This window comes from Erpetoichthys calabaricus, chromosome 7, assembly GCF_900747795.2.
Source record: "Erpetoichthys calabaricus chromosome 7, fErpCal1.3, whole genome shotgun sequence".
Taxonomy (NCBI): domain Eukaryota; kingdom Metazoa; phylum Chordata; class Cladistia; order Polypteriformes; family Polypteridae; genus Erpetoichthys; species Erpetoichthys calabaricus.
In genome coordinates, this window is record NC_041400.2 from 163,836,782 (window position 1) to 163,908,870 (window position 72,089).

Genomic DNA, 72,089 nt, shown 5'->3' on the forward strand with positions numbered 1-72,089 from the left:
ACATAATTCTTACAGCACCACTGCCTCTGTCCAAGTAAGAGAGGGATCGGTGTAGCATATAGATGATGGCATCCTCTGCTCCCACCTTCTCCTGATATGCAAACTGCAGAGGGTCAAGGGCGTGTTGAACCTGTGGCCTAAGGTGGTGAAGCAGCAGCCTCTCCATGGTCTTCATCACATGTGATGTCAGAGCAACAGGCCGAAAGTCATTCAGCTCACTAGGACGTGATACCTTTGGGACTGGGGTGATACAAGATGTTTTCCAAAGCCTCGGGACTCTCCCCTGTTCCAGGCTCAGGTTGAAGATGCGCTGTAGAGGACCCCCCAGCTCCGATGCACAGACCTTCAGCAGTCGTGGCGATACTCCATCTGGACCCGCTGCTTTGCTGGCACGAAGTCTCCTCAGCTCTCTGCTCACTTGCGCTGTTGTAATTATGGGTGGGGATGTCTTTCCTATGCTGGTATCAGAAGAAGGATGTGTGGAGGGTGCAATACTCCGAGGTGAGTGTGAGAGTGGGTTAGGGTGGTCAAACCTGTTAAAGAAGTTGTTCATTTGGTTTGCTCTCTTCACGTCTCTCTCGATGGTGGTACCCCGCTTCGAGCTGCAGCCAGTGATGATCTTCATCCCATCCCACACTTCCTTCATGCTGTTATTCTGCAACTTCTGCTCCAGCTTTCTCCTGTACTGCTCCTTCGCCGCCCTGAGCTGGACTCGGAGTTCCTTCTGCACGCGCTTGAGCTCATGCTGATCACCGTCTTTAAAAGCCCTTTTCTTCTGGTTCAAAAGGCCCTTGATGTCACTTGTAATCCATGGCTTGTTGTTAGCATAGCAGCGTACAGTTCTTACTGGAACTACAATGTCCATACAGAAGTTGATGTAGACAGTAGTGCAGTCAACAACTTCCTCAATGTTCTCACTATGAGATCCCTGCAGGATATCCCAGTCTGTAGTTCCAAAACATTCTCTCAGAGTATTCTCAGCCTCCGGAGTCCACTTCCTGAATGATCGTGTGGTTACAGGTAGGACTCTCACTTTTGGTTTATAGTGAGGCTGAAGCAGAACCAGGTTATGATCTGCTTTCCCAAGCGCAGGCAGCGGGGTTGCGCTGTATGCGTCTTTAACGTTTGCATACAGTAAATCAATAGTCTTATTTCCCCGGGTGTTACAGTCCACATACTGGGAGAATGCAGGTAATGTTTTGTCCAGCGTCACATGGTTAAAGTCTCCAGCGATTAGCACAAGCGCCTCAGGGTGCTGCGTTTGTAACTTAGCAACAGCAGAATGGATGATGTCACTCGCTGACTCCTCGTTCGCCCGAGGAGGTATGTACACGATGACTACAATGACATGTCCAAACTCTCTGGGCAAGTAGTAGGGACGTAAACTTACGGCCAACAGTTCGATATCCCTGCAGCAAGTGGAGATTTTGACATTAACATGTCCAGAGTTACACCACCGTGTATTAACATAGAGAGCGAGTCCTCCTCCTTTGTGCTTCCCACAGGTACTTGCATCTCTGTTCGCTCTAACTGTGCTAAGCCCGGGTAGCTTTAGTTTTTCAGAAAACTGGCTACCAAATAATCACAACTCTGAAGGTGAACTGGAGTAGTGCAAGTAATGGCGAGAGTGCTTTGAGCAGTGAGAAAAGCGCTATATAAATGTAAAGAATTATTATTGTTATTATTATTAGAATACCTACTTAGCAGAGTATCATAAAAATGGAATATAATTGTGAAAACACTAATAAGCATATAGTTACATAATATCTGTGCAGTCTCAAAATGTGAAGCAATATGGCAGGACATTCTCCCCTCCGAAGTGGACGTAATCTGTAATTTTAAGTTTAATTACATGTTCAGGCTAGTACCCACTTGATTACAATTGCAAGCTCCTCAGGCCTTTTTAAATATCATTTGTATTATATATAACCACACAACCATAAGCTAGTATTGAAAATGGATGAATGTTATTTACTCTCAAAGCTACAAAGTGCCTTTTCAAGCTTACATGCAGCTTTCAGTTTATTTATAAATTCATTTTTCTCTTCATTTCCCATTAACACTTTGTTAATTATTCAGTAGTTTGAAGAAAAAAACATTTTATGTATATACAGTAATCGCTCACTATATCGCGCTTCGACTTTCGCGGTTTCACTCTATCGCGGATTTTATATGTAAGCATATTTAAATATATATCGCAGATTTTTTGCTGGTTTGCGGATTTCTGTGGACAATGGGTCTTTTAATTTCTGGTACATGCTTCCTCAGTTGGTTTGCCCAGTTGATTTCATACAAGGGACGCTATTGGCAGATGGCTGAGAAGTTACCCAATCAGAGCATGTATTACGTATTAAATAAAACAAATATATAAATCAAATATATTATGAGCACGGGGGCTGTTCGCACCCCTAGAAGATACGGCTGCTCCTCAAAAAACACTGAAAGATTACCTTCACATTGCTCTCTTCCTTGCTGGGCTTTAAATGTGGAAGTTTTGTCAAGCGATATGCTTCCTGCATGGTGGTTCGCATACTTAAAAGCTCGAACGGCACGTATTGATTTTTAATTGTTTGTTTTTCTCTGTCTCTCTCTCACTCTCTCTGACATTCTGTGCTCCTGACGTAGGGGATGTGAGCAGGGGGGGGCTGTTCGCACCACTAGACGATACGGACGCTCCTCTAAAAAAATGCTGAAAGGCTACCTTTACATTGCACCCTTCCTAGCAGCTGCGTTGTCCGGCGGTGCTTCGCATACTTAAAAGCTCGAAGGGCACGTATTGATTTCTGATTGTATGCTTTTTTCTCACTATCTCTCTGACATTATCTGCTCCTGATGCGCACTCCTTTGAAGAGGAAGATATGTTTGCATTCTTTTAATTGTGAGACGGAACTGTCATCTCTGTCTTGTCATGGAGCACAGTTTAAACTTTTGAAAAAGAGACAAATGTTTGTTTGCAGTGTTTGAATAACGTTCCTGTCTCTCTACAACCTCCTGTGTTTCTGTGCAAATCTGTGACCTAAGCATGACAATATAAAAATAACCATATAAACATATGGTTTTTACTTCGCGGATTTCCACCTTTTGGTTTGGGTCTGGAACGCAACCCCCGCGATAGAGGAGGGATTACTGTATACTTGTGGGCAGGTGAACCACGCTCACACTGCAGGGCATTATGGGAACTGTAGTGCCATTAGGCAGGCCTGCTGGATTCCATGGGTGCTGCCAAGGAGAACTGCAAGAAATGTCTGTCCCTACTTTGAGGGGCTTTCCTGATCCGGTGATGCTTAATTTATGCAATGTAATGGGACCAGAAGATCTCTTGGGTCTGACATAAAAGGGGCCTCTTCATCTCACTTGGGGAGTTGGAGGACAACACTTGCTGAAGAAGAAGAGGAGGAAGGATTTGACATGTCTGACACATTGTGTATTAAAGGTATAGACTTCAAATAAAAGGTTATTTGAACCCATGAGTGATGTTTAGCATCGTTGTGTTGAAGGTTTTGGGGTCAAAAGATTCTCCTTGCTGGCCACAATATATATTGATATTTTTTTCTCTCTCTCACACACATTTTTCTTATTCACGGAGCTATATGGGTTGGACATGATTATATGATTATTAATTTGTATTTCCCATTAAATATGTTTGTACATTGATCCCACATAGAAGTGGGAAAAGATGAAGAAGAAGAAAAAGTTTAGATATTTTTGTCATACCATTGCCTTTTTCTGAAATGATAATAAAATCTGATAAAAAAAAAATAGATCAACAAAAACAGATGATGGATGGCTGGGTGAATGAATGAATGAATGATAAAGTAACAAATACAGTATACAGAAACACACAGAGAGAAATGAAAGAGTAAGAGTCTTTCTTCCAGCTATCTTTTTGTACTGCATTATATCTGAGGTTTAATATAAAATTATGCAATTGATTAATTCAGCACGAACATTATAGCATAAATTCTAATGAAAAGTATTTTTTCTCTCTGTGACCATGAATTGGAATGAGAGAGTTTGAGAATGCATGAGTCGATGGATAGAATGGATTATGCTAGTGCCATGAATGGTAATTTAATATAAAATGCAATAACGTCTATCAGGTTAAATACACCATGCAGATTTCTTGGCTATGGCCTGAAGCAGAATTTTCTTCTGCCAAGCACATATTTTCAGTTCACATTTACCGAGCTTACCAGTAAAGTAAGACAGAATTAAATGGGCAAGGCACAGTTCAAGTCTGAGTGGGACAACAATTTCTTGCATCACCTTTACCGTAGTAGTTTAGTAATAAGAGGACAATCAGATTTATCCATAATTTAACATAGAAAATATAGTATTTTACAATAATTAGTCAACATCAAATATTGTGATTTTAATGTTGTCTCTAATAAAAGGGTTGCAAAATACCATATATCAGTAGTTACAGATAATTAATTTATAGATTTTGAAACACAATGTGTTAAAGAGACTAAATAAGCCAAAAATCAAGTCAGTAAAATCCACTGACTGGCTATTTTATCCAGATGTCAAAAGTGTGACTAAGGAATGCTGGATAAATTGTTGTAGGTGCGCTGCTTCTAATAGCTTGTTCTCCTCCCACAGTTTCTCAATTGGGATTAAACATCTGGCTACAGCACTAAGATGACATTGTAATCATTTACCTAGAAACATTCCAGCACTATACAGCTGTGTGTTGTGAAATATTATCTGGCTGAAAACAAAAAAAAAAAACCCTTGCAAGCTGTGACTCCACCACATTGAAATGTTGCTATATTGATATCAAGGGCCGAGTGTGTGTCACATTACAACCGCACATGACAGAGTGGACGTAAGGACTCAAAGGTCATCACATCAAAGTGTAGTGGTATAGAACCTGGACTAATCAGATTAGGCGGTGGTTTGCCAATCCTTAAGTGGTTGTGTTTTGTAGCTCAATGCAACTGCAAATTCTTGTTTTATCAAGCAGAGGGAGACATTTGGTTGGGTAATTCCACCATGGTGTCCTAAGAAGTGCCTCTGGGGATCTTTTCTGCCCACTGCTATCAAGCAATTTAATGCTTCCACCCAATGTACTCATTAAGTTTATTTGTATTTATTTATCGATTTATTGGCTGTAAATTTATCATATGCATTTATATCCATGTTTTTATGTTTCTGCTGCTCAATACATCTGAATTTCCCCATGGGATTAATAAAGTGTATCGAATCTGATCTAATCTAATTAACAACAATACCTCATTCAAGACAAGATATTATGAATTGTGTTTTCTTATGCCATCTCTGTTCTACAAATATATAAGAGACTGTTACTGAAAGGGTGCTTTACTCAACTCATCTCTGTTCATTATCATCTCATTTATGACTATTGTTGGATAGATGTTTTATACTCTGTATGTACAGTATATCTCTGTACATTCATGTAAGGAAACACTGGCACCATTTCAGTTACTAGATAATGCTAATACCACCTTGCCTAAAATCCACTAGCAGGCCATGTTCAATGTGAATTAAATCATACTGTTGCCTGATTTCCCTCATTGTACACACAAATGACCCCCTGGTACCTGCTTATGTACCTGTATATGTTGTACATTTGCCGACTGAGATGTTAACCACATGGGAAGAGTATGTGTGTGTAATAAAGTGTGCACATAGTGTAGTTATCTTGATATTAATTAGAATTTACTGATCATATATACAGTAATTTAACTTATCATTTTTGGCAGTTTCTGAAAAACAGAGCTGGAAGCTAGGCAATCATATTCCTTTATTTAAAAATGAAGATTATATTACTGAAGAAATTCCACAGCCGTTATCTCAGCATTCCCTATAAACAAGTTAAATTGTATGAATTTAAATTAGCAGATGGAAGAAAATCTATTCAATAGCTGAACATTAGGACAATCATTGCTGGCTTTGACAACACAAAGGCTATGTAGTGATATGCTAAACAGAGCATTTGAGCAATCCGCAGCATGTACTGTATATTAAACTGCCAGTATTAGTTTTTACAAAAATCTCAATAAAGAACCTCACAAGTAAATAAATGTTAAACTACAAGAAGTGATATTCAGCAAATGTTTTAACTCTCACTATCTTCTTATTCCAAAAAAAAGAAGAAATCATATAAAGTCAAGAATGGTGGGATGGATATGAACAAATTTTCAAATGATGCCTTCTATAATGCTTTACGCATGGCTACAGACTTAGATGAATTGATTTTTTTATTCTTTAATTTAAAAAAGGGGGGTGGGGAGTTTAATCTTATTTTTGTTTCTTTGTATTTCTATGTTTCTTTTAACCCAGCCAGAGGGGATGCACAAACCAGTGTATTTCTTCATGCCAGTCACAAGCCCAGATAAATGGGAAGGATTACGTCACGGAGGTAACGGAGGTTGAAAAATTTTGCCAGATGAATATACGGACAACAGTACAGATTTCCATACCGGATCGGTTGAGGCCCAGGTTAACAATGGCTGCCACCAGTACTGTTAGCCAACAGGGTACTGGCAGAAATTGGCCTGCTGTTGGCAGAAGAAGAAGAGGGAGAAGGCGTGTCCATAGACTGGGGGAGAAGAGGAAGGTAAACAGGGTGGAAGTGAGGGTAGGAACTTTAAATGTTGGCAGTATGACTGGTGTGGGGAGAGAGTTAGCCGATATGATGGAGAGAAGGAAGGATGATATATTTTGTATGCAAGAGACCAGATGGAAGGCAGTAAGGCCAGGTGTACTGGAGGTGGCTTAAAACTGTTCTACCATGTTGTGGATGGGAGGAGAAATGGGTTATTCTGAAGGAATAGAATGTCAAAGGTGTTTTGGAGGCGAAAAGAGTGTTAGACAGAGTGATGATTATGAAGCTGGAAATTGAAGGTGTGATGATGAATGTTGTTATTGCATATGCCCCGCAAGTTGAGTGTGCGATGGATGAGAAAGAAGATTTCTGGAGTGAGTTGGATGAAGTGATGAACAGTGTACCCAAGGGAGAGACAGTGGTAATTGGAGTGGATTTCAATGGACATGTTGGTGAAGGGAACAGAGGAGACGAGGAGGTGATGGGTAGGTATGGTGTCAAAGAGAGGAATGCAGAAGGTCAGATTGTAGTGGATGTTGCAAAAAGGATGGACATGGCTGTGATGAATACATATTTTAAGAAGAAGGAGGAACACCGGGTGACATACAAGAGTGGAGGAAGATGCACACAAGTAGATTATATCTTATGCAGGAGAGTTAGTCTAAAGGAGATTGGAGACTGTGAAGTGGTTGCAGGGGAAAGTGTAGTTAGGCAGCATAGGATGGTAGTCTGTAGGATGACATTGGATATCAAGTTGAAAAAAGAAGACTGTAAGGTTGAGGTCAGGGAAGGAGTTAAGACAGGCACTGGGTGGCAGTGAAGAGTTACCAGATAGCTGGGCAGCTACAGCAGAAGTGGTAAGTGAGACAGCTAGAAGGGTGCTTGGTGTGACATCTAGACAGAGGAAGGAAGACAAGGAAACCTGGTGGTGAAATAGGGAATTACAGCAGAGTATTCAGAGGAAGAGCTGGGGAACAACAGGTTAGGGAGATAAAGGATAAAGATGGAAACTTACACACAAGTAAGGAGAGTGTGTTGAGAAGATGGAAAGAGTACTTTGAGAGGCTGATGAATGATGAGAATGAGAGAGAAGGAAGGTCGGATGCTGCAGTGGGCTGGCTCCCTGCCTGGGGTTTGTTCCCTGCCTTGCGCCCTGTGTTGGCTGGGATTGGCTCCAGCAGACCCCCGTGACCCTGTAGTTAGGATATAGTGGGTTGGATAATGGATGGATGGAAGAAGGTCGGATGATGTGGAGATGTGAGTTGGGAAATGCAATGGATTAGCAAGGAGGAAGTAAGGACAGCTATGAAGAGAATGAAGAATGGAAAGGCTGTTGGTCCAGATGATATACCTGTGGTAGCACGGCAAATGTTTAGGAGAGATGGCAGTGGAGTTTTTAACCAGATTGTTTAATGCAATCTTGGAAAGTGAGAGAATGCCTGAGGAGTGGAGAAAAAGTGTACTGGTACAGATTTTTAAGAATAAGGGGGATGTGCAGAGCTGCTGTAACTACAATGGAATAAAATTGATGAGCCACAGCATGAGGTTTTGGGAAAGAGTAGGTGAAGCTAGGTTAAGAAGGGAGGTGATGATTAGTGAACAGCGAAATGACAGAAGACTACATATGCAAAGTTTGCTCTGAGGGTGTTGATGGAGAAATGTAGAGAAGGACAAGAATGAGTTGTATTGTGTATTTGTGGACTTAGAGAAAGCATATTACAGGGTGCCTAGAGAGGAGTTGTGGTATTGTATGAGGAAGTCAGGAGTGGCAGAGAAGTATGTAAGAGTGGAACAGGATATGTTTGAGGGAAGTGGGACAGTGGTGAGGACTGCGGTAAGAGTGACAGATGCATTTAAGGTAGAGGTGGGAGTACATCAAGGATCAGCTCTGAATCCTTTTTTATTTGCAATGTTGATGGACAGGTGATGGACAAGAGATTAGACAAGAATCTCCATGGACTATGAAGTTTGCGCATGACATTGTGTGTAGCAATGTAGGAAGCAGGTTGAGGAGACCCTGGAGAGGTGGAGATATGCTCTAGAGAGGAGAGGAATGAAGGTCAGTAGGAACAAGACAGAATACATGTGTGTAAATGAGAGGGAGGTCAGTGGAATGGAGAGGATGCAGGGAGTAGAGTTGGCAAAGATGGAGGAGTTTAAATACTTGGGACCAACAGTACAGAGTAATGGGAAGTGTGGAAGAGAGGGGAAGTAGAGAGTTCAGACAGTGTGGAGTGGGTGGAAAAGAGTGTCAGGAGTGATATGTGACAGACGGGTACCAGCAAAAGTGAAACAGAAAGTCTACAAAACAGTAGTGAGACCTGCTATGTCATATGGGCTGGAGACAGTGGCATTGACCAAAAAACAGGAGACAGAGCTGGAGATGGCAGAGTTAAAGATGTTAAGATCTGCATTGGGTGTGACGAAGATGAACAAGATTAGAAATGAGGACATTCAGGGGTCAACACTGGTTGGACAGTTGGGAAACAAATCCAAAGATTACGTTGGTTTGGACATGTGCAGAGAAGAGATGCTGGGTACATTGGGAGAAGGATACTAAGGATAAAGCTGCCAGGCAAGAGGAAAAGAGGAACGCCTAAGAGAAGATTTATGGATGTGGTGAGAGAGGACATGAAGGTGGTGGGTGTAACAGAAAAAGATGCAGAGGACAGAAAGATATGGAAAAAGATGATTCTCTGTGGCAACCCCTATTGGGAGTAGCGGAAAGAAGAAGAAAATATTAAGTGAGTTATAAAGAGCAGTACATTACCTAAACATCAGCCAAAAATTAAAAAGTAATTTTCAGCAGAATTGGGAAAACAATTTCAACTTTGTTGAGATTTTAGAAGAAGTATATACAGGTATTTAATAAGCGGTTATGTAAAATTAAAAATATATATAGATGTGTGAGGCTAAAGTAAAATATTATATAGTAAAAAGATTGCTTAATTATTAAGCACACTTATTTTTTATACTTATTCTAGTCTGGAGTACATGGTACAGTGATTACCACTTCTGCCTCCAGAATCCATCGTCCTAGATTTGAATCACACATCCTGGATGTTCTCTGCATTTGTATTTTCTCTCTCTGACTGCAGGATATTTTCCAAGTGTTCTCTAGTTTCCCTCCAACATCCTATCCATATTACTAACCGAGAATGCTAAACCGGATGATGGACGCAGGCACATCCGGCAATGGGCCGTAGCTGCAAAAAGACGTACTGCGCAGGCGCAAAAAGAGTCCGCGAGAGTCGGCTGAGGAGCCGAGAACGGCGGACAAAAGAGGGCGAGAGAGGCGGATGAGGGTCCGCGAGAGGCGCAGGCACAAAAAGAGTCCGCGAGAGTCGGAGAAAGGCGGACAAAAGAGGGCGACAAAGGCGGATGAGGGGCCGTGAGAGGCGAACAAGACCACAGAAAATAGGAGTGAGCACATACAAAAAGTAGTCACAGAAATGAGGCGCAACAAGCACCAAAAAAAGGAAAAGGCACATAAAAGAGTAGTCAAACGCGGGCAAAGCACGAAACACATTGCACACGAAACTAAACACACCAAAAAAAAAGAACAGACGAGCGCACAACAGCAGGGCACGACCACACCCCCCCCCCCCCCCACCCTACAGGCACTGGACGGGACGGGACGGGACACACACCAAGAGGGGGATTCATCAAGCCCATGGAAGACAAAAAAAAGAACACAAAACCACCCCACAGACCCTACAAGCAAGGGACGGGACACACACAAAGAGGGGGATTCAAACAAGACACAGGAACACAAAAAGAAAGAAGACGCTAGCGCAACAACAATCCCCCCCACACATCCATAAGAAGTGACACCCAAAGCCACATATTCTAAAGTGAACGTCAACACCTTCACAATAGGCAGCATAGGTGTCGGCATAGGTGTCAGCATAGGTGGATGTCCTTTCAATAAAGCACTATTTAACCGTTCAACTGCAGAAAAGGATACATATTAACAGTGAGTGCGATCCTCCTTATTACTTATCCATATTTCGCATTCTGAGAAAGAAACAAGTCATGAATACACGGTCACGGGTACAAAACGATTCGCGTGTCAAAGTGCTGCATCGCAAGAAGCACGATTTCAAACCGAAAGAGCTCGCGTATCAGACATACAAAAAAGGGAGCGAAGAGACAGAATAAATGAACGGAGATGTGTGCAAAGCGCAAATGAACTGACAGAAAAAAAAAAAGCAAGACGCGAAAAGCACAAACCTCAAATGACCGACATACAAAAACGGACAAGGCTCGATACAAACAATGCACGGCGTAGACTGAAACGGACTTTGCGCAAAGCGGAGGCAAAGAAAAAAAAAGAAAAAAATAGCGCGTCACAAATAATGGACATGCAACAAAAAGGCAATCAAACGCAAAAAGCAAAAAATGCCCGTCGCGGACATCAACGCCACACACCTGTTAAACGCTTACGCCAAATGGCTGAAAACGCCTTCAATAAGGAATCCACTATTGAGGAAAATTCATTGGGATTAATGAATGTCATTTGCAATCATTGTCATTCACTTAACTTCACAGAAGAAACAACTGGCAATACAAATAATGAATTTACACGTTGTTATCAAAAAGGTCAGATTAGACTGCCTCCTTTACATTCATATCCTGAATATCTAAAGAGGCTTCTAACTAACGATGTGCCTGAAAGTAAAAACTTTATGAACTGCATTACATCCTACAATAGTTCATTTGCTTTTGCATCTACCGGAGTACATATCAGGCCACCAAAAGGCAATGGCCCATACTGCTTTCGCATATGTGGACAAATATTGCATCGCATTGGAACAGTGCACCCTGAAACAAATCAACAACGCAAATATGCACAAATCTACATCCTAGATATCAACGCATGAACCTTCCTGAAAACAAACAATGCACGGAGCCTATAATGAGAAACGTCACTCATGTCATAAACAATCACCCATTACCTAAGTCTATAAAAATGCTACATGAAGTTGAAAAGGAGGCAAATACAAAAGCAAATGCAGAAGTTATAGCGGCAACTACAATTGCTTTGGTCTTGATAAAGGACAAAGAACAAGATCCAAGACGATACGATCTGCCCGTCGTTAATGAAGTGGCAATTGTCTTTCAAAGTAAAGATGGTGAGCCTCCATTTTACAGAGATATTGTTCTACATTTACGTCCTGATAAAAACAACACACCTACATTCCAACGCATAGACATTTGCTTTCCGCTTCTTAATACTTTAACATACCCCATATTATTTCCAACTGTACAGGAATGATGGAGTGCTACAATTTCAAGAATTAAAAAACAGCAGGCACAGAGACGATCACGTGTATCCATGAAAGAATATTTCTCCTACACATTCTCAGTAAGGGACGACTTTAATCCATTACCCAATGCAGGAAAGCTGACTCAACAATACATCGTTGACGTTTATGTTCGAGCGGAATCAAATGATCTGCAGTGGATAAAAAACAACCAGTCTTCACTTAGAGCCGATAAATACAAATCGCTGCTGGACTACATTAATCGGGATGCTGACATCATGGAGCACATTCCAATAAAACATTAATATATGCCAAACACTCTATTTGTTATTTCTATGCGCATCATCCAAAGCTGCACACTATTCTATATCTAATTCATACATCTCACTCTTTGTCATGTCCCAACGCCAGGGGTTGGCGAGCGAAGCGAGCAGGGGGCGGAGCCCCCTAGTACATTATATTATATACACTAGATTAATTGGCAGTTGTAAATTGGATCTCTGTATGTGTATATTTTTCTCTTATGGACTGTTTATCATCCACAGGTTCATCTTGCCTGACACTGAGGGGATTAAGTGTGTTTTAGAATGTTATGCTATTAATTATATTTAATATTTAGCACCTTGCAATTTGTCTATCTATTCATCCATTTTCAGACCAACATGATCCAAGTGTTGGGTCACAAAGAGTCAGAAATCATCCCAGCAGCACTGAGTGTAAGGCTCGTGCCAACTTAGTCCACAACAGAACACTCTTTTATTGGGTTATCACGTCACCTATTATATGTATCTAACACAAATGGCAACAAACTAATCTATTCAAATTTTTCTTAATGTGAGATAAGAAGAGCCGCCAAAATGAGCTATACATCTGTGACCTGTCTCAATGTCTGTATGTTACTGACTGGGTCTGTCTTTTACTTTCACTCCTTTACTTTAAAACAGTTAATCACTAATATAGGACTTCATGAAGTATCCTTTGTACGACAGCTAGACAAGGAATGAAAATCCAGCACTTGGCAACACTATCTATCTATCTATCTATCTATCTATCTATCTATCTATCTATCTATCTATCTATCTATCTATCTATCTATCTGTCTGTCTGTCTGTCTGTCTGTCTGTCTGTCTGTCTGTCTGTCTGTCTGTCTGTCTGTCTGTCTGTCTATCTATCTATCTATCTATCTATCTATCTATCTATCTATCTATCTATCTATCTATCTATCTATTTATCTTTACAAGTTATACAACTTGGGTGAGTTCATGCAGCCTTCATTCACTCACAGATGACATTTCCCAGATGGTCCAGTTCCTTAGGTACAGATTATATATCCTTAATCAAAAAATGAAAAGGAAGATTTCTTGCCAGAGAGAAAGATCCTTTTCAAGTGTCCATGAAAATGTCCATGACTCCTCTTTGTCAGTTTTTTGCACTTGAGCTGAGCTCTTTAAAATGTGTCAGAAAAGCACCAACTAACCTAAACTAAAACTGAGAAATATCTTTTGAAAAAAGTCTACCCTACACTTGTGCCCAAATAAATACACACACACACCTGACTTTAATTCTGCTAGCAGAGCTTTATTACACAAGCCAAGGTCATTTCCAATGGACATCAAAAAGCTGCACTGGGTTCCGATCAGCTGAGCATGTGATTTCAGCCTCAAAACCAACTTGACAGCCATATTGAGGCAGACTAGTGTTGGACTCTTGCCTGGAAAGTCATTCTCTCAACCGTTTTGTTATTTCACATCACTTATATGGAGATCACCTGCCGGAGCCCTGACCCTTTATAATCTTCTTTAAGTTTCATTTACAAAGGCTTTGGCCGTTTGCCCTGAAATCTGTCAATTGAAAATGTTAAAGCACCTGTAATACAGACTCAGTGACACACACTGCCTTCCTCAGTCACCAGACACTTTATGCTGTGCATTTAATTAATTTGCATGCAGTTATGACATGGAAGAAAACTCGGACCACCCAGAGAAAAATCTGCATGGAAATCAGACACGGAAAACATGACCAAGATGGGATTCAATCCCAGTCTCTACTATTTAGACAGAACTAAAATAAAACATGTCTTTCTAAATAATCCTTTAGATAGACAAGGGTTAGATAGAAAAGGTCTGTATTGAGCAGTGTAGTTTAAGGAAGACCTTGCTGATCCTAGAAATACTCCATTTTATGTTGTTTACGGAGCGTCAGTGAATTCTTCAGACATTTATTTCTTGGAAGCAACATGTTTAGTGTAAATTCTTCCTTTCCCAGAGGACTGAGCAGGCTTTAGGTAGCTCAGCAGGAAAGCTGACATTTACGACTTCCAACCCCACAGATTATCTGTAATTCAGTACCTGTCAGATGGTGTATACTACCAGAGCTGGAAAACTTCCAAGAAATTCTTTTTGTATATTCTTCTCGAGGAGCCTCTTTTGGAAGTCTCTTCTCTAGTGTGTGATTTAACTACGATTTTTGCTTCCTTTGCCAAATGCCACTCAAATCACCAATAATCCAATGCCGTTCCTCCCCCCATGGCTTTAATCCTCTTCATTCTATTACCAGGAGACAATGTTTTCCAAAGTCCTTTCTCTTCCTGCTGTCTTCCACTTTTCCCGATGATGCTTAGCTCCAGGTGTTTTCCCTTCTGAGGCAGTCTAAGTGCTCCCAGGAGTGCTCACTTCGAGGCTGCGTTGTGACAAATCGGCTGCTTCACTGTCTGATCCCAAAGCCTTCTGTTGAGTGGCTTTGTTTCCTAGTTTACTGTGATTTCCCTTCCTATTCTTAACAGCCTGACAAAGTGTATTCCCTCTTCTTAACATGAATTAAACAAACAAAACTGTTAAAATCTTTCTTCATAATGTTAAATGAATAAATACTCCTGGAATTCAACAATGTGCTTGTAACACATGAAGAGTTCAAACCTGTCTTTAATCATATTGAAAGCTGAAAGCTGTAATGTGTGATAACTGCAACTGTCTACAGATACATCCTTTATAAAAACTGAAGTTGCATTTATTTAGCTAAAGTGTCTGTTTTACTTAGGTAGAAAACAACATGCAGAAACAAACTCTGGGTGGAGTGATGATAGATGATATTCTTAGTAGTGGCGTCACTTCTTTTAGATTACCACAGACGTTCTAGCTGAAATTACTGTACTGTGTATGTGTGATTAAAACCTGAAAGGAAAACACAAAAATAGGAAAACTGCAATAAAAAGGCATATGATAGAAAAAAGTAGAGGTGGTTTTTGTGATCAGCGGGTTAAAATTAATAAGGTACACCCAAAAGTTTTCAGGAAGCAAAATCTTCATAGTCCTGAGTAATATGTCACAATCAAGCCTTTGGAACACTTTATTTTCTTCTTTGAAAGCGTGGGGAATGTTGGCATACAGCTCAGTCAAACACAAGTGTACAAAAGTACAAAATGTGCCAATATTTATGTACAAATTTGAAAAAATGTGTACAATAGGAATCACTGAATACTGAGCCACTTATGTATTGTAAGATGCATCCATACTTATCAGCAGTGCCCTTCCTCCCTCCCTCCCTCCCTGCTCATGGTACTTACCGAGCTCTATTTATTTTGAAGACATACGTGCTGTCAGTCAGCTGTGACTCTGAGGCTTGTCACTGTGACATATATGCCAACACGTGGGCAGACAGAGGAGACTGAGTGCTGGTAAATATGGCATGTCTGGTGAGTAGTAACTGGTACTTCAAGTCATCTTTTGTGCCAAGCTGAGGGGGGTCTTCTGTTGCAAAGACAATGGGAGAAGATGAAGGGAGTGAAAAGTACAAAGACTACATCTAAAAAGAACAAAAGTATGCATAATGCCAATGAACGGAGAACAAGGTGTTCCTATGTGTCTTCATAATTAATGCAAAAATCCTGTAATAGAGCTAAACATCACTGTTCATGAATAAAAAATAAATAAATTCTTCACATTACTGAATTCATTTTCACTATAAATGTGATTCTAGCTCTGTCTGCCATTGATTGTCGGCTGTAACTTGATGTTTGTTTGAGAACCTGGACACGTGAACTGATATAGCCATGTGCCCCAGACAGGGACTGTGTATGCAAGTGGGTCTGTTTCTTATTAGTATATTTATTTTTAGTTGCCCACATAGTAAACACTATTCATAAACCCTTACAGATATATTTAAAATTACAATCCGATGTAGATAGAATTATCATTTCAAATCCACTTAAGGGCGGCACGGTGGCGCAGTTGGTAGTGCTGCTGCCTCGCAGTTGTGAGATCTGGGGACCTGGGTTCGCTTCCCGGGTCCTCCCTGCGTGGAGTTTGCATGTTCTCCCTGTGTCTGCGTGGGTTTCCTCCGGACGCTCCGGTTTCCTCCCACAGTCCAAAGACATGCAGGTTAGGTGGATTGGCGATTCTAAATTGGCCCTAGTCTGTCCTGCGGTGGGTTGGCACCCTGCCCGGGATTGGTTCCTGCCTTGTGCCCTGTGTTGGCTGGGATTGGCTCCAGCAGACCCCCGTGACCCTGTACTCGGATTCAGCGGGTTGGAAAATGGATGGATGGAAATCCACTTAAACCCTGTGAACACTAGGGGGCACCCTAGAACCCCAAACACTAGATACAACTCAGCCATACAGCGCAGCGCATCCCTTGCACAGTCCAGTACCATATACACAACCACTAAATGAACAAATACACACCTCCATCTTCTTTTCTCCTCTCTATCTCTCTCTCAAGTGTTGTCCACTACCTCCTGAATCTGACCCCCTAATAAATGGAGACATTTCCTTTTTTATCTTGAACCCTGAAGTGCTTCTGGTGTTACCATATTGCTTACCAGAAGCACTTCTGGGTCATATGGGAGCGTCCCACAATATGTCGGTGCATTCTTCATAGCCTGTGGCACCTAAGGTCCATGACAGGGGCTGCCCTTCCATACTACAAGTCCTTGGCAACCCTGCAGGTGTACAAGCTGGGCTCCCGGTTGTGTTGGGGGACAAATTGTTCCTGAAATCTGTTCAAGTCCCATCAATCCCCATTGAGACAATCCCAATTAGGACAGAACTCAAGGATCACCTCAGGTAGGTTGTGTCCACATCCCTGTTCTCCATCCATTACGGCCTACAAGCCAGGTAGGATATCATCCTTGACCTTAGCCGGGATGCCAGTCCTTCTACTCCGACACTTGCAATCCATCTCAAGATTATGGGGCCCTGAAGCCTTCTCTGGGAACACTGGACTGGGTGCTAATCCAACATAGGGCACCAAACTAGGCATATAGGATTAACTGAATGAAGCCATAAAATGACATAAAGGGTGACCCATAGTAAAATAAATTCAACAAGATGGCACATAACATTATAACACAATAAAAATGGTAATTTCATACAGGAAGGTTTCCATGAGTGTTGTGAAGTAAGGAAGACAAAAGTATGATTTAGTAATCAATCAACACATGCAGAGTTCTAACAGAAACATATAAAATCAGTTTAATTTGAATATTTTATGTCAGGGACCAGCCAGATTCATACCTTAAGGGTGATCACATTGTGTTTTTTACAGGGAGACACCAGGGCTTTGTTTGGAGCTTATTTCTATTTAATGTTATTCAGAACAAAGAAGACAAGGTAACCATGGTGGCTCTTTGTTATGTTTTTTTAGTGCCAAAGTGATTATTTTACATTTTAGTCACTGGGCCTTCCTCAGGGAAGCAGTCTGCTGATCAATGTCTCCAGGACTACCTTTTGTTATACCCTGAAGGAGAAGAAATGAAAAATGACAAATTAAATGAGACTCAGAGCTGCTGAGACGTTTTTCCATTTCATCTCAGCTTAATAAACTAGGTAAAATGCCATCAAAGATGATGTACCAAATAATATAAAAATCATGAATATCTTGGTTAGTTCTGCTGCTGTCACAGTTACCAGTCTGAGTGTGTATGAACTGGAGTGTGTGAACTGGGTTAAATGGCTTGAATAATGTTATGATGATATGTTGCTCTGAAAACAAAAGAGTGCAGGATATTAGAAACTACCACACACGCATACAAGAGGAGACTACAATAAATCTTGAAGGCCTGTCTGTATCTTCCTAAACAAGGTTAGAATGGCTGGTCTATTTCTCCACTGAAAAATTTCATAATTAGTCTCCCCGTATTTGCTCCTTTTGTATTCTTTCAATCCTGTAGCCCCTGTTTTTTTCTGGCAACTGAAGTCTTGCCAACATTTCCCAGGAAGGCCTGGAGAGGTCTGGAAATTCACAGGGAAATTATGGTGCCACATTGCTAGAAATCCCTCTTGTGGCCAGTTTATCCCTGAAAATCTAGACAGCAGTCTCCCTTTCAAGTGCTCAGCCAATCCCTTGGTCTCCTGGCCACTACACACATTAGTATGAGACCATATATAGCTCAAAATATTTTATTGTCCCTTACTGTTCTTGATTTATGTCCATGCCTCAAGAGTAGTTAATTATGGAGGTGTATCTGTTGTCTTGGAACATTATGTCTCTTGTTGCTGGTGTTCGTATTGTATGTTACTGTCAGTAATACCATTGCCAGTGCATATTGTATATCATAAGGGCAATGTATAGCCTAACACCTATCCAGTACCATCACGCATTGTTTGCAATCCAGTATCATATCAAGGTTTGTTCTTGAGTACTCTAATTTGTTTCCCATTTCTGAAAGACATGCACATACCGTTATATAGGAAACCTAAATTGACTAAATATGAAAGAGTATGTTTGTGTGAACAACTAGTTCCCCATTCATAGTTGGCTTCATCTTCAGCTCAATGACTCTGGATCAGACAAACAATTGGATAACTGATAGAAGGAAATACTACTACTACTGCTACTACTACAGCTACTACTTAACTTTGTCAACTAACTGTGTGTTTGTCGATTTAAGTGACAGACTTTTCTCCAATGGGCTCTTAATATAACATTAGTGCATACTGTCATCATGAAGCTGTTATCTTATCTCGTCTCAATATGATGAAGAAAAGTCTAAAAGCAATTGTCTATTTTTGGTTCATCTCATCTGTTTAGGAGGTACCACCAGACCACAAAGGCTTTCCTGGAGACATGGAGCAGATTAGACATATTATTTTTCCAGAAGAAGGGCAGACTACTGACCCCATGGTGACATTTACACAAGGTAAGGATAAAGGAGTTGCAAAGTACAATATTTCTTAAAAGTAATTCAAAGTAGATGAATAATTACCATCAACATCTTTATGCAAATGATTAAAAGTACTGAAAATCTAAATTTACAGTTCCATTAACTGCATTAAGTATAGGGTTAAAGAAAATTGAATGTCAGCAGTCTCAGTGCTGGTTCTAATTAGTGATGAGTGAAACAGGCCAATTACAACAGTTTTGTGAAACTGACACTAAACTTCGGTTTGCATGCGATTTAGCAATTATAAAATGCAAAACTCACTAAAAAAGTGAGTTTTTAATGGTTTTGAGGGAAGGAAAACAAGGAAAATTGCTCTTTAAAGCCTTGTTCTCCCACTTCTGTGTTTACCCATGTTTTTTCTATAGCTGTCATGCATATGTCAAATCTGGTCTATTTATTGCTGTTGTCCACATTGCCATGCAGGCAAAATGTGTTTTGTAGAAATATGACATGCTGGATATTTTCCACACAAAGATGCACCAAAATGCCCCATGATGCATTGCTGTATTTTCCCAAATGACAAATCTCACTAGATGGGAAGCCACTCCCCCAGGCTGTTACCTAGCAAACGGCCTTTCCTGTTTCTTGATTCCTGCAGAAAAAGTTAAGGATATGCTCTCTTTGGTCACTGTGGAGTTTCAAGTTTCATTTCTGCCTCTAGTGCATATTTAGGATTGCAGTCACCAAGATTGTCATCATAATTAGCAAAATGGGGATCACACTACCAGAACACAACTGGCGGCTCAAAAAATCTACACATGAAAGGGAATGAGTCTGGTGATTTTTATTCATTGGAGATTGTTATTAACTGGACTAAATTAAACAGGCAGATGCATAGAGAAATTAGAGAATACAGTATAAGCAGTTCCTGCTGGGATTGATCACCTTTCTTCTTGTGTCAATAGCACAAATTCTGCTTGAAGGAATATGCAATCTGTTTCACACATTTTTTTTGCAAAGCAAAACCTTGAGATTTGTTGCAAATTAAATTTTACAGAAATTGTTTTCCTCATCGGTAGTTCTATTTTTGGCCATATTAGAGATGGAATATCATCTCCATACTAAATGTAAATAGGGTACTTCTTGGGCATAAGAAACTAGTTGGATGCTGAAAATGGGTTGAACACATCAAAACAAGTAGAATACGAATTTCACCCCCTTGACCTTGAATGTGCAGCATCCCACATGAAAAATCTAAGCTAATGTCCATCACTACGCCACATGAAAAATCTAACTCAATGTCCATCACATCATAACATTTTCATTTATTTATCACTGTAAACATGTAACAGTATCAGCTTAATGCACTCTCATTTTTTCACATTGTTTTAATCTCAGTAAAATCACTTACTGTATAAAATCGCGTATAAGTTGAGTCTTGAAATCTGAAAAATCGATCATAAAATCAGACCTCGACTTATGTGCCCGTTCAAAAATGCGACACTTAATTTTTTTTTACATCTTTTTGCCTCCTCCAATCTCACATCAGTTTCTCAGACACATCGAATTTTATTGCAGCAGCGCAGTTACCAATTTCTTTCACCACTTCAATGACTTCTAATTTAAAACCAGCTTCATATTTTCTTCTGATCGAACACTCCATCGTAGATAAGGGATGTTCTTACGATGAAGGTGTATGAGGGTGTGAGATACAAAAAACACAAAACAGTGCAAACGTCGCTTCGGAATAGTTTGGGTATTATTGTGTGGTCACTTAGGTACAATACATAGAAAAAAAGGCTGTGTGCTCCATGGTTACTCTCTCAGGTGGGCATTAGCACATCATAATTTCTTGGACCAATAGTGTGAGTTTTCCGCATTTGACTTATACGACCGACATTATAAAATACCAGAAATTATATTTTTATAAAGTATAGACTTTTCCACGGGAGGACTTATTCACGAGAATATATACGGTAAGCCTAATAATCACCATAAAACTCGAGAAAAGTAACTTGAATGTGAAATGGAAAATAACAGTTTTATGAAATTAACACAAAACAAAAAAGACTCATTGCATATGGTTGCCAAATTAAATTTAACACCTGTAATTGTTTAAAAAATTCTACACTTCTACCAAGATTCAGCAGGTTCCCTGCTTTCATCTTTATCTACTGTAGAGTTTCTGGATATGTATTTTACAAGTGTAAATATTTATTGCCAAATTACTTGCAATGAGTAAAACACAATCTGGAAATGTTAGTAGACTGGATGGATGTAAAATATTATAAATCTCATTATTGGGGGTTCCTAGGTCTGATGAGTTACAGTGTCTGATCAAAGAAAAAGTTAACACTGCATCAACAGCTGTAATCCATTGAGCGATTAATCTCATTGTCTCCTGTTGATTTTTCTTTTTTTATTAAGTTGGTTGACCTCCATTAAGCTGGTGACCTCCATTTGTTTCCTGGGGTTCAAGATGGGCAGTGGACACAGCCACCTGATTCGGAGTGTGATGTCATAGTGGTCATTTTCCCTGTTGGAGGAGGAGTGGGAATATGTTTAACAATCAGCAATGACTACTAGCGAGGACCCATTGGATTTTTCACTCATTGAGCTTGATCACCCACAAGAATTTGTCAAGAAATCTTGCAATACAGTGTATTGATAAATCAGCAAAAGTTATTTTAGGCCTGTTCAGGATCTATATAAATCTAAATAGGATCTATATACATGTCCCACACTTAAGGACAGGTAACAATCTCTTTTAATTCTTGTCATCAGGAGCATTTTCACAGATCATTACAGGAAGACCACTCAGTGTGTTAATATTCTCTTTCCTTTTGAAGTCACTAAAATATAACATTTGATTCACCTATGTCTCCTCCAGATCTCCATCCACCTCCATCCAACCTAAATGTGTTTACTTTTAGATGTTACTTTTGTATATTTTTAATTGCTATACTAAGGCAGAATGCTCATGAGACTGAGACAAGTCCAAAGAGACTACAAGGTGAATTGAGTGGCTGAGATTTAAAGCATATTTTACGGAGTGTAAAATATACACAAAGATCATAAAGAGCTGGGGGATATCACCCCATATACTTGTCAATCAGGTAAACTGTTGACAAGTCTTTACAGACACAAGTTCAAAACAGAACTGAGGTGAAACAAAACATGGCTGTTATATATTTAGCAGGCAGGAAGAGAAGGGTTCATGGGTCCTGAACCGGATGTGATGTTTTTAGGAGGCTGGTTCTTCTGATGGTCTACAGAGGAAAAGGGGAGAAAATGTTAAGGTTAAGTCAAAGAGAAGTTGGAAGCAATTAACACTGGTCCCGACCTTAGGGCTGGCTTTAGATCATGAAATGCAAAGCTAGCCTGTTTGTTAAATCAGTCAAGGGTGACGGTCTCTTGGAAAAGTGGAACACAAACTGGCATTAGTATCCCACCAATCCAAGAAAGGCTTGAATCAGCCTCTTGGTCTTCGGGCCAATTCAGGATGGCATAACTTTGGGACACTGTGGTCTTGCCATGCCTCTGTCCCCCAGGTTAGCTTTGTTCAATCCAAAGATCTACTTCTTGTGATTAATTCAAAGTCCGGCTTCACCAAGTTTAAGAAGCACAGCCTGGATGGTAACTTGCGCTTGGGCTTGTGCTTCTGCCTTGTAGATTGTGTCCAGGTCTCTCTCATTTGTACTTGGAGCCTCTGTAGCTCAGAGGCCATATTGCTAAGGACAGTGTTCAGGTTCTGCTCTTCAGACATCTTTAAGCACACAATTCTGCCGACTATGCCACTGTGAAATTGAGACACAAAGATCATAAAGAGTTGGGGGATACCACCCTGTATACTTGGCAATCGGGTAAATTGTTGACAAGTCTTTACAGACAGAAGTTCAAAACAGAACTGAGGTGAAACAGAAGACATGGCTGTTATACTGTATTTAGCAGGCAGGAAGAGGAGGGTGGGGAACAAAACCAGAAGTGATGATTTAGGATGCTTGGCCACTAGGACCAGAATCGAAAGTGATGTTTGTAGGAGTCTGGTTCTTCTGATGGCCTGTGGAGGAAAAGAGGAGAAATTGTCAGAGTGCAATGCCAGCCCCTAGTCTGGTTGAGAAACATTTATTTGAGTCTGTAAAATTTCTCCCATGTGCATGTGTGTGACAGATGTAATAGAAAAAGGAGAAAGAAATACTGTATACATAATTAACTGTAGTTAAGAACAAAATAAGGTCAAAAACAAGCTAATTTCTGCAATTCTTTGGTTTTATAAGTGCTCAAGATCAAGTCTTTTGTGAGTCATACAATGCAAGTGTGTGCCATACTACTTGGCAGTGCATTTCATGATGCTGTGTGATAGCAGAAGATAGAAGAACAGCTGAGAAGGTAGCAAAGGAGAAAAGGATAATGCTGGTCTCACCTTGAGAAAGGAAGCAAAATGAAAAAATATTAACAAAGTTGTTTCATTTTTTGTTCAGATTAGGGTTACCAAATATCTGCTATTTCAGGAATTTCTTGCCCAATTCTGGTGTCCTGATTTATTTTTTCCTTAGTAGGAAAATTTGTGAATTGTCCTTTTGGAGTGGGAGGTGAGATACTGCCTCAAGTAGAGGAATTTAACTATCTTGGGGTCTTGTTCACAAGTGAGAGGAAAAGGAATGTTGAGATCAACAGATGGATAGCGGCGGCTAGCGCAGTTCTTTGGTCACTATTCTGATGCATAGTGGTGAAGAAGAAACTGAGCCAAAAGACGAAGCTCTCAATTTACCAGTCAATCTACTTCATGAGCTTCAGGTACAAACGGCAGAAATGAGCTTTCTCAGTAGTGTGCCTTGGCCCTCCCTTAGAGACAGTGTGAGAAACACAAACATCTGGGAAAGGCTTGGACCCTTTGCATCAAGAGGAGCCAATTGAGGTGGATTGGGCATTTAATATGGATGCCTCCCTGATGCCTTCCTGTAGAGGTTTTACAGGCACGGCCAGCAGGGAGAACTCAGGGGTGACCATGGGCTTGTTGAGAGGATTACATCTCCTAGCAATGCTTTGGGATCCCATAGTATGAGTTGGCAAGTGTGGCGGGGGAAAGGGACATATGGGTCTCACTGATAAGAGTGCTGCTCCTGCGACCCAGTCTCAGATAAGCAGTGGGAAATGAATGAATGATTTATGATTTTTTTAAATCCTCATTTGTCCTGTAACATGACTCATTTCTCCATTCATCCACAGAGCAGTGTGCAAGTCATTGTACAAAGAGCACTTTGGACTGCTCATTCTTCAATGCAATAAAAATCAGCAATCATATCATTTCTGTCCATAACTGGCAATATCAGATACTCTGTATTTATGAAGCAAAGCTTATAAACTGGGAAGTGCGCCTGTGTAATATCAAGGCATTTATTTCTGAGATGGTTTCCTTTAGCTATATGCTTAATCTGTTAATATGACCATGCATTTTTGTTCGTGTAACAAAGAACTTCAGAGAAAATTTTTAAAATTTTTATTTCTAAAGAAGGATATATTTGGTTTAGAGTACACAAACTGATATGACAAACATGTGAAGGTAGGCATTCTGTTTCTCAAGGAGGATGTAAAAATATTACACAGCATATCAATACCAAAAAACGTAAAGATGCTGAAATGAGTATGCCAGGTGGGCAGATGCAGCTTCTGCAAGCATAGAGCAATTTGCACATTGTTCAGTATCATAAATAAAATACAATCTGAGTGGCCATGTAGAGCGTTCTAATTCAATTGAGTTATCATATGTGCATGCTGTGTCAGAGACGCTCACCAGATCAACAAACTGATTAAGAAGGCAGGCTCACCTATGGGCACACTCAACCCCCTGGAGGTAGTAGCTGATGAGAGACAAAACTGAGGCCCATTATAAACAATTTTGCACATCTCTCTCTACTTACGGTAATATGCCTTTCCAATATTTCATGATGACTGCTCTCTTATCTTTAGCCAAGTCAGAAGTTATTTTTGTGGTTTTGGGGAGGGTTAATTGTTATATTTCCATATTTCTTGAGCTTCAGTAAAATGCTGAAAAATATCTCTGATACATACTACATGCCAAAAAAGTTTTGGATTTATTGACCCCTCAAAAGTGAAACTGACATTTTTCAAATTGGCTGCTTTGCAACATGGCTGGTCAGGTTCTCCTTTATATTTACTAGTTGACATGTTGACCAATTCACAAAATATTTACACAAGCTATTCAATGTAATATTGTCTATACTGAACATGTCTGATCACCATGACCCTGACAATACACATTCTGTTAGTGGGCAGCATGGTGGCACAGCAGTTAGTGACGCTGCTTTATAGTACCAGGAGAAAGATTTTGATTCGTAGTCTGGTCACTAACTGCTAGGGGTTTATTCTTCCTGTGTGTGTGTGACATATTCCTTTTAGTATTCTGGTTCTTCTCTCATAGATATTTAACTTATTGGTTGGTGACTCTGAATGAGCCCATTGTAAGTAAGCACTCGTTTCTGCATGCATGTGCCCTCCAATGGACTGGCATCCAGCCTGGGGGTTGTGCCTGATGTTGCCAAGATAGATTTGAGTCTCCATGACCTTGAATTGGACTAAGCAAATTAATTATGAATGTTTGATTGGACATTTCATTAGTAAGTATATAGATTAATTATGACAAATGTCAGAATAAAGAATAAAAGTCACAAATTCAACATGTCCATCAATTGCAGTGTTTTGAGATTTTATTACTACTATCAACATGTTATCATGACCAATTTGGTTGTTTCCAGTTATTACTGAAAATCCAGATGATTAAACAGACAGCTGAAGTCTTTCAATTATTATATTTTATTCTGTGTAATGTATGATTTAAAATATTTCATAATTACTCTTAAGAGTTTATATTTGTGTACTCATTACATGAGACTACTTTTTTAAAGAAGTTCTAGGGGGCTCTGCCCCCTGCTCGCTTCGCTCGCCCACCCCCGGGTTTGGTTAACCACATATACAATTTAAAGAGATTGTTATTTTCTTGGGAATTGTTACATACTCTCTCGATTCTATGTTGCATTGCTTTTCCGTGATCATAAATATACACCTGACTGAATTATGGTTTCTTCGAAATTAAACTTGTCGTAGCTTTAATTGTTGTGAGACCACAGATTCTCATAGCGTATGGTCCATTATTGTGTAAATCTATGTTTTGTGCATTGAATGATGCTAACGCGAAAAGATTATTGTAGACTCAGATATTTTGCCTGTAGTGTTTGTGGATTTCACTTTCACCAAACAACAAATCTTTTAATTCTCGTGGATATGCCACCTTCATTGGGAGGCAACACTACTTTTCCCTGATGGCAACAGGAATTAGATGATCTACAAGTCTCCGACTTAAACTGTAAAGCCTTACAATATCTAAATACTTCTGACATATCACTTATGTCCATATATTCAATCTCTTTTTTTCTGTTCCGTTATTTCACCGAGTAATAATTTCCATTTGTTTGTGCTAATGCGATCTTTAGTTTCTTTTTTTTTGATACTTTCGAATTTTACTACTTTCATATTCTTTAACTTGCTCTGCATATATATAGCGCCAACATTTTTGAACGTCTTTATGAAGTCTTTTATTTCTGACCCTGATTGGAACTACGAGGTTTTCAATTCCACTTGGTCTGGGCTGATAATTACTTTCCTTATTTTCAGAATTTGCACATAATTATTGTTCTTTTTTGCATTCTTTTTTGCCTTCTTTTCTCTCCAGCACTTTTGGGTCTCTCTTAGACATGCTGCTCTTTCTTCTTCACTTAGCCGTTGACGTGCTATCTAGAACGTATAAAATTTTTAAGAGCCGAGAGCTCATGAAGTGTGTCTGCCAAAAGCATTCCAACAACTGAAAGGTTAGATGTCCGTGATCTTGTTTTAAATTGGTTGTTCTCGCAGGATGTCAAAGTGTCTTTCTGAGAAGGTCACATCTCGACCCAAGATTTTTTAATGTAATAGAGAGATACATCCATCCATCCATTATCCAGCCTGAGAGATACATTCAGCTAGTATATGCTGCTGCATGCATCATTGTCTTTTCACAATATATTTGTATTTTACCTGTTAGTAAAATGTATCAAACTGGTATTGTGGTCAATTATAGTTCGATCCATAAGTATTTGGACAGAGACAACTTTTTTCTAATTTTGGTTCTGTACATTACCACAATGAATTTTAAATAAAACAACTCAGATGCAGTTGAAGTGCAGACTTTCAGCTTTAATTCAGTGGGGTGAACAAAACGATTGCATAAAAATGTGAGGCAACTAAAGCATTTTTTGAACACAATCCCTTCATTTCAGGGTCTCAAAAGTAATTGGACAATTGACTCAAAAGCTATTTCATGGGCAGGTGTGTGCAAGTCGGTTGTTATGTCATTATCAATTAAGCAGATAAAAGGCCTGGAGTTGATCTGAGGTGTGGTGCTTGCATGTGGAAGATTTTGCGGTGAAATGACAACATGCAGTCAAAGGAGCTCTCCATGCAGGTGAAAGAAGCCATCCTTAAGCTGCGAAAACAGAAAAAACCCATCCGAGAAATTGCTACAATATTACGAGTGGCAAAATCTACAGTTTGGTACATCCTGAGAAAGAAAGCAAGCACTGGTGAACTCAGCAACGCAAAAAGACCTGGACGTCCACGGAAGACAACAGTGGTGGATGATCGCAGAATCATTTCCATGGTGAAGAGAACCCCCTTCACAACAACCAACCAAGTGAACAACACTCTCCAGGGGGTAGGCGTATCATTATCCAAGTCTACCATAAAGAGAAGACTGCATGAAAGTAAATACAGAGGGTGCACTGCAAGGTGCAAGCCACTCATAAGCCTCAAGAATAGAAAGGCTAGATTGGACTTTGCTAAAGAATAGTGTGATGGCTTGAGCGTGCATAGCTGCCAGTGGCACTGGGACACTAGTGTTTATTGATGATGTGACACAGGACAGAAACAGCCGAATGAATTCTGAGGTGTTCAGAGACATACTGTCTACTCAAATCCAGCTAAATGCAATCAAATTGATTGGGCGGCGTTTCATGATACAGATGGACAATGACCCAAAACATACAGCCAAAGCAACCCAGTGTGAGCTGCGAAGCTAATAGTACCACCAAAAAGATACAGACGCCCCTGGGAAAAGCCCTAGGAAACCCCTAGGAAACATAGATAGACTACCTTCACATTTCTCCTTTCCCTTCTGGCCGGCTCTGTTGCGTAATCTGCCTCCCGTGCGGTACTCCGCCTTGTCAAAAAGCCTGTATGGGCTTCTCTCAGTTTGTTAAATTGATTTTCTGCTTCTCTCTCCCTCTCTCAGACATTCTCTCCTCCTGGGGAAACTGTCATCTCTGACTTGTCATGGAGGAGTATGTTTTAAACTTTTGAAAAGAGACAAATGTTTGTTTGCAGTGTTTTGAATAAAGTTCCTTTCTTTTCTACAACCTCCTGTGTCTCTGTGCAAATCTGTGACCCAAGCGTGACACCAGGAGTTTATTAAAGCAAAGAAGTGGAAAATTCTTGAATGGCCAAGTCAGTCACCTGATCTTAACCCAATTGAGTAGGCATTTCACTTGTTGAAGACTAAACTTCGGACAGAAAGGCCCACAAACAAACAGCAACTCAAAGCCGCTGCAGTAAAGGCCTGGCAGAGCATTAAAAAGGAGGAAACCCAGCATCTGGTGATGTCCATGAGTTCAAGACTTCAGGCTGTCATTGCCAGTAAAGGGTTTTCAACCAAATATTAGAAATGAACATTTTATTTCCACTTATTTAATTTGTCCAATTACTTTTGAGCCCCTGAAATGAAGGGATTGTGTTCAAAAAATGCTTTAGTTGCCTCACATTTTTATGCAATCGTTTTGTTCACCCCACTGAATTAAAGCTGAAAGTCTGCACTTCAACTGCATCCGAGTTGTTTCATTTAAAATTCATTGTGGTAATGTACAGAACCAAAATTAGAAAAAGTTATCTCCGTCCAAATATTTATGGACCTAACTGTATATATAATGAAGTACTGATGACAAATTTACCCCACATTTCAAATTTTATTGTGTTCATAAGTTATGAATTAGTTATGAATGCTTTGAAATCACTGCAGCTTTTCTTTGTCTGATGCATCCTGAATCACCAGTATGAGAAACCCCCACATATGATATACCATTTGACTCATCTTGATGTTGTAACAAATTGACTCCAGACAGTCACAAAGGTTTGGGGCAGCCACCTGTATAATATGATCTTGGCTGCAAAAGGTTTGAAAAAGTGAGTTATTTACAAGACAGAGTCCAAAACAGAACTCATTAAGTGGAGGTAAGATGGCGGTTTTAAGGTCTAGAAGAGGAAATGATGTCATCCACGCCAGAACCAGAAGTGACGTCTTCAAAGGTGCCTGGATTGGTAGTGACATCATCAGTGGTGCCAGAACTGATTTCCCAGGAATGGTCTGCAAGAGACTGAGAGAGACAGTCAGCACAGTCCGCCACCCCCTGGTCTGACGTAGTATTACAGTTACTCAAGCCCTTTAGCAGCCTCTTAATCGCACGTGTGTGATAATGTCTAATTATGCAAGATGTTGAGCATTTTTGGATTCACCCCTCTGTTTGGCCTTCTATCCCTGAAAAACTCTAATTTAGGCCAAATCTTGACCATATTTTGTTCAGGAATTTACACCCTTATAATAAAGAGTAAAGTAATAAGTGTTTTCAGCAAAAAATGTTCAGAAGGACGTGTAGTTGTGCATTCCATATAAATGGCGTTCACTCCCAAATGGGATATGAGGGTTCAAAGTACTCCTATTCACAAAACTTTGAGAAAATGTGGATCAGTAATATCGGCAAGTAGAGTGTTTTATGCTGTTTCAATGTTACTGCTCACAAATGTAATAATCTTTTTAATATTTGATTCTTTACTGGTGGTCCTAGTCCTGTAAGAGCCATTCCCAGAAGATTACAAATGACAAATTTCAAACATAAGGATGTGAGGTATCATTTTAGACCATTTCAAGGTCAATGATTATGAATATATTATTTTTGATCTTTTACTAGGGATCTAACCCTCTACGGACTCAATGAGAGGATGAAAAATAACAAATTTCTATTACAGTACAATCCAGAATCTTGCACACATTTTTAATATTTCAAATATTTCATGCAACTATTGTTTTTTATTATGTACCTCATGAAACAAATCATTACATTTCCTATTAACACCCTAAATTTGAGCAACTTATTCTAATTCAGACTTCCTTTTTTTTTCTTAGGGTCAAGAGTGATACCAATTGATGTTCTTGAAGAAGGGAAGACTGGCCTTGTAGAAAATACAATGCTGGTTAGTACTCGGAACTGGAATGTAAAATGTCATAAAGATTGAAGAACACTATGGACATGCATTGGGGCCATTATATGAAATAGAGGCAATTGAGCTAATATGTCCAGGTGCCTGTTAAACATACGCAATGTTCACAAGCAAAGGGAAATAATGAGCTTATCAGTTTGAAATTTCCATGGTTAAGTTACTATACCGGCAGTAGAGTTCAGAGAAAGCTTTGTTATTCCAAATGCTAATCTGTTGCTTTATTTTGTTTGTAAAATGGAATGATATCTGGGGTTCCAACTAGGAGACTCTGCTTAATAGTCAGTTTCTACTGACAAATGAGTGAAACCAGCTAGTGAAAATGCTGTAGTGTGTCATCTTGATTTTAGACCAAAGAAGCCAAGCTTTCAGGAACATTGTCTATTCTCCTTTGAGTTTGCTTTTAGACTGACAATGTCAAATGATGATAAGGTGACTTTTATTCATTCAGGCCAGAAGGAGTAGGATCAGAGGCAGAGAAGAAGGGATGCTGGTCCTCTTCTGGGTTATGTTCCTCCATTCTAGAGAAGGAATCTGATACTGTATGAGCAACTGTTCCACTCCCCAACAATTTCCCTAGTAAACATGCAAAGCAGTTCCATAAGAGTTAATAACATTTTTTCTCTCATTCTTGGTTTTACATAAAGCAAGCATTATTACGAGCACAATCCTAATCCGACAAAGACATGTGCATATGTTTGGCGGGACGGTTTATTAGTGCAAGGTTTCTCAAACTTTTTTCTTTGTGCCACATGATAAAACTAAACCGTGAACAGCGGCGTACTAGTGCGTCATGGTGCACCGTTTGAGAAGCACTGCATTAGTAGTTGGTGGCATTATCTCAGAGCTCCAGATTTCAATTCCATGCATGAGGCCTGCACATGTTCACTCAATGTTTGCTTGGGTTTATTTCCACTATTACTTTTTTTCCTCCTACATTTTAACATGGACATATTTATCTACTTAATGTCTCTCAATTAGCCCTGTGAGGATGTGGGTAAAGTGAACACTGTGTTTAGCTGGCACCCCATTCACATGTTTTAAAGTTTTACCCCAGTTTTTAAACACCTTATTAAACACTTAAGTTTTCCCCAAATCAGCCACGGTAAATTCCTTTCTCAGCTGGAAAATGAAAGGCTGAATAAAGTGTGTTTAGAAAGTGAATAATTGTCAAGTGTAAGGAGGATGATTTTTTTTCCATTTGCTAAATAAGACAAACTATTTAGGATTATTTAGATAAGATGTAGCTTTAAGTCCATGAACTTTGTAAAGGTTTGAAGAAATGTAGGCACATGACAGGTAGTTCTGGCAGGAAATGGCATAATTCTGTCAGAAGATGGAGAGAGAAGCTGCAGAAGCTGATTTCCTACATGAAATAGAGGATGGGCTACAAGGGGCAAGGACCAGCAAAAGAAGCTAAGTCTTTAGAAATGGGCCAACGTTGAGACAACTTTCGAGAAAAGTGGCTGTTAGATATGTTCTTCTTTTGAACTAGCAGCTAAACATATTGATGGGAATAGCAATGTTTAAACTGAGTGTTGAATTCTGGGACATATTTATGCAAACAGATAAGAATTCTGAAAAAATGCATATGTTAAGCAAATGTTAAAAACATATGTTATTTTTTATTAGAATGTATTAAATAGCCCGTATGTATATGCTTGTAAGAAGCTGTTAAATATGGGCTTAAGAACTTTATTAACTTGTATCTCATAATTAGCTTAAAATAATTTGTCTGACTGGTAGCAAAACCAAGAAAAATTCTCAGTCATCCCATTTTGACTGATATCACTTACTAAAAATAGCCATCAAACCACAGTGTAAGAGAAGGCACCTCTATTGGCTTGATGGAGACACCATGCAGCCTTTGAGACAGGCAGATGATATATAGGTTTTGATATGAGAGATGTGAAACACAGAGTTAGTGTGAGAGAGAGGGAGAGACAGCATAGGCAGTTTTGAATATGCAATGATACATCATACTGTCCAACAGCAAAAAGTACAATACGACCTACAAAATGAAAATTCGCCCAAACAAAGGAGAGGAGAATGGCTGTGCCATGGTGCATACTTTTAAAGAACATCTTAGTTGGATTAAAAAAGACTGGAATCTTTAAATTACACAGCTGGCTATACGGACATTAATTTGAATCATTTAGGTTGTATAGGCTTTCTTCTACTCCACAGTTTTAATGTTTGATGTCTAGTTTAATTTAAGTAATGATTGAATTAAATTTTGATATTATCTCACTGAAATTGCCTTTTTTAAATGATATTATCTGCCCTGAGTAATGAATGTAGCAAGCTGTGCTCATTCAGATGAGTCGTATGCCTTGTAAGTGATTCATATGTTGTGATCTGCTCATTTGAGGGATTTGTTGTTTGTTCAGCCTTTTCAGATGTAGTATTTATGGGAACCAAATGATATGGATATCCTGGTAGGAGGTTCTCTTGGTTTCCGTTAGATTATTCGTGCAGCCCTTTCAAAGGTAACTATCTCCTACCACACCCATGCATACTGTCAGGAGGACAGCTCTTGAAGAGGCTCTTGGCCTTTGCTTGGGTTGTTTAAAGTGTAGATATTTCAGAGGTAAAGATTCAGGTGCTGAAGGGTATAGGCATTTCAGCAAGAGTGCAATTTGTGAACAGAGTGGCTCCTGGTCCTTGCTAAGGTACTAAAGCTGAAGATGTAGTATTTATGGGAACCAAATGATATAGATATCCTGGCAGGAGGTTCTCCTGGTTTCCGTTAGATTATTCATACAGCCCTTTCAAAGGTAAATATCTCCTACTACACCCATGCATCCTGTCAGGAGGACAGCTCTTGAAGAGGCTGTTGGCCTTTGCTTGGGTTGTTTAAAGTGTAGATATTTCAGGGGTAAAGATTCAGGTGCTGAAGGGTATAGGCATTTCAGCAAGAGTGCAGTTTGTGAACAGAGTGGCCCCTGGTCCTTGCTAAGGTACTAAAGCTGAGGAAGCCAGCCTCAGCCATCCTTGCTTTGGATTTGAAGTTATCATTCTAGCAACTCTGGGTGCAGACAGCCATATCTGTAACATGGCAGGGGCAGTGACAGGCCCTTGGCAACTGTCATGTTTGAGACCTGAGTGATGAGTGAATGTCAAATAGGTAAGTACTACAGGGTGTACATGAAAGTCCAGGCTAATAATGTAGGCATTTTTAGTATTACCATGTCTGCCAATGTAAAAGAACCTTAGATGTTGAAGTATCTTTTGTGAACACTTTTACACAATAAATCATCATCATTTCAAATACCGTTTTGTAATTCTGGCTCCACAAAGTATCAAAGGGGGCGATGCCTCCAAAAAGCCTGCAGAACAGATCTTACACAGCGCAAGTATGACCCAGGAAAATGGGAGGCTTAAGGCCGTACTAGGCCTCAAACAGAAAATAAGCCTTAAAGTTAAAAATGAAGAAAGAAGGAAATCTCTTAAAAATGTCTCACCAGGGGGAAAAACTGTAAAAACAATCTTTGTAAAATTAAAGATTTATTAACAAAAATGTAAATAAAGAACAACCGCTCAAAATTGCAGACTGAGGCATAAAAGGAGTTGCCTAAACAATGGTGATCAACAGTAACCAAGTCCCAGTAAATCACAAGACAAATCCTTAAACTGAGGAAAAAATGTCAAAAAGCCAGAAAATACAAAGAGAAGCAAAAGCAAAATGGGAACTCTTGGCAAACCACTACCACATACATAATGTACCACAGAGGGACTGCAAATCCCATGGCCCCCTGCTCTTGGGGAACCACTCATAAAATACATGGAACATAAAGGCATATAAAGAAGCATAAATATTTTTAAACATAACAAAAACAATAATACATTAAACATATTGACTAAATGACAAATGAACAGAACAATATTAACAGAAATGATAATAATAAATAATTCAAATTGAAAAATGAATGAAAAAGAGAAGGAAAAGAACAAATAAAAGTCAGGGAAGGAACCATGACCAAAACATAACATACATTGGTTCTTGGTGTAACTCCTAATGTGGGGGACTCTACCTTCTACTTCATTTAGAGTGGTGAAGAAGACACTTTCACAATTTGATGTATTGATTGAGCAAGCCATAAAACTGAATTTGTACAAACTATTGAGGCAATCCATTTGTGTTTCTTTCAGATTGTGGGTCCTGACGGACGAGAAGGGCCCCATTATCATGAAGGGCCAAATGATCGAAAAAAGTCCTGCAATCTAAAAGCAGCTTGTGAGCACGAAAGAATTCTTGACCAATTAAGAACAAAGATGAACTACAAGTGTGCCATGGTGAATAAAGCATTGCAGAATATGGCTGAACATATGGAGAGGTATTCATGTTATTTTGTACTGTCTCATAATGATTTTTAAATTGAATGTTGGAAAATGAGTCTGTAGAAATAGAAAATTCTGTTGTGAATTTCTAATCAAGATTTACAAACATGCTACTCAGATCTCAGAAAGATTTAAATAAAGTGGGGCACAATAATTTCCATAATATGAAACAACAACACAAAACTAACATCATAGAGAAATACTGATTAACACAATATCCACCCTGAATAAGTGTATCCATCACAGTTTACACCAAATGATGGCAATAGTGAGACAACAGTGGTTGGAATGGGAGTAAAAATCAACCTCAAAGACCATAAGTCCCACCAATACTTCACTAGGAGTAGTCTGACACCATATAACCAGGATGACGAGCTGTCAATAGTTCATTAGCAAAAATAAATGTTCTAAAATTTGCAGAAAGTCTGAAAAGGAAAATACTTGGTGGCTACCTTGAAGATGCTGTGGTCTTTGATGTAGTTAATTTACACCGTGTAAAGTCAAATATGTCATTCCAACAATGACTGGAGTCTAGCTTATTATATAACTCTCTCCCTTTCATCCCCATAAGTGTTTGAAGACATTGTAGAATGTGGAACTAAGTATTTCCACCACTGCTCTTTTTAATATACATAAATAATCTAGACAAGAAAATTATAAGTTGGTTAGGTTTGCAGATGATATCAAACAAGGTGGAATGACAGATAATGAATTATCAGAATCATTACAGAGGGACTTGGACAACACACAGGTCTGGGCAGATTTTTGGCACAAGAAAATTAAGAAAATGTATAGTATTACTTTTAAGAAGTAAAAATGTTAGATTTGAATGTACAATTAAAGGTTTGTAGCTTATAAGCACACCGTATGAGAAGGACCTAGGAGTCCTAGCAGTGGACTCATCGCTATATACATCCAAAAAGTATACAAAAGAGATCCAGAAAGCTAATAGGATGTTAGATAATATACCATGCACTAGTGAAACCTGACCTGGAGTACCGTGCTCAGGTTTGGTCTCCATATTACAATAAGGACAGAGCAGTGCTTGAGAAAGTCCCGATGAAAGCAACTAGGCTGATTCCTGGAGTAAGAGGTGTGAGATATGAGGTTAGATTGAGGAGTTGAACCTTTTCAATTTAAGTAAACTGAGATTAAGAGGTGACATGACTAAATTGCTTAAAATTATAAAAGGAATTAGTACAGTATATCCCATCTGTTGGATTAAGAACAATTCTGCAACAAGAACATGGGGACACAGTTGGAAAGTTGTTAAGGGAAGACTGCACGTGAATGTAAGAAAGTTTTTCTTCGCACAGAGAACCATAGATAAATGGATTAAATTACCAAATAGTGTGGTGGAGAGCAGGACTTCAGGTTTCTTCAGATCTCAACTTAATGTTATTTTGAAAAATCTAGCTAGAATATGAAGTTACAAGCATTTGGGCAGAATAGCCTATTCTTGTCACAATTGTCCTAACAGTCTATCCTTCATTGAGGAGTTTATGTGGTTAATAATATTTGTTATTTTATGTGTCTTATGTTATATGGGGTTTATCCACATTCTGAGACCACTTCTGTTCATGTCTAAAATCATTTGTAGGGCCCAAAAATGAAATGCCCTGGTGTTTCTACATCACTGTATTCTATGATACCCATAACAGGATTGTTTTCTTGGTGTGTTCCTTTATGTTCTGTGGAGTTTCTCCATTGATGTGTTTTTCCATATACACACAGACACATCTACATTAATTATTGACTCTAAATTTAAATGTATGTTTACATTGTAATACTTGACTGACATCAGTCTGCTTTATGGATCTGACCACCTGTCTGTCAGGCAGAATGGCTGGACCACTTGGCTACCTTGGTACCACTCTCTAGCACCTGTCCTCAACATTCTATCTTTCAATCTTCTATCTACCCAGAAGTTTTTTCTCATCTCACCTACTTGTTTGAGACTTAAAGGATAAAATGCCAAAATATCTTTAAAATCCATTCTGGTACCACTTCTCACCATATCCTGGAATCATCTGTAGGTCTAAAGAGTACAATATTCCTGGTGTTTCTATATCTACTGTACTTTATGTAGTACTTAAAGAGATCTCTTCTTGACTGGTTTTTACTCAGTTGTCTACTGGTAGTAACATGAGTAACGTGTGTTATAAATAACAGACTGGAGAACAAAAAAACTTCTCCATTCCTCCCACACTTCACTTTTTGAAACTTTTCTTGCCAATGAATACATGCTACCACTTACTGCTCAAAAGTTATACTGGCCACTTCCCAGCCTCCAAAACCTCACTCTCTATCTGTCTGTCTTTGGTGTCCATGTTCAGTCTAGGGCACCCACCATAGGTGCAGGAGTTACCATGCAGAGGATTTTCCGTTCTTCTCAATACTGCTGTAATGGGAGGAATGGTGGCAACATGACAATGTATGATTCTAGGTCCCTAGGCCACTTAGGAGCTGCAAGGCTTTGGCTTGCAAGCATACTGGGGAGGATAGCCAGTCTGAAGAAATTAGCCTAACTGCACCCCTCCACAGGTATGACGTAGGTCACATGGTGCCCACAACATCATGGAACACCTACAATGTCAATCACAAAATGCTCTCTGAGTCTGATAACCCTTGTATAGCCCTAGACTTAACCAGGCATTTGATGGCCATTTTGCTATTGACTTTATGGGAGTTACATAATGAACTTAATGTTGGTGTGTTATGCGACTGACCTCATAGGTTCCGCACTAGGGTGAGCTCCTCAAGGACACCTGCAAAAATGTAAGTGTTTTCTGCAAAATGTGGAAACATTCCTCAAATGTTACTTGGAAGTGTTTCTGGTCACAGGCTAAAAAGCCTTGTGCCACCAAACTGGGGAGATTGCAGTTGTAGGTACCTGGTGACGAGGGATTAAAAGGTGGGAGAAAAGCTGGAAGGCTGGATAGAGAACTGTAAATCTGTATGGTGAAGGTGTTAATGGGTAAGTGTGCCAGCCCAACATGGGTAGTCAGGCATTGTGTCTGTGCTTAAGGAGACCAAAAGGCTTATACTTTATTATTTTCATCCTTTTGTGTATTCTTCTTTTACATGCCCATTTTATTCACTTGTTTTGTTAATAAAAACCCTGTTTTGGGGGATGGCACTCAAGTCCCTTAAAGTTCACACTCATATAGCTTTGCATTCTCATTATCAGTGTGAGTTTTACTGTTGTTCTTATGGATGAAGAACTTCCTGCCCCAGGTCCTGTGACATTTTGGTGCCACTTTCCTCCCAAGTAATGATTTGTTCTGGTGAGAAACTGTAAACTCCTGTTAAAAAACATCACTTTATGTTTGTTAAGATAAACTGGGAACTAAAGCAAGTTTCACTTGGGCATCCTAGACACATGTCTATTCAGGATATGGCAATATGTTTTGCAGTTTATGATACAATTAGTGTAGTACGTTCTGTATGACATTGTGAGAGTGCACCAAAGTGAAAGGACATTAATGGGAAATAGGGGGGAAATGTAGTCCGGGTGGAATCCAGCAAAAATGTCTTCATACTATTGGTTTTGGAAATGTGGAGCAAATGACCTACTCATGTAGCTGAACTGGAAAATCCAAATGACATTTTTAAAAAAAGGTCCACATAAGAAACTTGGAAAACTAATCTATTAATTATCCCAATCAGGGTGATGAACTTTGTGATGTGTTGGTGGCAACATTCCTTATTATAGCATTGTCATAACCCTACAGGATAAATGTAAAATCAGTCATAACATTTATATATTATTTTTCATTTGTAGTCTGGCAAATAAAATTGAGAAACTGAAGACTGAAGTTGAGAAGCAGGTTCTTGAGACTAAAGAACGTCAAACTGAAACTGAGGAGATTGCTTTGGTAAGAACTTTGGTCCACACAACAGGTGGCAGAATCTTCACAATCTAAATTAGTCTGAATGTTTTAATGTGACGAAGTGTAAATATTAATATTCATTTCTTAACTACTCTGTGTCCGTGATTGATAGCCTTAGGTGGGAAATGAAATTTTGTTTTAAGAGATTTAAAAAAACACATTGCCTATCTATGTTTTCCAACAAGGAGAAAAAAGAACTTGAAAGAGAACTACTGAAGGCAAAGACAGCAGCTGAATATTATGAGAAGAAGTTTAAGGATGTGTCAAAAAAGCACAATGAAACAATTGAAGTAAGTCACCAATCACAAGAGCACTTTGCAGCTATATCAGAAATAGAGCAATCCATTGGTCTGCAGGTATGTTGTCCACGATCTACTGGGCACCATGATTGACTGGACTATGACAGCTGATGTATGCAGTATCAGATGCATTGCATTTGTTAATAACTTAAGAATAATACTTGAGAAAGCTATGCAAACTTGTTTGGTTAGTTAAGTTGCTCCAATATCTCATCAAGATACTTTTTAATAGTTATCAAGGTTTCCTCTTGGTCTGCATGATGATATTTTGCTTCTAATTTCCACAACCCTTTGTGTGAAGAAGCATTTCCCAGTTTCAGTGTTAAATGCATTTTCTCCTTAATTTCTACTGTGATTGATAACATAATATTAAGAATTCCGATAGATCAATTTGATTGCTGCCTTTGAGAATTTTAACAAAGTGAACTATGTTCCTGCACAGCTTTTCGCTCAATGGTATATTTAGTTGCAGTGTCTGCTTTGCAACATGCTGTCCAGGTGACCATATATTTTTATTAAAAAAATATATCCAGAATGTCAGATATCAATTTCCACTTGATGCTTGTTTTTATTTATTATAGCTTCCTTTTGAGATTTCTATTCTTGCTCTGCACTTTGCATAACAAGACAGTTTCCACTATTCTTTTAAGGCATTATTTCATTGTGTTTTGTTTCAAATACCTTTTGTGACTGCAACTGTTTACAACAACAATAACAACATTTATTTATATAGCACATTTTCATACAAATGGTGTAGCCCAAAGTGCTTTACATGATGAAGAAGAAAAAGTTTGCATGAAACAAAAATAAGATTAGGCAATACTAAATAACAAAGATGGAAGTAAGGTCAGATGGCCAAGAGGACAGAAAAAAAACACAAAATAAACTTCAGATGGGATGGAGAAAAAAATAACAAAATCTGCAGGGGTTCCAAGGCCAAGAGACCACCCTGCTCCCACTGGGCATTCTACCCAACATAAATGATCTAAATCATTCCTCATAGTTTTCAGGCTTCACGTGAAAGAATTTGATGATGATGGTAATGTGAATATCTGGGTTATTGCCTTCAATCCATCAATGTAGGGACTGCATGCTGTCTTGATCAGATGGTGGTGGCACAGAAAAAACGGAAAAAGAACAGCAGAGAATAGTTGGGATTAGTACGGACTGTGGAGCCTTGATGAAAATGATAATTCAATGCACAAATAGTTTAAGAAGGGTACACTAATGTGTAGCTATGAGAAAACCATGGGTTTTTGGGTGTTTTTTTAAATACTCCACTGTATTAGCCTGGCAAATGTCTATTAGTAAACTATTTCAGATTTTAGGAGCATAACAGCAAAAGGCAGCCTCACCAATTCTTTCAAGTTTAGCTCTTGGAATTATAATCTGACACTCATTTGAAGAGTTTAAGGTTATGACTTGGAGTGTAAGGTGAGAGGCATTCTGAAATATAGGATGGAGTGAGATTATTTAAGACTTTGTAAACCACAAGCAGTACTTTAAAGACAATTCTAAATGGCACAGGTAACCAATGTAATGACATCAAAACTAGTGAGATGCGCTCAGAGTTTCTTTCCTAGTTAAGATTCTGGCAGCTGCATTCTGCACTAGTTGCAACAGATTGATTTCTTTCTTGGGTAGTCCTGAGAGGAGTGCGTTACAGTAATCCAGCTGACTAATAACAAAAGCATGAACTAGTTATCCAGTATCAAGTAAAGTTATAAAAGATCTAACTTTTGCTATATTCCTTAACTGAAAAAATGCTGTCATAGTAATCTGATTAACATATGATTTTTAAAAAGTCAGAGTGAAAAATTACATGACTTTTAAGTCTAATGGATCAAGTTTATTTCTAATACCCTCACTATATCCATTTTTGCCAATAACTAAGATTCCTGTTTTCTCCTAATTTAGTTTGAGAAAATTATTACTCATCCACTCAGAAACACAAGTAAGACTTTGGGTCAGTGAACCAAGAGAGTCTGGGTCGTCAGGCGCTATTGATAAATACAAGTGTGTGCCATTAGCATAGCTGTGGTAGCTCACGTTATGCTTTGAGATAATCTGACCTAATGGAAGCATGTAGATCAAAAAGTGGAACCAGGACAGATCCTTGTGAAACACCATGTAATATATCATGTGTCTTCGATGCATAATTACCATAACTAAGAAAAAAGTTTCGACCTGTTAAATAAGACTCAAACCAATTTAAGACATTGGCAGAGAGGCCCACCCACGGACTAAGCCAATTTATAAGAATATTGTGATCAATAGTATCAAATGCTGCACTTCTGCCTAAGAGGATGAGAACAGATAAATTGCCTCTATCTGCATTAACCTGCAAGTAATTTACTACTTTAACCAGTGCAGTATCTATACTGTGATTTTCTTCTAAAACCTGACTGAAACTTGTCAAGAAGAGCATGTTTATTCAAGCAATCATTTAGCTGCATATTGACTTTTCCTTTTCTAGAATTTTACTTAAGAAAGGCAGATTAGAAAATTTTAGGTCTAAAATTGTCAAAAACAGAGGAGTTGAAATTATTTTTCTTCCATCCATCCATTTTCCAACCCGCTGAATCCGAACACAGGGTCACGGGGGTCTGCTGGAGCCAATCCCAGCCAACACAGGGCACAAGGCAGGAAACAATCCTGGGCAGGGTGCCAACCCACCGCAGATCATTTTTCTTAAGCATGCGTTTAACAACGGCAGTCTTAAGACAGTCTGGGAAACCCCCCGTATCTAATGGCACATCAGGTACTTCTTTGAAAAAGCTTGTTGATATTGGGTCAAGGATGCAAGTGGAAGGTTTCAGTTGAGAAATTATTCTACATACAGTAGATTGGATAAACTATGAGAAGCAAGTCTGGTTAGCCTTACAATTGCTACTGTAAAGAGCAGATTAATAATGATACATTTTATTCATATAGTACCTTTCCCATACTCCAAAGTGTTTCACAAAAATTCAGAAAGAACAAGTGGGCTTATAAAATATTGAATAGAAATAATATGAGCATAAATAATAAAGATAAATAAAGGATATACAACAGAATGAAATAGAAATATCCATCCATCCATTATCCAACCCGCTATATCCTAACTACAGGGTCACGGGGGTCTGTTGGATACAATCCCAACCAACACAAGGCGCAAAGCAGGAAACAAACCCAAGGCAGGGCACCAGCCCACCTCAGGACACACACACCAAGCAAACACTAGGGCCAATTTAGGATCACCAATGCACCTAACCTGCATGTCTTTGGACTGTGGGAGGAAACCGGTGTGTCCGGAGGAAGCCCACGCAGACACGGGGAGAACATGCAAACTCCACGCAGGGAGGACCCGGGAAGTGAACCGGGTCTCCTAACTGCGAGGCAGCAGCGCTACCACTGCGCCACCGTACCGCCTGAAATAGAAACAATAAACCAGAATAAAATATGAAAATATCTCTCTATTATAAAAGGAAATCCTGAGACAAAACTTTTTCCAAGGGATTTTTTCAAGTCCTGCGAGACAAGACTTTGGCCATGAGATTTTTTCAAGTCCCACCCTCCTCTCAACCATATTCAACCATGCACACGGCCCTCTCACCTCTCATTCGTGTGAATGCTTTTGACAGACACAGTTCCTGCTCTCTAAGCTCTTATAAATTTTTACGTTTTCCTCACTTTAAGTTCACAATAAAAGAAGACTTATGTCCAAATCTTATTGAAGAATTTCATCCCCAAGAAATAAGTACACGGACAATCCTGGGACAGAGAAGAAAGAAGTATATATCCAAGAAAGGTAATGCAGTACATCTCTCGCAGATAACATTAGACACCAAAGGAGATCTTGATATGCCATTCATATTAAAATGTTAACAGTTTCCCGTTAGAATAGCAAATCACAGAGACAAACATTCGAAAAAGTCGGTTTATTTATTAGAGAGAAAGAAACAAAATTCACTCACGAGCAGTTATACGTTGCGTTGTCACGATATAAGTCCAAACACAGAATCAAAATTCAATGCAATATTGATGATAATTTAATTCAAAAATTGTTTTTACTGAAGTTTTACAGTAAAAGTGTAAGTTTAAAAAGTATTTGCGTGTTAATTTCAAATCCAAACAGAACAAAATCATATAACGCAACAAATAACTCTAATGCAACATGAAACATAATTTTCTTTCAAATTATTACATTTTACTATTTTTTAATGTGGTTAATTACTCGCTGTAATGTACAATAGTTAGTTCTATTATGCATATGTAACAATTCCCATGAAAATAACAATCTGTTTAAATTGTACATCCGCATCCCCATACGCAAGTGGCAGAACCGCAAAGTGGCTAGTGCGTAGTGCCGGCCCTGGGGTTGGCGAGCAAAATGAGCAGGGGGCAAAGCCCTGTAGTTAATACTAAAAGGAAACCCTGAACAAATAACATAATTTGTTGTACAAACACACATCTTCCTGGGGATCTGGACAGAGTGGTTAAACTGAAAGAAGGGTCTGAAAGTTAGGGTAAGTTAAATGCTTTCCTAAACAAATAAGTTTTAAGTTGTTTTTTGAAAGAATGAATTGAGTTATTAAAGATAAGACATTTTGACTTTAATCTTGATATTGATCTTTCTTTTCTTCACTGTGTCCCTGATTTTTGTTTTCTTCTCTGTGGCCCTAGTATGCTTCCGTATCACACTCAGATGGTGGGCTGCGACTCATCTTTTCACGTCGACTTTGATATGCAACCACTTCCTTTTTATTTCGGGCACTGTGCGACTTTCTGAAGTTGAACTTTTGAATGCCTCCGCCATGCTGTGCCACTCCATCGATTTCCTTTTGTTGTTTATACCACTGCTTAAGCCACCAAGTAGTACATTTTTTCTTGCCTCCACTTCACTGACCTGGATCTCCATTTTGCATTCACTGAAATTCTTCTTTTTTTACGTGCTTTTGTCTTCATCTTTTAACAAAATACTGAACGGAAGGGGCTACTTATATTGATTTGCATATTCAAATAGGTGAAATTCAGGGAGTAGTTGGAGTGGGGCTGTAGGCACTGGCACGTGCATTAAAATTCACACTGACTGGGATTTATAAGGGAAAGTGCGTAGAACTTTGCTTATACACAGTTTTATGTATCTGAATTTTTCTGTACATATGTACATTTCTAGTTTTCTCCATATGCCATGTTTTAGTGTGAATTCTAAGCAAGGCATTATACATGTGATATACATGTGCTAAGTAATTTTGGTTGTGGAGAATTTAAAGCTCCTAGGCACCACCATGTTCAGCTTTGTACCCTACAAAATCACGTCTTTGTAATTTTTGGTGGCGATTTTGTACTATTCCTTTAAATGTGGTTATCGTCCTTGTTCCTTGTGGGTGGGGCTCAGGGGGGCGAGTCCACCCTAACATCACCATTCCTAAACCCCTCTCTCAGGCTATAGAAATTGGTGGAGACGGCTCAGGAGTTTGGAACATTCATTTGTTAGATTGTCACTATTTTTTTTTACTTCTTGCTTCTGTTTTAAGGACTCTGATTTCTGGATTATGGATTTGGATTTGTTTATTTATGATTGCCTTTTAGGAAAACTCCTTTGTGTGTTTTCTTGCCTTTTGAATCATTTATTCATAAAGATTCCTCATTTACCTTTTAATACAAGCTAAGGGTTTACAATCATTGTGATATTTATAGTTGTTTTTCCAGTTCACTATTTTTGGCATTCTCCAGCTGAAGCCAGCCAGTAGTGTTTGTGGCCTGACTAAGTTCAGGCAAGCTTCTGCTGTGCAGACCTCTTTAAATACTGGCCTGCTCTCTTGCTTATTTTACAAGGCCTCACAAATGTTTAGCCTCTGAGGAAGCTCCATATTAAATCATCACAAGACCAATTTTCCACACATGCATTACAATAAGTGTTTTGACATATTTCATCATGGTTTCGTATGGCAATATTTCTGTTGAAGGCAGGAAATGGCCAGACAGAGTGGCATACACAGTTTCTAAAACTGGTTCCTATATCTCACTGTGAAGACTCTTTGCTTTGCATTTCCATTGAAATCACACTCCACCCTCCACCTGGGTGGTAAATGGATTAGAACATTGAATCCAACAGGGGGTACAGTAACCACAGTGGAGATATTAAGAGAAGAAAAACAAGGTTCAAAAGAAAGGAATTATTTAACTTGCTTTTAAGTGCAGCTTTCAGTCCTTACAGTATATACATAGCATATTATATACATACATACAGCTGAAGACATTACAAATGACTGCTCTAAATATTTTCCCAGAAAAAAAGACATAAATAGTTTGAATTAAGAAAATATGGATAGCAAGTCATTTGGAGTCCATCTGGTGGCTGTGAGAGATGTATTTTCCAGAGGACAATAGTCATCCTGAAAAATGATCAGAAGAAGGTATCTATTGGAATTAGATTGTGGAATGAAAGAATTTTTCAACATAAGGAGACTTGACAACAGTAGATTATGAATGTCACATAAAAAAAGAAAAGTATGGTCTGAACACAATTGGATTGAGTGAGTTTAAGTGGACAACAAAAACATTCAGGTATACAAATGAATATTTACTTGTATTTTCTTTGAGTACTGAAGTTTTTGTCTTTCATCTTTAACTGGGAGTTCTAAACTCGCTTTCTATAAGTGAGTGGGGTACATGAAGGAGAGTATCCAGTGATTTACTTGCACTCCATTCAGGTTAAATTCCTGCTTTTCAACCAATGCTGTTTGGGAAGGCCATGCTTCCATTAAAACGTTTTACAATGGATGGATAGATCATTTATGAATGCTGGAGAAACAATATGTCTGAGTTAAGTAAAAGTAAAGTAAAAATGAAAGAAATACAAAATAATTACTAAATCATACCATGGTGTTTTGTCTTGGTAGAGTAATGTATATTATAATATATATTACTCTGCTTTCCCCTTTTGTATTATTAATAAGTAGTCTTTGTCAGAATGCCTCAAATCTCACAGACTTACCACTGTTTATAAGATATTATAGTATATAACTTCTCCCCACCTTCCCTTCTACATCTATAACTTCAGGCAATTAGGTGTAGTAAAAAACAAGCAGGAGTTAAGTGTTAAGTTACAACTTTAAATAATGCATTATTGATAACATTCATAAATAATAACAATATGCAAAGTACATTTGAATATTGGCAACCATACAACCTGAGAAATGGTGATATGTAGTTTCAGGCAGCACACAGGCTTGTTAGTTACTTAAAATGTCTCTAAGGCATCATTGGTGGTCAGCTTTCTTCAGAACAGGCCGCATGCCTGTCTCAATATGGCTGCCGAGCTGTGCTCTTCATTGTGTTGTCCTTGTCAGTTCGTGGTGTGAGATGGTCATTCAGCAGTTTGTTAAGAGAGAGAGAGTGAGGGAGTGAGCAAGTTTATAGATGTTCTGTCCAACCCGTAGAGCCAATAGGACATCATAGTACCTAAAAGCTTCTGATACAAGCCAGTTCCAAACAGCCATACTTCAGACCAATGGGGGAACAGAAAACATCTTCACACCTGCCATCCCCCAAAACCATTTGTTCAGCTAAAGTTTGCCAGTTAGGCAACCTGGCTTTGTGTGGGAGTTGAGAGACTTCAGAGAAACATTTACCAAACTTGTTTCAGGCATTTCCCCCCAACTCTGTCGTAAAATTCAAAGAGACTCAGTCCGTGGGGGCCTAAGTTACAAATAAAGACATACAAAATATTTATCAATTTGTATGCAAAATCTCACATCACAACACATGGCATATAGGAGGTCACCACTGCCTGTTTTTTAGTCTGTAGTTATGTAGTTACAACGTTAGCCTGTTGAGGTGTAGTGCAAATTCGAGAAAATTCATGCTAACTTAAAGTATGTTTGTGGCTAGAAACATCTTTTTGTTATGTCAACAAACTGCCTAGATTTGAGCAATGAGAGAATTGACGAGTTAGCAGAAAAAGATCAAAAACAAGAGCATCAAGGCCAAAACAAGGCACAAAAATCATGGTTAAAACTTCAGAGCAAAATGTCAGAACCAGGAAATGCTAGCACTGAGAAATGCTAAGAAACAATATTTTTAAAAAGTGTTGGATGAGGAAGTGATTTTCCCGGAGGAACAAGCCCTAATGACGGGAGTGTGAAAAACAAAATGGAGAATGAAACAGTCCAAAAAAATTTTAACCTTTAAAAGAAAGGAGAATCGCCACAAGAAAATGTCAGAATCAGACTTAGTGACTCAAAAATGTATAAACAAGTGTAAGATTACCAGAATCGATGCAGAAAAACTTCCAAAAATATCAGAAAAAAGGAATCCAATACTAATACTTTTGCTTTGTCCCTGTGATCTCAATGTCCTTTTTATGTGGTATGCTGTCAAGATCCTGATAGATGTGTTTTCCACACTCATTTTTTAGTCAGCGCTATTTTAATTTTTTGCATTAATCCACTCCTTTCCACAGAGTACAATGGGTTATGCATGTACTTTTGATGAATGACCATGGGTTATGCTCTTTCCTCTTTCTCTCCATTGCTAAATGGAAATATGAGCCAGTAGATCAGCTCAGTCTCTGCCTACTGTAGCATTAGTCTATTCTTTTGTGAACCTAATGGAGACCGTAGACATATTTTGGCAGGTACACTCAGCAGGCAGGTCAAAAGCATTTAAAATACTGTCTGGACAGCTTGCAGTAGCAGCAATTACTGAAGTAACATTACCAGTTCCAGATATATAGCTCAGCTTGGACTGTTTTGTAAATCCAAAATTTGCAAACAAGGCTTTGTGTTTTCTTTTTAACATTTTCAAAAGACATAAAGAGACAATAAAGAATCTCACGGTTGGCTTTGCAACAGAAAGAAAAAAAAAACTTGACAAAGACTGATTTGCCAATTTGTGTGCTTTTTGTGAGAAAACCAAAAGAGAAAAAAGTGATAGCCAATGCACTAATTCTGTAGCTGAAACAGAAAAGTAGCCATTATACTGAAAATCTGTGATAATTTTGACTTTTATTTTCAAATTTCAAATCACATTTGATTATATTACATTCTCAGTATTTTGGAGATTCCCTCTAATAATAATAACATAATATAATAATAATAATATTTATAAGGTGGCAGAGTTGCCCTGAAGAATCCAATGTCACTCACAATGAAAATGTACATATATGCAAGTTACTGAGATGAGGGATTCCAACACAATAAACAACAAAGAAAGATGGCCTAGAGCAGTGGTTATGGTATATGACAGAGAAATTAATGAGTAGAAAGTCTTGTTAAGGTCTGTGGGTAATTAATTTATGGCAGCAAAGTCAGAACCAAACAGAAAACTCATTTGGAAAGATTACTGGGATAAACACACTTGTTCTTACAATAAAGGTATGGAATCTCTGTCTCTACTTCACCACTTTACTCTATTTGTATCGTTTGTATTTACTATTTGATCTGAAAAGCAAATATGTCAGATCTAATTCCTTGCTCCTCCTGACCACCTCCAGTAAAGATTTTTTCTGTTTAGTGTAACCAGAAGAGGATGTAATGGCACTCCCAAACTCCAAACACAGTCCTGGGTTCAAAACATTTATTTTTATTTAGCAAATTCCTTTTACAAGGTTCTTCTGTGTGAGCCCAATCTAGCACAGTGTTGTAATGCAATACAATACTGCCCCCTCTCTCTTCTTTCTGTCTTCTGCTCCTTCCAGGTGAGTGTTATCCAGCTCCTCTCCAGACTCAGACTTAACCTGAGTGAGGCAGAGCTGCTCCTCATATACAAGACCCGGACGTACCTTCTGTACCAGGGCATTGTCCATAGGAAGTACGTCCAGGTCAGGTGGAAGCCTCACAAAGCAGGGAGTACAAGTCTCTACAGCACTTTGGCCGCACCCCTAGAACACAACAGGGCCAGCATGCCCTGTGGGTACCTGTACGGGTACTGTATCTCAGGGATGCTGCCATCTAGTGTCTCAAGGGAGTGAATAATTCACATTTGATTTATATACTACTGATTGGTCTGTAGTTTTGCTCTGAAACAAACTTGCTGGTGTGATGCTGTGATAGAATAAAGACTAACTGGTGGGTTGGCTAGTTGAGTGATTCATTGATTGATTAAAAATTTATGTAAAAATATGCAAAGGTATGCTTATGAAAAGAAAAAATTAGATCACAATCATAATTTAGTATTGATGTAAACTTTACTTCTTCATTTCTTCTTTCCGTACAGACAGTAAACCACTTTATTTACTCCTGCAAGCCAAGTGTGCCCTCTGAGAGAGCAAAGGGAAAAAAAGAAAGCAAACGTAACATAAAACGAGGCTCTTGCACAACTGTCTGGGGTGTTTCTATTCAACTTTTTTTTCTTTAGCAAGCCAAATACGTGCCTGCTGAAATAAGGAAAACACAAAATAAATTAGCTATTAGACATAAGAATTGTTTAAGTACTACAAAAATATTAAAAGAAAGGTTACATAGTGTTTTACATAGAGAGCTAACTATAATCAATATACACTATAAGACAATATAAACAAACAGCAATACTTGAGAGAGCAAAGGAAAAAAAAGAAAGCAATCGTAACATAAAACAAGGCTCTTGCACAACTTTCTGGGGTGCTTCTATTCACCTTTTTTTTTTTAAAGAGAGGGGAAAATAATACAAACCATCACTTCAATGCTAAAATAAAAAAGAAGATTTTTAAATAAAGAAAATTAATAAATAAATAAACTGAGCTCCACAAGCCCATCCTACCTCTAGCAAGCCAAATACGTGCCTGCTGAAATAAGGACATGAGTACAGTAATCCCTCCTCCATCGCGGGGGTTGCGTTCCAGAGCCACCCGCGAAATAGGAAAATCCGCGAAGTAGAAACCATATGTTTATATGGTTATTTTTATATTGTCATGCTTGGGTCACAGAGTTGCGCAGAAACACAGGAGGTTGTAGAGAGACAGGAACGTTATTCAAACACTGCAAACAAACATTTGTCTCTTTTTCAAAAGTTTAAACTGTGCTCCATGACAAGACAGAGATGACAGTTCTGTCTCACAATTAAAAGAATGCAAACATATCTTCCTTTTCAAAGGAGTGCAAAGCAAGCAGTCAAAAAAAAAATCAATAGGGCTTTTTGGTTTTTAAGTATGCGAAGCACCGCCGGTACAAAGCTGTTGAAGGCGGCAGCTCACACCCCCTCTGTCAGGAGCAGGAAGAGAGTGAGAGAGAGAGCCACAGAAAAACAAAGTCAAAAATCAATACGTGCCCTTTGAGCTTTTAAGTATGCGAAGCACTATGCAGCATGTCCTTCAGGAAGCAGCTGCACACAGCCCCCCTGCTCACACCCCCCTACGTCAGCGCAAGAGAGAGAGAGAGAGAGAGAAAGTAAGTTGGGTTTCTTCTCAGCCATCTGCCAATAGCATCCCTTGTATGAAATCAACTGGGCAAACCAACTGAGGAAGCATGTACCAGAAATTAAAAGACCCATTGTCCGCAGAAACCCGCGAAGCAGCGAAAAATCCGCGATATATATTTAAATATGCTTACATATAAAATCCGCGATGGAGTGAAGCCGCGAAAGGCGAAGCGCGATATAGCGAGGGATCACTGTACACCTAAATGCACCCCAATTGAGAACCTGCAACACATGGTCTCCTGACGATTGGATCCTACTTAACATTACGTACATACTATATAAAAATAATATAACAATTTTGGAGAAATACAAAAAAAAAATGAACAAACCCCAAAGTACAAATATAACATAGAAAACCAGATTAACCCTGTTACATCAATACCAGGACAGTGCAGTGAAGTATCAAATCTGAATCAACTATTGAGTGGTATAAACATTAGAACACTCTAGATGAGTGTTTTAATCTGAGCAGCACTTCTCCCACTACAATTTCCAAATCCCTCAGTACCTCCTTAGTAGTCCCTGTTACCTCTGGGAGGTTATCCACTTGCTCACTTGTAAGCACCTCAGAAAAATGTACGTTTAGGGCATCCACTATTTGATTGTATCTTTTAATTCCCCTTTACTATTTCTGATGCACTTGACCTTCTCCTTGACTGTTCTTTTACTACTAAAATACTAAAAGAATCTCTTAGGGTCTTCTTTCGCCTTATTTGCTATAATCCTTTCCAACTGTCTTTTAGCCTCCCTGAGATCTTTCTTAATGGTTGCTCTCATGTACTCATACACTCTACGATTCACTTTGCAGTCATTAGTCTTACATTCCTTATAAAGCAGTTTTTTCCTTTGTAACTTCTTTTTAAATCTTTATTAATCCACTGTGGAGTTTTTTGTTAATTTATGCATATGATACTGTAAGCAATGAAATACATAAAAGAAATCAGTCACATTTAAGTGTGTAATACAAAGGGAGTGAGGAAAAGCAGTTCCTTAGTCCTGTAAGAGTGTGTAATTACATGGATTTAAAACGTGAGAGTGCTGGCTATATAGTGCTATAGATGTCTAGAGGTCATTCTGTTAAATTCCATTTGAAAATAAACATGAAAATTCAAAAACAGGCTACCTCATTTTTACAGATTTGGTCTACTAATTAAATCAAGCTTGTCTATAACATTATAAATGTTCTAACAAAACCTCTGCTTCAGTGCTTCACTCTCACTATGTTTATTGATTGCAAACCATGTTTCTAATGTAAAGTGCCAATTGTGATTATTTCAGCGCTTCATATGTGCCCTTTCACCCGATTTAATAAAGTGCAATATGTAACAGTGGGAGCAAACAATGGATCTGGCTTATAATGTGAGATATTTTCTTTTTTAATAGAAGTTGTTTTTTTTTCCAAACAATGCCTTTATCAAATGCTGATAAATAAATAATATGTTTCTTAATTTGCTCATTTGCTTAAAAGTTAAGTAAATTGTCAATACATTTTCCTGCTGTATGCCTTGGTGGAAGGTAGTTTAATCTGGAAGGCATCTTCAGCTGTCACAATGTAAAGACAGTCAACATCCAATTACAGATGTTAATGTGTCAATATGTACTTTATATTTAGATTGTTGAACAGGACTGGTTCCATCATCAAGAGAGTTCTCATGAAGACAGTGAACAGATGAGTGATGCTTCGGGTCCTGAAGAAGGCCACCTTGCAGATCTGAAAGAGACCTTTACTTTACCAGGCGAGTCTTATAATGGGTTGCACTTAATGCTCAGTTATTTTGAGCTGCCTGTTCAATATACTGTTTCATTCTTGATCTGCTTCAGTTTTATTTTATCAAACACAATACCTTTTATGTTTTTAAGATTTAATTTGGGGGAGAGCACACAAACCTTACTGCACCACAGCTGAGACCTGACATGTGTTTTACTAGATCAGCAGACTCTTTTTTTCCTATAAATTAACAGTAAAATCTCTCAAAAAGATCATCATAGATTCTAGCGTAGTTCAGGTCATGTGAATATGATACCATAATCAACAGCATCAAAAGTGACATTCAAACTGAAAAATAAAATCCTGAATAAAATCCTTATTATATCCAGATGGTCTGTAAACAAGTGCACACAGCACAGGATTGTGTACCCTCAATTTTAAATAGCTGAACTTCAAAACTGGAAAAATTGTCTAAAGATATAGATCAACATTTAAACTGATTATCAAAACCTGCACTCCCTTTCCTGTCCAAAATTATGGAAAAGGTGGTTTATGTACAATTACTTTTACATTTGGAGGAAAATAACTTATGCAATGTGTTTAAATCTGGCTTTAAAAAAATTTCATAATACAGAATCTGTTTTGTTGAAGAGGACAAATGATATTCTACTAACCTTGAACTCGGGTTCTTGTGCTATTGTAGTGCTGCTGGACCTTATTGCAGCTTTTGATACCGTGGACCATGGAGTTCAATTAAAACAGCTCGAGTATGAAGTTGGTATTCAAAGATGTGCACTGAAATGGTTTGCGTCCTACTTGAATGGTAGATCTATGTCGGTAAACACAGGTAATAACTTCTCTCAGCCAGCTCTGCTCACTCATGGTGTACCACAAGGCTCTATACTGGCCCCATTATAATTTGCCTTATATTTGCTCCCACTGGGGTCCTTATTCCAAAAACATGGTGTTGATTACCACTGTTGGGCTGATGATACCCAGGTTTGTATTAAAGTTAGCCCTGACATTGTTTCATCTGTAAAGAAGCTGATGGAGTGTATTGATGTTGATAAACCCCGGATGCTGCAAAATCCAACTATGAAAATAAAACTGAGGTCATTATCTTTGGCCCTACTTCTTCTGCTAATGAAGTTGTCACTCATTTAGGCTCATCGATGACAAAAATTCGTTATGATGTCAAGAATCTGGGTGTCATCCTTGATTCGTGTTTGAGCTTTGACAAACAAGTCTCTGTGGTAGTAAAATCCAGCTAATTTCAAAATTAAGATCCTTCCTTTCACAGAAGGATTTGGCAACAGTGATTCACGCTTGTATCACGTCTCGGCTTGATTATTGCAATTCTCTATATGTGGGATTGCCCAAATCTGCCCTGTTGCTCCTTCAATTGGTTCAGAATGCAGCAGCTAGAGAGCATATCTCACCCGTATGATCTTCCTCCATTGGTTGCAGGTGAGGTTTCGGATCAACTTCAAAGTTTTATTGTTTATTTATACGGCGTTGTGTGGCGTCACCCCTAAATACATCCGTGTCCTCCTTCATCCCCTCTCAGGCACAAGAGTTTTGAGTCCATCTAATCAATTTCTCCTTGCAGTTCCAAGATCACGGCTAAAGGTTAAGGGTGACAGGGTTTTATGAGTTATTGCTCCAAGACTTTGAAATGATCTGCTGCTCCATATCAGATCTTCCCTTTTCATTGAGGTTTGTAAGACTCGGTTAAAAACCCACTTTTTCTCCTCCGCCTTTTATGGTGGGTGAGGTCGTCGGAAGGGGAAGGACTGGTATTCAGTAGTTTTTACTGTTTTATTAAACTGGTTGTTTTATAGAAGCCTTACTTGTTTCTTTGAACAGCATGTTGGTACAACTTCTGTTGTTTTTAAATGTGCTTTATAAATAACTGATTGATTGTTCCACTACAATATCAGCTTGAGAGGCAGACTCCTTTTCAGTCTTACCCATAATTAAGAAATGGGGACTCAATTTTAGCCATTTTCTAACATTCATTCTGTCTGCTCGGTAATTATCAATGATGTACATTAACGACGTTGAACAAATGCTCAAGCTCCTGTCTAAAACACTGAGTTTCCAGCAGTACTAACTGATCATTCTAGGTATAAAACATAATCATTGTCGCTAGAAGGGCAGTAATAATCACAACCATTAGCTATAGATTTCGCTATTGAGCCACCATTCTCTGCGAGTCACACTAGAAAGTTGCTTAGGGTGGAAGTTACCTCCATATTTTCATTAGCTGTGGCCTTAAAAAAACTTAAGTGAAAAAAAATACATTTTTCAGATATTTATGTAGTAATGTAGTGCAGCTACTAGGGTGGGACAGGCCTATGCCACTACATTAACTTTTGGCAAGATAGAAAGGGCATGTGCACAAGATAAACTTTGGAGAGCTACTGTACAATTACAGATTAGAATGCAGAATAAACTATACAGAATTTAGTAACAATGCTAAGTGAAAGAGTTCACACAACAGTTTTCTCTGTTCAATACATAACTCACTCTCAAAGTCTGCAGTGAGTTCCCCCATCTGGTGATAATCAGGTTAGTTCACTACTGTGAGCAAGTGGAATTCGGGCAAAGCTTATACATCATTTACTAAATGTACAAATCATTCAGTTCAGTGACTCTTATGTAGCACACTTCTCAAGGCAGACTTGGAGCACTTGCACATTTATTTATTTGATTTATGCGTCAATGTAAATGGTACAATTCTTTATTGCACCAGATGGTGCTTGAGGATAATGTGAAACCATTTGTCAACTGAAAGTGAACCTTGCAACATGACTGTGATCATTTACATACCAGTAAATCCATCAAGGAATGCCTGTAAAGAAAGAAATGGAGAGTTCTGGAATGGCAAGTCAAAGCCTGGATCTGAATTCCATCAAGATGTTGTGGGGAGGGGGGTTTGAAATGGTCTATGTATGTAAGATACCCCTCAGATATCACACAACTGAAAGAATTCTGCATTTTCACATAACTATATTATGTATCTACCAATAATTAATGCAGGATGGATCTTTATATTACAAACATCATTGTGTTAATGATAACCTTAGTTAGGAATCATAATTTGTGCAGTTCTTCATATATTATCATATAATAATTAAATAGCTGCATAGGAATGGATGACTGAATAATCTCATATCGACATGCATTCATGTACTTTAATAGTTTGTTGAATGATAATGGTTACCTGAAATATTTAAGGAGGACTAAAACAGTGATTAATATAAAGAGCTTAAAGATTATTTCCATTCTGAAAAGAAAAGAAGGTAAACAACAACTTTTCGACTGTAAAGCCTTCATCTGGTGTGTAAATGAGAAGCAAAGAAAAGGTAACACATATAGGAGACGAAGGAGGGAACAAAGTCAGAGCAGATGGAAGAATAAAAGGTTAGAGGTGAGAAAAAGCTGCCATTACAGAAAATGAAGGGAGATTAAAAAGTTAGTTGGACATTAAGACCAGATGAAATATGTGATTCCTAGTGTGAGACCATTGGTTGAACTGTTTTTCTTAGAAAAGTGTCTTTGAAGCTCTGTGAAGGAACACAAACCGAGAGATCAGTGCGGCTATGATCAAGGGATATGAAGTGTTGAACAACAGGCTTTATAAGGTCTTTAATTTTAACAGCTTGAACGTGCTTCCTGATTTCCTCTGCAAGCCGTCTCCCTCTGTCACCTAAGTAGATGGTTGGACACGTCCTTCAAAAAATTAAGTAAATAAAATTTTTAGACTGACAAGATGCCTTTTGTTTAATATTGGATTTACCAGAGGGACCAGATACAAGGATATTGTTGGTGACATAATTGCAACTGACATGGTGGCTCCTGTTGCAGTTCAAAGTACCTGTTGGAGAATGTGGCTCTCCTCTATGTACAGTAGTGAGCTGCAAATGAGAAATTTGTGTAGGATGGTGGTCAACAGCAGGAGATCAAGAGAGGATTAGGAAAAAAGGCTCCTAAAGAAGGATCAGTCTGCAAGAGAGAAAGAGAGAGAGTGTTATGGTGGAATGGGAGGACCAGTGAATGCGGGTTTCATCATTGGGGTTCCTCTTAGAGTGAAAGTTAGGAGGTCTACTCCTGGACTGATTGAGGGCCCTGTTCACAGTTTGAGAAGGATATCCTCTTTTAATAAAAAAATTAATAATATAGAAGTTATTTATAATTATTGCATATAATATAATATACTGTATATACTCATGTATAAGTCGGGTCTTGAAACCTGAAAAATTGATCATAAAATCAGACCCCATCTTATACGTCCGCTCAAAAATACGACACTTAATTTATTTTTTTTTACATCTTCTTGCTTCCTCCAATCTCGCTTCAGTTTCTCAGACACATCGAATTTTGTTGCAGCAGCGCAGTTACCAATTTCACAACTTCAACGACTTTTAATTTAAAACCAGCTTCATATTTTCTTCTGATTGAATGCTCCATCGTAGATAAGGGATGCTCTTACAATAAATGTGTATGAGGGTGTGAGATGCAAAAAACCCAAAACAGTGCAAACGTCACTTCGGAATAGTTCGGGTATTAACGTGTGGGTCACGTAGGTACAATACATAGAAAAAAAAGGCAGTGTGTTCCATGGTTACTCTCTCAGGTGGGTGTTAGCATATCAAAATTTCTTGGACCAATAGTGTGAGTTTTCCGCATTCAACTTATATGACTGACATTATAAACTACCAGAAATTATATGGTAAAATCAAGCCCCAACTTATATGCGGGAGAACTTAAAAGGCGGTATAAACGGTAATATAATGTTGTTATTATGAAACATACTACTGTAAGCAAATTAATTTAATTGGGAAGAAATGACAGTAATATAAACTTACTTTCACACACTCATGTTGCTGTTGAAAAGACTATAAAAGGAACTAACAAGACAAAATGTGTCGTTTGTTACTGTCACCTAAAAACTCACTGTTCTTTACAGCAATGAAGAACATGAATGAATCATTTCTGTGTTGTCTTCAGCTAATGGCGCCCATGGCTCCAATCTTTGATACTTTGCAATGTATCTTATGACAAGATTAGATTACATAATACATTTCTGCCTCAGTACGTAAGTACACATCCTAAAGACTTTACAGTGTAGGTATAAAATTGGGTTGGTCTCTAATGTTATCAAAAGGTTTTGGTTATATGTTTTGAAAGGCAAAGAATTTGACTATTACATTAACGGTGTTATCAGCCACAACAATAGGCATCTGATTCAATGACATTCGATGTTACCTTGTGACTTGATGTATCTGGCAGTGAATGCTGTTTTGTTGTTCATTAGTTTGTGTGTTCTGAGTTGTATGTAACAGTTTGGTTAGTTTGAATTTTTTATTGTATCTAACTGTATAATCCCACATTAACTATAGTATTTTGCATTGTTGGTTGAAATTAGGTTGTTTGAAAGATGTCTTTTCAGAATTCTCATGGTATTTGGTTTATTTCTGACTGCCCTTTTTTACAGAACCTGGTATAACAGTGAGGATGCCAATAGAAGAATATATGGACAGCAAAACCGATGCAGTTGAAAAACGGAAGCAGGTACCTATAAAAACAGTGGAAATGCATAAACTCTTGGAAATTGTATTAAAGTTAAAACAAATAAAATCCTATAGTTATTCTGCTAACTTGGAAGCTAAGAAACAAATAACCAGGGAAGTTTCAGAAATGTCGAACTATGTTTCAACTTTCAGGTCAGAAAGATTCTAAATATTTTGCTAAATATTTTGGTTAAATGATGCTGTCTTTCAAAGTGAGATAAGTTCTAGCAAACAAATCACATTTGAAAAAAATACACAGCCAAATTAAGCTGATGGTTTACTGCTGAAATAATAAGTGAAATGCATTCATTAGCATGATTTGTTGTGAGAGCTTCAAAAGGAGCCATTCTATTCCAAACACTTTTCCAGATTTTAATCCATTTTAAAATCTGCATTAAAAATAAGTACAGGTTGAGTATCCATAATATGAGATTCCAAAATCCTCCAAAATCTGAAAGTTTCTGAGCACTGACATGATGCCACCTGTGTTCCATTTAAATTTTTTTTTCACTGCTGAATGGATGTGAACAACATATGTGCAGATTCCAAAAGGATTTATTCATTCTGAGCCTTGGCTACCGTGAAGTGCAATGGAGCTAGGACCCATGATTGCTAACTGTGGGGGTCTCCCATGAATCAGCAAGTGTCATAAAACATCATCACTCAATCAACAGTGCAGGAATTTTGGGAGCGATACGCTAACACCTACCCAATGCGTTAATGGATGTCACTGCTTTAGTTTAACAAAAGCATCTTCATTCTCCCCAGGTGCCCTTTTTTAGCAAGATGAGTGCAGTAAATTGTTCCAATTACATTAGGAAAACTGGACATTGCTGCAAAATGACTTTATGTTGGCAAAAACATGTTTTATGTATGTACACGCACAACACGAAACTTAATGTAATGTCTCGTTGATTGGTTAATAGCTTCCAGGACAGCAGACATGATGAAGTGAAGGCTGGCTGAGATATTTCCAGCCTATCAGCCAGTTACCTGAGCACCAAAAAAGTTCTTTTGTGCAAATACACAGCATTGGCCCTCTTAAAAGAGAACCAAAATAGAGTGCATACATCATATTTATCACGTTTTAGGTTCAATATGTTTGTCACCTCAACACACGTTATAATAATGGCTTGGTAATATGAATTTATTATATGTGTGAGTCATCGTTGCCGAATTTCCCTACTTGATCAAGGGTGTCCCCAAGACATCTCATTGTGTATATGTAAATGAATCCAAACTACTTGTTTCTGATGAGGGATACTCGGCCTGTATCACTGCCTGCGACTTTCAATAATATAGCAATAAAATGTCTATAGACACTTACATGTTCTAGACAGGACTGGCAGCATTCCTAAGTTAACTATTTCAGGAATTTAATGGAATTCAGTTTTTTACATTTATTCAAATGACCCAATTATTTTCTGGGTAAATATTAAAGGATCTGCGGTGGGTTGGCACCCTGCCCAGGATTGTTTCCTGCCTTGTGCCCTGTGTTGGCTGGGATTGGCTCCAGCAGACCCCCGTGACCCTGTGTTTGGATTCAGCGGGTTGGAAAATGGATGGATATTAAAGGATATGTTCAGTGTTTTTCAAAAAGAAGTTATTTCTTCACAATCATGTCATATATTAATTTTTCAAATAAAATTGTGTTCTGATGTGAGGCATTTTTAATAAATTTTAAAAGTACCTTGTCTATTCTTGCAGTTTATAATAGGGCTGAAGGATATGAGGGTCCAAACATGAAAAATAAGGCTTGACCAAATGTGTCTATTTTTCAAGGCAGGAATGATATCAGATAATAATCTACATCTTGAGATTGTAAAAATATTGTAAAACAGTATATCTTTGTTGCTTTAGAAAGGAATAAAAATGTAAGCAAACCATTTTTAGGTTTCTGTAATTTTAAAATGAAAGTAATCTCTTCACCAGAACTCTCTGATCATCTCTCCCTCCACGGCAGTGTGTGAAAGGCAAGAAATGTGCACCTGCCCATCACGCATTTGCACTCATGCACAATCCCGTTCACGCTAACCTGGAATTGCCATTTCAAATTATCTTTATGACTCTGTGTATGTGTTAGAGAGATCACTACACAAAGTCTGGGAGGAAGGCAAACTCCACACAGTCAATTACTGAGTGCACAATTCAAACCTGTGATACTAAAGATCTGTGAAGCAGCACTAGTAATGATTGTTGGTCAACATAAGAGCTACTCATCTACACCATATTCAATTTTCTAGTAAACAACATTTCCATTGTTAATATTCTACAGCTCTACATTTCAGCCTGCTTCTCTAGCAGCTACAGTGAAAATACTCACTTTCAGTATAATAATAATAATAATAATAATAATTCATTACATGATGGCATGCTAGGAGCTGTAGTTGGTGTCAATAATGGGCGATCAGAAACACATTTTCTTTTCCTCTTCAGCTGTAATTAGTTGTCCATGGAGAAATGAGTGTGTCAAACTCGCAATTCTACTTTTAGTAGGTCTTCCATTTGACTGGCCATAACTTTAAGGTATTATGTTACTACAAGGAAGCAAAAGGAAACTTTTTTTGAACTAGATGTTTGCGTCCTGGATATGCGTATTTTGTAACCATTTCTTCGAATGACAAATTTGTTCTGAACAGCTTTAGGCACGTGTTTAGTTTTGTGCTGATCAATTTACTTATTTATGTCTAAACTGCACCCACAATTGCGACTGTAAGTAAACAAGTGAACAGGAAATATATTCTTAACTCAAGAAAAACAGTTCCAAGAATCTGTGATAAAATAATTATTTCTAGTTTTCTTTCTTTATCACAAGGATGCCTTATAAATGCAGAAGGCATGTTTTCTTAAATTGAAACCTTTGCTGCTTTAAAGTGTTTGTATTTGGCAAGTTTTAAAGCATTTTCATCCTCCTATGGATCCCGATACCCTACAACTCCATTGTGATCTGCATGAATTAACAAGACATTGTTATAATTTATAAAAAATGTTTCACTTAAGAACACAATGTTATGTAGCAAATTAATAGATACCATGATTGTGCAGAAATAGTTTTGACTTGAAAAATACTAAACTTAAGCTTTAAACATACATGACAGTCCCAGGTTGGTACCAAATCAAAAGGATGGAATCCTGAAGGTGCATAAAAGATATGTGCCTAATAACATGTGAAATGTTTTCAATTTGTTTATAATCACAATTCTGCACCTCTCTCTACTATAAGTAATTTGGAATTAAATAACTTCATTTTTTAGGGTTTTTCAAAGCTGCATAACAATTCTCTTCTCAGATTGTTGGAAGAGCTCCTCTGTTTCAAAGACTATCCATTCTCTAGATGTTTGTCGAATTTCTTATGACAAAGAAGCAAAAATTAACTCCAGCACTTATTAAGCAGAATTATATGTCATGGCCTAATTCTCTTATGATTGGTTTACTCACATTCTGGCATTGCTGTTATTGTGTTTGCAAAGCTATTCTAAAATCTTCAGTTTGGCTTAGACAGTTGTTATTGCCCTTTTTGGTGAACACAATGTTAAATTTCTTGAGAGTCATATTAATCATTAACTAGGGAAACTGATGGGTTTACTTTAAATAGCTTAGTTTTAGTTGTCATTAACATCAAAAGTAAACTTCCAATTTTGTCTTTTCAGTTGACTGGCTATTTTATTGTGGTTCCTAAAACATAAATCCCTCATTTCAATGTGCAGACTATTTCCTCTAGATCCACAATTATATGCCATCTTCTTGCCATCCGTGTGCTCTGGACTGATAAACACACACACACACGCACGCACACACACACACACACAAACATTATCACTTAGCTTAACTCAACTACCTCAAAACATTGAGATTAGACTGACTAATCAACACAAGCTTAAACACACTGACCTACACTACCAAACTATCGTACACACCAACCTGTAAATGCTTTCTTTTTTTGCACAATATCCATTACTGGTTTACTTTTTGCACTAACTTCTTTACTTCCTAATTTTTTTGCTGCTAAACTAAGGAATGTTTACTGTTTCTCCACTACCTCAACTCATCACCACAACACCATATTATTATGTTACGTTTGTGTTTTTTGTCGCACTGTCACTTGTTGCTTTTGTTTGCACATTGCACGTGCACTTTGTTGTCTGCTGTCTGGTTAAAAAAGTCTTCCTTAGATAGTTAGTTAGTTTTTGTTGATTTATGCTGTAATTCATGTTAGGTAATTCATGTTAGGTAATTTATGTTAGGTCAATCTGTCTTGTCTCTGCTAGCCAGCTAACTAGGCCTCTTAGTTAGCTAGTTTAGTTTTTCTGTTAATTTATGTTGTAAATTTATGTTGCATGTAGCACCTTGGTCCTGGGGGAACGTTGTTTCGTTTCACTGTGTACTAACTGTATATGGTTGAAGTGACAATAAAGCCTACTTGAACTCTTATTCTGCACTCAGGAACTAACCTAGATAACAATCTTAACTGGAATACTAATACAAAAAAAATATTTCTAAATGCAACCAGTGCTTATTTCTCCTCCATAAACTCAAACTATTTAAAGTAGACAAGGACCTCATGTTGTTCTTTAATCGCAGTCTGATCCAGTCTGTGATCACTTTCAGTTTCATTGCCTGGTTTAATAGTCTGACAAACCAAAACTCAAAAAAGCTCCAGCAGATTGTGAAGTATGCAGCTGAAGTTATTGGGGCTGATGTAGATGACTTGACTAGTGTGTGTCAGAGGGCAATGTTAAAGAAACTGGAAATGATGACAGACATCCATTAAATATAGAACCAAAGTTCAGTAAATCAGGAAGGATAGTCGCTTTGAAAACCCACACAAATTCCTTTCTTCCTTGTGCCATACAACTTTTCAATAAGAAACTTCGGAGATAATGATTAAGGTTTTGATACAGTATATATCCTGTAACCTTTTTTTTTGGTGTAAATATGTATTATCTAATTGCCTTACCTTAACCTGTCTTGTTCTATTTGTTTGTTTTATTTCATTCTGTCTGTTATTAGATGGAACTAAGAAGGCAAATTTCATGTTTTCTTGTGTAAACATGACTAAATATAGCAACCTTAAACCATAAACCTTACCCCCAACCTACCCCCCCCTGAAAGGAGCTAAGAGATAACAGCTACTTTGACCCTTCTGTTTAGGAGAAATCCCTCTTCTTATCTTTCCCTGGAATGGCACAATAGAACAACAAGGCAATCAGGAGGGCAGGTTTTGACATTTGATTCTGTTATTGTAGTCTTTAACATTTTTAATATGTCAAAATGGGAAGCCACACAAATCATTGTGACAATCCCACGATACCACCTGAATGATTAACAGGTTTCACAGAAAATGTTAACTGAAGCACCCAGCGTGCAATGGGATTCAAGTGTTTCTCAGCTTTTGTGGATATGCCGCTGTAGCTCAGATACCCTCGTGACATGAAGGTCTCTTGGTGACTCTGTTCTTCCTGCTGCTTCCATAATCAGCAGCATTGTCTGAAGTTGTAAAGCTGGTTGGAGGTGTACACTTGTCTGCATTTGTGGTATTATTTGTGAGCTGCCCATGTTCGTGCTTCTGACATTTAAAATCAGGTAGTAATCACCATTTCGTTATCATGTTTGGTGCTTGTGTAATTAAGTAGGCATGCACAATGAGCAGCTCTCTCCTTACAAACAATTCAAAATAGTTCTTATCTTATCAAAGTACCCAAAAGGTCAATTCACACCTTAAAATTAAATTAGCAGAGAGAGAGATCTTACATCTTTCTGGACCTACTTAATATAGATTTATCATTTTAATACTGTTAACATATAAAAGCTGGAGTGAAGAGTATCTGAAATACATTGTGATGGAAACCAGGGCATTAGCGAGCTCTAAGCCCCCAAACACAATCACACCAAGAATCCTGGATTCAAATAAAGGATGGTTTATTCACCAATTCCTCCTCAAAGTAACAAAAGCACTCAATATTCAGGTTTTCTTTCTCCACAACACCTCTCTTCTTAGTCTTCATTATACCATCATACTGCCCTCCTCCAGTCAAGTGTTGCTCTACATCCTCCCAGCTCCGACTCGCCTGGATTAGGGAGTGCGGTCCCTTTTATTACAGACCTGGGAGTACTTCCGGTGCCAGGGTGATTGCCTGATGGAAGCACTTACGGGTCACATGGAAGTACCATAAATTGGGGAGCGCATCTCCCTACAACGGCTCCTTGCAGCTCCCATGGTCCCCAGTATAGCTGTATTGCTAGACTACGTCTTCCAGCATTCCCTGCTGGTTCCTGAATGGGCACCTTCATGGAGGGCTGCTGCCATCTATCTTCTGGGGGGACCTCTTCCACTTCTAGTGGGCTGTCCGTCCATTTGTTCTAGCCATTTCTTCCACGTCTGGTTCTTCTCTCTTCCCTGGTCAGGATGCCTGTCTGCCTTCGAGGAGCCTCCCATCCGTGTAAGAAACCATTCCCTCTTCTGGTTGCAATGCCGGTCCAGCCCATGTGATATCTACAACATTCTTAATGATACATTCCGCAACACTGGCATAGGGTGAACACTGAAACTGTTCAGTCATAAGTTTATGACACGGTGTGTTATTATCACTTGAAAAAGTCATTCAGTTAATTAATTAGTAAGATCTGGTACTAATTAATCATCTCCAGAATGCTATTTTTAAAGTGTTTATTAAATTTTTCACTTTCAGAAGAAGAAAGACAAGAAGAAGTATTCATGGTTGAATCGGCTGATGGGTAAAAATGCAGAGAACCATCCGGTAATTTCCTCTCTTTTTAGTTTCTCTGTGTAGGTGGTGTTTTTAGCTCTTAAAGTAGGAAGGCTTCTGCTAGACTAACAAACACTGCTGTGTTTTTAAAGGGTGGCAGTTGTACAATATATAAATTGTATGTCTCTGCTTTTGCACACCATGGTGACATATTTTCTAAGTCTCGTGGTACTTGTATTTAATGAGAAGCAGCTTTTTGTAGCTTGCAAGCACATTCAGCAATCACTCCTAACGTTTGATACATGGTGATGGAAAATGTGTATTTAAAGAAAAACAAAAAAAGAGTAAAAGATGGGGAGATTAAAAGGTTAAAGTGAGCTGGCAAAAATTATCATCATTAGTCAGGCTAACCGATGGCAAGACGTTTTTCATCAAAACGTCAACAAGGAGCAAGAATCTGGGACAAAAAGGATTCCAAAAGTCAAAATAAAAACTTAATATGAAGACCTCAACAACGAAAACTAAATGCACATTAGGATTGTTCTTAAATTATCCAAAAGCTTTAATGATGATTCCTGTGTGCAAAACGGGCATGACATCACGACAGTGAAACATCCTGGTACATAAGTGACAACAGGCTCTGAAACTGTTAGCAAAATGACAGAGGCTGTGAAACCACAAGAGAAAATGATGAATCAAAATGTCAGCGGAAAGACATCATTGTTATAGCAATAAAATTTAATAAACTGATTTACCAGTCAATCTACATCCCTACCCTTCTATTGTCATGACCTTAGGATAATGACCACAAGAATGAGCTTTTTCCACGAACTGGCTGGGCTCTCCCTTAGTGAAAAGCACAGACCTCTGGGAGAGGCTTGGAGGAAACGCTGCTGACCCTCTATACCGGGATGAGCCAACTGAAGTGGTTTGGCCATCTGATACAAATGCTTCCTGGATGCCTCCCTATGAAGGTTTTTCAGGCACGACCAACTTGGAGGAAGACCTAGAACTCACTGGGAGGATTATATCTCCCAGATGGCCTGGGAACCCCTTGGGATCCCACAGTATGACTTGGTAAGTGTGGTTTAGGAAGGGGACATGTGGGCCATATTGCTAAGACGTTTCTCCCATGAGCCAGTTTCGAATAAGTGGTGGAAAAATGAATGAATGAATGAAAAAACAAATAGAAAACAATCAGCAATGATGGAATGGTGACAACTACTGTACCTAATGGCTGGCTTTCTTCTCAGATACAGCAATGTATTCTTCAGCATTTCCTGGGGTAAGTGCACTCATATGAGGTGTGAAACGTCATTAGTTTCATACAGATGACTGAGATGTCAAAGGTTAATCTAGCATAAGGAGAATTTAAGAAACCCACTACTCCTCCGTCTTAATTAAGATAGCTACATGGAACAGTAGTGTAAAGTCAATAATGAAAATCATTACAGTTTAAATGGAGATTGGATTGTGCTTTGTCATATAGTAATACAAAAGGATTTAGTGAAGAGAATATTCCAAGTGTAGCTGCAAAAGATGACAACAATGGGCTTACATATCCATATGCAGTGCATGAAATCTGACGGAATGTGAAAATTTCTGAAAACCCTGTCTCAAAAAAGTAATAGTTGAATTAAATTCTATTAAATTGAATAGATTAATTAGAACAACTGTAACGAGAACAGGCAATTCAGCCCACCAAACTGGTCTATATTTTTCACCTAACATTTTCAAAATGACATCAACACGAGAGCTGAAAGTCCCCAAAGTCCTACTCTAAGTTCAAGTGTGCCTGAAATAATCAAACATTAGTTGCAAACTAAAATGTTTACAGAAAGAAGGAAGTAATTCACATACAGTATGCAATACAAAAAAGAGCACAATGAGATAAAAGTACAGAAACAGATGTACTGTACTTTCGAAGTCTTATTTTTTCTTATTATAATTATATGTCTACACAAAGAAATTAAAAATCCAAATTCATGCATTACATTGAAGAACCCCAAATCAAAACACAAAACCAAATCCTCAACCAAACTGAACAACAGTTCCTTTACAAACACTATTCTAATAACATGCAGAGAAAGCGAGAAAAGAAGTGAAATGATTAAATCCATAAGAAATGAAATCTTAAATTCAAAAACAAAAACCTGAACAATCATTTTCTTGAAAAGAGAAGACTTGCTATTTCATAAAATAACCCATAATGAACTTTTAAATGGGAGACACCTAAGAGTAAGTAGGCCACTAACAGAAACAGAAACTCAAAGCTTCAGCAGGTAGACTTGGGGCTTAAAGAGGCATTAAATAGGAGTCTGGGTACACCTGCATTAGGTCCTGTGTGTGTAATGACATTTGTATTATCGTAGTCTTTCCCTCTACTTGCCCTGTTTTCTTCAAGGGTAAGTGTACTCGTCAAGTTTGTTTTCGGGTTGGTCTACTGTTGCACTTTAAGATGAACACACACATACATAGCTATACGCATGCACACAGACCCTAAACACAACAGTGCCCCATGAATGACACACACACGCTGATTAACCTCTAGCACTTTAAACCACACAAGTGCTTTAGGCACTTCAAGAGACTTACTTAACGGCACGAACAACATATAAGGTTTTAATGATATCTCAGACCTAAATATTACTTTTGGTCTACAAGAATACATTTAAACATACAAAGGCTCAGCACTCTTGACTATAGGCCATTTATCAGCCAAGAATACCTTACTTTATGTACTGTTCCCTACTATGGGGTGGAGCTCTCACCTGCAGCCTTAATAAATCTCACAGCACAGAGGCAATGGCAAACCTCTGGCTGCACCAGGTGCTCAAAGAAATCTACCTTATTATTTCAATCACTCTAAAAACATTAAGACAAAGCATAGAAAGTTAAAAGCAGCATGGTATTTATTACAGGAATAATAATAATACCACTGGAACAAAGAATAATAGAAAATAAGACTGATAGAAAAGTCTGGTCATACGTGTCTTTGTTTTCTTCTCTGACATCGCTCTTTCGTCGTCGCTGTTTCTCTTCTGACGTTGCTTTCAAATGAGGCATATTTTTTTATAAAGTTTTATGCTGTGGTTTCACAACACATGATTGTTGCATGCACCTGATTGGCTGGCCAACAATATGATGGATGAATTTTGCTCAAACTCTTTAATCTATCTTTTCCCAGATAATAATTTTTTTTTGATGTTGCCTAAAACATTGCCATGTCCTCCTTTCCCAGGCTGTAAACCAAATTGTTGTCCCAGATGTCCATCCATAAAGTAATCAATATCCTGAGGTATCGGCTCAGTCTTCCTTTCCCAGGCTATAAAACCAATTTAGCACTATGCTGTGAACAACTGTTATAAAAGTGAAGTGTAAGGGAAGAGGATATGCCTTTTTATTATAATGCCTATACAAGTGTCCTACATCTGAATTCATCTTGTTGGGATTGAGCAAAATATAATAATAAAAATATAGAGAATAATTTGTAGATTTTATACGCCATAACAGCATCACTCACATCTTCTACAACTCTGTGATGGCCAGTGCGATTTCCTACACTGTGGTATGCTGGGCTGGTAACATCACTTCAAGAGAGGCCCACCAAATAAACAAGCTAATTTAAATGGCAGGCTCAGTTATAGGAAGAACTCTCAGCCCCCTAGAGGTCATAGCATAGGAGAGAGTTAAAACAAAACTGAATGCCATTATGAACAGTGCTGCACATCCTCTCTCTGACCACTAACACTGAGGACTTTCTGTCAGTGAATTATTCAGCAAAAGTGTATGAAGAATTGCTATGGGGGCTCCTTTATACCAACAGCAATACATCTGCATAAAGCCTCACTGTCACTGGGACTGCCAAATCCGGGTGTTTTCTTTCTTGTTTGTCATTTGGGTGTGTGTTCAGACCAGTGTATAGTGTGTGTGTATGTGTGTGCATTTATTTATTTAATAATCTGTAAAAACTCAAATGCCCCCTGGGAACAAAGAAAATTCTTTCTATCATGTATAATGTCTCTCTTCATGGTATAGACTCAACCAAATGTGCAGGTTACTGTTATAGGAAATTATCAATGAATTTGGGGATGAATAGTGATTTATCTGAACTGTATGTAAGGCAAGGAATATTTGTACACAAGGCTTATCCCTAACATTTCTTTTTTTTTTTTGTTTCTCAGATGAAGAAGTCTCAAAAAAGATCATAAAACTAATATTTGGCAAAAGAGAACATTCAGCTCAACTTGGCTTCTCTGTTTTGTGTTCCTCCGTTTGAAAGACAGAGATTTGGTATTTGCCAGAGTGCTAGTTTGGGTAACTGATTAAATATGTTAACAATGTAAAAAAAGTGTTTTATACAATTTGTATAAAATTTCTTCTTTTAGCACCTTTCTGTTGTCCCTGCATTATTTTGTGAAATGTTCACAAAATAATGATATTTAACCAGCTGAGGTGGGCACGTGTCACGTCTCTTCTCAGATCACTGCATTGGCTCCCTGTTCCAGCATACATAAAGTTAAAATGCTTGATGCTTGCCTAGAGAGTAGTCAATGGGACAGCATCCATATATGCAGAGACATTTGTGAGGTCCTGTGCTCCTTCTTTCCACTGATGAATGGCATCTGGTGGCATCAAATCTCAGTCCTGACTCTCTTCATATGCAGTTGAATTACTGTATATACTCACATATAAGTCGGGTCTTCAAACCCGAAAAATCAATCATAAAATCAGACCACAACTTGTACGCCTTTTCAAAAATGCCACACTTACATTTTTTTTTTTTACATCTCCTTGCCTCCAATCTCGCATCAGTTTCTCAGACGTATTGAATTTTGTTGCAGCAGTGCAGTTACCAATTTGTTTTGCTATTTCAATGATGTTTAATTTAAAACCAGCTTCATATTTTCTTCTGATCGAACGCTCCATCGTAGATAAGGGGTGCTCTTATGATAAAAGTGTATGAGGGTGTGAGATACAAAAAACACAAAACAGTGCAAACATTGCTTCGGAACAGTCCGGGTATTACTGTGTGGTCATGTAGGCACAATAGAGAGAGAGAGGGAGAAGGAGGTTGGTTAGGAGCATGTGCTGATACAGTGCATTGCCGCACCTACATAGAAAAAAAAGGCAGTGTGATCCGTGGTTACTCTCTCAGGTGGGCGTTGGAATATCATAATCCCTTGTACCAATGGCATGAGTTTTCCCGGATTCGACTTATACGACCGACATTATAAAATTCCAGAAATTATACTGTAAAAATCAATTCCCGACTTATCCGTGAGTATATACGGTAGATGCCCACCTCCTTTCAAAATTCTGCCTCCTTCAGTGTGTTTAAGTAGCGTTTAAAGACTCTCTTGCTCTGTGAACTTCTGTCTAACTGATATTAATTGTTAGGTTTTTGTAATCTAGGACTTGTAACTACTCGCTTATATTTTGTTCTGAGCTATTCACTTGTGATCATCAATTTTGTAACCTTGTCGTGTAACACTTGTTCCCAAACAGTCCCCGAGACTGATGTTTACTCGATTATGTTTACTTTTTTGTAAGTTGCTTTGGATACAAGTGTCTGCTAAGCAAATGAATGGAAATAGAAATGTTCCTCTCGTGATATTTAGAATAAATATAATTTTGTTCTTTTCATTTTTTTTATTGTTTATGTTTCAATTATTGTCATATACAGATAACAAAGGAACATCATTACCAGTAATGAAATTCTTGAACTCAGAGCACCCTCAGATTGCATAGTAAATTTAACAGTTAACATAAATTTAAAAAGTAAAATAATAAAAGTAAGAATAACATGGTAAGGTGCATAGTATAATATTAAATGTCTGTAGGGCAAAGGAGTGTAGTATATGTTTATGTATGTTCCAGTCTATGTACAGAAGGTAATTTTGAAAGTGACTTTTTTTTTAAAATGACTGTTGTTGTAAAAGTGATCAACATTCACCTGTTCAGTAGCCTGCTGGCTTGCAGGTATAAACTGCCCCATAACCTGCTGATGCGGGTCTGGATGCACCTGTACCACCAGCCAGATAAATCTGTGGCTGGGATGGCTGGGATGAGAGAAGATCCACTGTGTCTTCCTCCTGCAGAGAGAGGTCCTGGATGTCTGACAGCACAGTCCCGGTGATGTGTTCCACCAATCTAACCAGCCTCTGTAGAACTTTGCACTCCAGAGCATTACAGCTGCCATACCAGGTCATGATACAACCAGATCGAATACTCTTGACACATCACTAGAAAGTAGTGAGTATTCTGGAGTCCAGGCCAGAACTCCTCAACCATCGTAGAAAGAAGAGATGCCGTTTTGCTGCTTTCAGGATCACATATAGATGATGCAACCAGCTTAGGTCCTCACTGATACTGATCCCCAGGAATGTGAAACAATTGACTCTCTCCACCTCTGTTCCCTGAATGTGAATGGGGTATGCCCACCACTCCACAATCTCCTATAATCCATGATCAGCTCCTTGGTCTTGCTGAAGTGGAACAGCAGGTTGTTGTCACCACACCATGATGTCAGGACTCTCACCTCTGCTCTATAGGCAGACTCATCTCCCCCTGATATGCAGCTGATAATGGTTGTATCATCTGCAAATGTAATGATACTGCAGGAGATTTGTGTGACTTTGTTTAATAATAATAATAATAATACATTTTATTTATATAGCGCCTTTCCCATGCTCAAGGCACTTACAGAATAAATAAAGAACGCAGAATATACAGTATATAGCATAGTACAAACCAGATAAATAAATAAAGAAGATTAAGACAGTAAATTCTGAGAAAAAAAACAGACAACATAATTGATGGTCTCGCACACACACATACAGGTTTCACACGCTCCTTACAGCACAGAGCAGTCTGTTATGTTTTGGTTTATTAGAGTAATTGTATATGATAATAGTCAACAAAGCCATTGAGAAATCTTTATTTTTATTATTGTTTATCTGGATTATCACTATAGCTAACGTGACCTTCAAGATACGTACACCTAAAAATTAAAATAGCAGGAATGGAAAATCAAAAGACGGAGCATTGCCAGAAATTGAACTGAAAACATGTCAATTCCTTAGTCAGTACAGCACACCCCCTAAAATATCATCTCTATCATCTATTTGAATAGTGAGGGTTTTTTTGTTTGTTTTATTAAAGGAATACTCCATCCAAAACTGTTTTTTTTATCTGTTACCATGTGTTGTTTGTAGTGATGACCTAGTATGGAGATTGCAAATGTTAATGGGGTATGACAGGGGTACCAATACAACAAAAAAGCAAACTATATTAAAACATCCACAAACAAATCTCACAAAAGTCACATAATCCATATGTCAGTTACCAAGCTGCATGCTCACAATGTCCAAAACACATACATTTTTTTGCTAAAATATTGTTAAAATAAATAATTTCTGGAAAATCAGATTATTGTATGAAGTGAAAACTCATTCACATGTGATCAGTGAATAAAGGGGAGAAGCAAATCTTCAATTCAAAAACTTAATCCCGCCTGTGTCTGCACTACCCTGATTACAATACAATACAATTTCTTTTTATATAGCCCAAAATCACACTAAAAGGCAGGCAAAACAACTTGGCAGGTGGGCTGTGGCACCAAGTGCTACATTTGAGTACCAAGAAGATTATCTTGGAGTATTTATTTAACAAACTTTTAGCAAAAAATGAATACATTTTGGATGTTATGAGCATACAACTGGCTGAATGACACATGGTTTATGCAAAACCATTAACTTTAGATTTTTTTAATGTAGATTTTAATAATTTTTTGCTGTTGTTCAGTATTAGCCTGTTATGGGCCCCAATTAATGTCTGCTGTATCATAACTTTTATGATATTTCTTCTG

The 72,089-nt window shown here is 38.3% G+C and overlaps 1 protein-coding gene across 1 annotated transcript; it reads left to right on the forward strand.

Moving 5' to 3' along the window:
- The first annotated feature begins 15,416 nt into the window (after positions 1 to 15,416).
- Positions 15,417 to 53,207, forward strand: LOC127528753 (uncharacterized). Its single transcript, XM_051929480.1, has 9 exons — positions 15,417 to 15,529; positions 18,865 to 18,973; positions 30,222 to 30,289; positions 34,466 to 34,650; positions 38,439 to 38,532; positions 38,733 to 38,837; positions 51,841 to 51,964; positions 52,640 to 52,783; positions 53,101 to 53,207. The coding sequence occupies exons 1-9, from the start codon at positions 15,518 to 15,520 to the stop codon at positions 53,205 to 53,207; spliced, it is 948 nt and encodes a 315-aa protein (XP_051785440.1). The 5' UTR covers positions 15,417 to 15,517.
- The last annotated feature ends 18,882 nt before the right edge of the window (positions 53,208 to 72,089 follow it).

What these genes read in the sequence shown, in the direction of transcription:
- LOC127528753 (XM_051929480.1), top strand. An exon ending in ATGGCTGAACATATGGAGAG is followed by an intron (nt 34,651 to 38,438) that starts GTATTCATGTTA and finishes TTTCATTTGTAG; the next exon opens with TCTGGCAAATAAAATTGAGA. An exon ending in AGCACAATGAAACAATTGAA is followed by an intron (nt 38,838 to 51,840) that starts GTAAGTCACCAA and finishes CTTTATATTTAG; the next exon opens with ATTGTTGAACAGGACTGGTT.